The 72089-nt window shown below is 31.2% G+C and overlaps 3 protein-coding genes and 1 pseudogene across 3 annotated transcripts; 1 reads left to right on the plus strand and 3 right to left on the minus strand.

Annotated features, from left to right (window-relative positions):
• Nucleotides 1–11710: 11710 nt before the first annotated feature.
• On the minus strand, nt 11711–12504 carry LOC133035363 (uncharacterized). Its single transcript, XM_061111181.1, has 4 exons — nt 12300–12504; nt 12148–12220; nt 11949–12050; nt 11711–11821 (listed from the first exon to the last, which is right to left on the minus strand). Exons 1-4 carry the CDS (start codon nt 12392–12394, stop codon nt 11711–11713), a joined length of 381 nt encoding a protein of 126 aa, XP_060967164.1. The 5' UTR covers nt 12395–12504.
• A 7-nt stretch (nt 12505–12511) lies between these two features.
• LOC133035368 (uncharacterized) lies at nt 12512–13983 on the minus strand. Its single transcript, XM_061111183.1, has 3 exons — nt 13141–13983; nt 12731–13056; nt 12512–12653 (listed from the first exon to the last, which is right to left on the minus strand). Exons 1-3 carry the CDS (start codon nt 13489–13491, stop codon nt 12512–12514), a joined length of 819 nt encoding a protein of 272 aa, XP_060967166.1. The 5' UTR covers nt 13492–13983.
• Nucleotides 13984–17340: 3357 nt separating this feature from the next.
• On the minus strand, nt 17341–18540 carry LOC115712463 (uncharacterized). The gene has a single exon (XM_030640737.2). It carries the CDS (start codon nt 18538–18540, stop codon nt 17341–17343), a length of 1200 nt encoding a protein of 399 aa, XP_030496597.2.
• A 1724-nt stretch (nt 18541–20264) lies between these two features.
• Nucleotides 20265–21180, plus strand: LOC133035369 (octanoyltransferase LIP2, mitochondrial-like; annotated as a pseudogene).
• The last annotated feature ends 50909 nt before the right edge of the window (nt 21181–72089 follow it).

Raw genomic sequence — 72089 nt, forward strand, 5'->3', positions numbered from 1 at the left:
AAGGTGCAGGAAAGGTACTTATTCAGTCTAAAGGAAAGTTCTATATACATCTTTGGAACCATTCCAAATTGCCTTAAACTACTAGTGTTAATTTCCTGATTAACCAAAAGTAGTTGCCAAAGATATAGAATTCAGTATCCCAAGAGAGTAGACATATAGAGAGGAATTTCACATTATCAATGATTTTGTGATTAAAGGAAGAGTAATAGTGGAGAAAAGGTTGTGGTTAATTCAACCTTTCAGATCCTATTACGAGGAGTTTACTACTACTACACTTGATTTGTATATCAAGGTGTTGAGATTATTTGAAACACACTTTTTGTTTTATATTAGTGCAAGTGGGAGTTTGTTGGGTTTTATGCCCTAAATAAAACTCATTTCAATATAATCAGATTTACTTATTAATATAGATCAGAAATAACATTTAATGTTGCATGGTTCACATGATTTATTTCATGATTATATGTACATAATGTATAAATTCATCTGAAACCCTTTTCACATACTTGATCTTGTTTATTGTGCCGTCAACACATTGGAAAGTAAACATGACTATGTGAATAAAGTTTCCTAGATTTATCAGACATAGGGTTTTACTGATATGATAATCTACAACAGAGTTTACTTGTATTTGGAGAAATACTATGTTCTTTCCAGAACATTGGTTAAAGTAAAGCTCAGGTTGGATGCATGGAGTATGCATCGGAAGGGACCGATATTGAACTTTGACTTAGATTTATCAAACTTACCGTAATATCTATTCAAGTCAATATCGCCTAGTTGATCCTAGATCAAATGATCTTAATCCTGTTATGATAAGGCTCAATCTTGAAAGGCTATTCGTGTTCTTTGATTTGTTAGTTAAGCCTACTTTTAGGTCAGGGTGATACGTACATTTTGGGAACACGGTAGTGCAATTGAGTGGGAGCGCTAGCATAAACATGGAATCTATAGCTTCTATCTGGCGAATAGTAAGCAAAGGATGATCTCCTTCGAGCTTGACCAAACGAAAATAAATGGTGGAGATCTCATTTCACATAAGCTGAAATATCATTTATACGGGGTCAAGTGTTTTAAGGATAAAATACATAGTAGGGTGTTACGGTAATCTAATCCCTTTACTGTGTAGATCATTCATATAGAGGATCATTGATCAAATTAGGATTATAACAATGGATAACTAATGATGTGTCTATATGGTGGAACATATAGAGCATTCTATATACTGAGAGTGCAATTCTAAGTTCTATGCGTGGATTCAACGAAGAATTAATAAGTTAGTGAATTTTAGTGCTAAATTCTTGATCTACTTATTGGAAGCTCGGTTATATAGACCCATGGTCCCCCACTAGTTGAGATAATATTGCTTGTAAGACTCATGTAATTGGTTTTGATTAATCAATTATAATTCTCAAATTAGACTATGTCTATTTGTGAATTTTTCACTAAGTAAGGGCGAAATTGTAAAGAAAGAGTTTATAGGGGCATATTTGTTAATTATGATACTTTGTATGGTTCAATTAATAAATATGATAAATGACAATATTATTTAATAATTATTTATAGTTATTAAATAGTTAGAATTGGCATTTAAATGGTTGAATTAGAAAATTGGCGTTTTTGAGAAAATCAGATGCAGAAAAGATAAAACTGCAAAATTGCAAAAAGTGAGGCCCAAATCCACTTGTATAGGGCCAGCCACTTTTGTAGGAAATTTAAACTGATTTTTTCATTATTTTAATGCCAAATAATTCAAACCTAACCCTAGTGGAATGCTATAAATAGATAGTGAAGGCTTCAGGAAAATTACACTAAAATTTCACACTTAAATTTTCTATTTTTCCTTCAGAGAAAAACATGAGCCTTTCTCTCTCCCTATCTTTAGCTGCCACTTCTTCTTTCTCTTCCCTCTTGAATTTCGAAATCCTTAGTGTATGAGTAGTGCCCACACACATCAAGTGATACCTCAATCATAGTGAGGAAGATTGTGAAGAAAGATCATCAGCAAAGGAGTTTCAGCATCAAAGATTCAGAGAAAGAGATCCAGGTTCAGATATTGATAATGCTCTGCTACAGAAAGGAATCAAGGGCTAGATATCTGAACGGAAGGAGTCATTTAATTCCGCTGCACCCAATGTAAGGTTTCCTAAACTTTATATGTGTTTAATTTATCGTTTTAGAAAGTTCTTATTTAGGATGTTAATAAACATACTTGTGAGTAGATCTAAGATCCTGGTAAAATAATTTCCAACAGAACTCGCCAACAAAAACCAAAGAGGTGCAAAGTCTAACTGGTCGAATCGCCGCACTTAGCAGATTCGTGTCAAAATCAACGGATAAATATGTTCCAATCTTCTACACCCTGCGAGGAAACAAAAAGTTCGAGTGGACAGAAGAATGCGAAAGAGATTTTCAAGATTTAAAGGCACAGCTCGCAAAACCTCCTGTCCTTTCTAAACCTCTGGACGGTGAGGAACTGGGAATATACCTAGCAGTTACGGAGCATGCCGTGAGTGCCGTGCTGATCAGAGAAAAGGACAGCGTGCAGCATCCAATCTATTACATCAGTAAAAGACTCGTCGAAGCTGAAGGTCGATATCCGTTGATAGAAAAGCTCGCCTACTGCCTCATTCTAGCAATAAGGAAGCTGAGGCCTTACTTTCAAGCTCATCCTGTTCGGGTGTATACTGACCAACCACTACGACAAATACTACAGAAGCCAGATGCCTCTTGACGGTTACTCAAGTGGGCGGTAGAATTGGGTCAGTACAAAATCAACTTCCAACCCCGAATAGCTATCAAAGGCCAAGCCTTGGCTGACTTTGTGGTAATGCATAGGCAAAACAGAAAGCATACCAGAAAGCGATCCCGAGCCAATACCACAGCCAAGTAATATTGAAGACAAACCAACCTGGAAGCTACATGTGGATGGGTCGGCAACAGATCAACTATCTGGTGCAGGAATTGCCTTTGTCACACCTAGGGGCAACACCTGCACGCTGCGGTTAAATTTGGATTAAAAGCCTCTAACAACGAAGCCGAATACGAGGCCCTAATCGCTGGATTTAAACTAGCGAAGGAAATGAAGACCGAACACATTGAGATCTGCAGTGATTCACATCTGGTGGTAAATCATGTATTCGGTGAATACGAGGCTCGGGGAGAAAAAATGATAGCATATCTGAGCAAAATACATGATCTGCTCGCACAATTCAAAAGCAACGGTCTCAGACAAATTCCAAGGAAGAAAATACAACTGCAGATGCGTTAGCTCGATTGGCGAGCAGCAATATAAGTGACAAGGCAAACCTGGTCCCTATCCAGTTCCTTGAAGAGCCTAACATCACTGGCACGGAAGAAATCGAAATGATCGACACATCCCCAAACTGGATGACGCCAATAGCGGCCTATCTCAACTCTGGGGAACTCCCAGATAACCGAAATGAAACTCAGAAAATGAGAAGAAAGGCAGCACAGTACATCACAGTAGAAGGGGTCTCGATGCCATTACTCAGATGTGTCACAGCAGATGAAGCTGCACGACTTCTATTTGAAGTTCACGACGGATTCTGTGGAAATCATGCAGCCGGACAGAGCTTATCAAAGAAAATTCTAAGGCAAGGCTACTTCTGGCCAACGATGATTGAAGATTCGAGAGCCTATGTCAAGAAGTGTGACAAATGCCAAAGATTTTCAAAGATACCAAGAGCTCCGCCCAACGAGTTGACACAGATACAAAGTCCCTGGCCCTTTGCGATTTGGGGAATTGACCTAATCGGCCAGTTACCTAAAGGTAAAGGCGGAGTGCAGTACGCAGTGGTAGCAGTCGACTACTTTACTAAGTGGACTGCAGCCGAAACACTTGCAACCATCACATCAAAGAAGGTTAAAGACTTTATAGTGAAGAAGATCATATGTCGGTTCAGACTACCGTACAAAATAGTCTCGGACAATGGCAAGCAGTTCGACAGCCAATCTTTCACTGATTTATGTGCGAACCATGGTATCATCAAAAGTTTCTCCGCAGTGGCACATCCTCAAGCAAAGGGTCAAGTTGAAGCAGTCAACAAAACCTTGAAGGATACACTAAAGAAGAAACTTGAAGATGCCAAAGGAAACTGGCCAGAAGAACTCCCCGAAGTTCTATGGTCATACGTACAACGAAAAAAATAGCAACTGGTCAGACACCATTTGCAATGGCGTACGGTTATGAAGTTATGCTACCCGTCGAACTCGAGCCACCTTCCCACAGAAGATTGACATACGATCAAGGTACCAATTACATACTCCTTGCAGAATCACTTGATGAAATCGAAGAAAAATGAGCAACTACAAACTTAAAGTTGATTGCTCATCAACAAAAAGTAGCTCGGTATTTCAATAAACAAGTGAAAGCTCGGAAATTCTTTATGGGAGACATGGTCATAAGAAGGGTATTCCTAAACACCAAAGACAGCACGTCAGGTGTACTAGGACCCAACTGGAAAGGACCATACCAAGTGGTCGAAGTTCTCGACTCCGGAGCATACAAATTAGGTAAGTATGACGAAAAATGCAACTCATTCTAGTACCACAGTACTGGAATGGAGAACCTTTAAGGAAATACTACCAATAAAGTACTCAGGTCGGCTAGACCATTTTAAAGTACTAAAGGAACATTCGCTTCTAAGTGAATGGCCTTCTGGGCGGACTACGCGCGAAGGTTTCAAAAACGAAAGTACTCAGGTCGGCAAGACCACTTTAAAGTACAGTTTCTTATGTCTGCAATTTGTTTTATTTCATGATAAGCTAAAAGATCGGATTAGATCGAATAGCTGTGATGTAAGTTACTACGGTAACAAATACATTTTCGATCACTAAATGAATAAAGATAGTATTTCCAATTTTATTGAGTCAAAAAAATCAGCATGATTATAATTTACCTAAAGTGCGTACAAAAAGTTTAGTCGAACCCAAAACACCGAACAGATAAGCAATATATTTGCGAAAGACAAGTGACCAAGAGTCATACGTCTGCTCGGTCACTTGGGAGCACCTATACCTGCACAAAGCATTTGGTAAAGATAAAACAATCACAATTGCACGGCAATTATATACAGAGAATGAAATTCATTAAGGATGACAAAAGCACGTAGTATAGGGATTAAAAGCTGCCCGATCAGCCCGTTGTCCAAAAAATGAAAAATAATTCCAAGTTTAAAGACCGCTTGGCCGGTCATGATGTCTTAGAAAAAGTCCTGAGGCCGAATAAGATATATATATATATATATATATAAAAAGGAGATAAAAAGAGAAGTGTTTAAACAGCTGGAGTCCTAGGCTCTTGGCTCGATTCTTCTGGGCCAACTGGAGCAGGATGATCTATTGTTTGAACAGGAGAAGCATCAGCAGCCTGACCAGGGTTGAAGCAGCTTCGCCGGAGGTTGAAGCAGCTGCCTCGTTCCCACCATAAGCAACTTGGGCCGCGCAGTACTCAAGGTACATGTCCTTAGCCTCGCCCAAGTAGTCAAAGTTGGCCCAGGGATCAGCCTTCCAAAAATCGAAGAAGAGCTGGAGGCCAGCTGTCTCCAAGGCATTGACCTTCTCCTTCAATCTGTCCACCTCGGCCGTAAGCTCCCCCACCTTGGCGTCCTTCTCCTCCTTCATCCGAAGAAGAACTTGCCGCAGAGAAGTCCTCTCATCCTGAAGACTATTTACTTCAGCAGATAAGATCTCGATGGTCTCCTCAAAGCGATCAACAACTTCGAGATCCTTTTTTAGCGCGGTGATCTTCTTCTCGGCAACGAACAGCTTCTTGTTGGCTTCGCCCAACTCCAGCCGAATAGCTTCAGCTTCCGCCCTGGCCGCCTCAGCTTCCTTTTTGGAACACCAATGATGTACATATTCATATATTTTTTTTTGGTAAATAAGTAATTATGGTATTAATCTAAAAATTATTACAATTTTTTTGTCAACATAGACAGTTTCAAACAATCTCATAATATATTTTTTTGTACAAAGGGCCCAATTCAATGTTTATCATCTACACCCTCTTTAAACTGTTATAGTAAAATCTATTATGTACATCTTGTTGTACAATAGCTTCATTTTCCCAAAATACCTTATTCATATATATTAAAAAGTTTATGTTATGCGTGTCGTAAGTCGTATAAAATTTAATAATTAATTTAATTCCAATACTTATAATTATTTCAATATAAAAGTAACTACGAGTCGATTCTATAAGGATTATGATTAATTTATTTTTCACTGTCAAACATAAATTAAAGAGAGATTTTAAATTGCAATTAAATAGCATGAAAAGAAAACAAAAATGAATAACAATTACAATTTTAAAAATAGTTAAGAATTATTCTCCCCCTCCAACAATCAATCATGAACAATGATAAATATTATATTTTATTCTTAGTTTGAACTACTAATCCCACAGATAATTACTTATCCCAACCACCCCATTACAATTAATTACGACAAAACGCTCAATAATTAAATATTTTCACTAAGTAATAGATCCATAAATCATGCAATCTATTTAACCTAGGAAAAGATTAAAATCTCTATGGAGACAAGTTAATATATCTAAGTAAAAAATTAAATTAGCATATACTTCATTTAACTTCGGTTATATTCTTCATCATCATTAATTAACAATACCTGTCACAATATCATTAAAAGTAATTTATCACTTAAACTTAAAATTCTAGACTATTAGGTATATATAAATTCTAAGAATGATGATAATGTAAAACTTAATAAACAAGATCAAAATACTATTCATAAAACTAAGCACTGAAAATATAAACAATTCAATATGAAGGAATAACATAATAATATTAATCAAAGCATTCAAGAAATCATGTATTGGGTTTTGAAATAACTCTCAACCTAAAAAAGGACTACTTCATAATCTAAAATATAATCATAAGTATAATTATAATTGAAAATCAAAAGACTTTCAGAAGAAAAACTAGATGTCGATAAATTCTCCTCTTTTATTGACTTCTCTCATTCAAAACATTGCTGAAAGTAAAATCTAAAAGTCTTATATATAGAACTCTAAAAATAAACCTAATTTAAACTTAAAAATTACTTTTTTTTTCGTAAATTGTACGAACGTCGCACGGTCCTGAGTTCTTGGGTAGAGTTTAAGTGGCGCCTGGGTGCTACATCCTAGATTTTCACTTTCGAGTGCTTAGATCAGTATTTTACCCATAGCTTCTTTAATATTATTAACAATTTGACGATTCAAGATGTTCTAAAAATCTCAGAATGAGATCTAAAAATTTCATGTTAAGCTTTACGTGCAGTTCTTCATTTAAGGATGTAGAAAATTGAAATGGTGATTAAGCTTAATTCGCGAACAAAAGATAATCAAGCTCGATTATGGGTGGAGAGGCCAGGGCCGATCTAAGCATTAGATAGTTTGGGCCATTGCGTAAGCCTCAATTTTTAAGACTCAATTTTCTTTTTCTTTTTTTTTGAAAGAAAAGGTCTTTTTTTTTTATTGTAGGTACATAAATATAAAAATATTTATAATTGACTTACGTTTATAAAGTATCTTTAAAAAAAAAGTTAGTAATAGATTTGTAGTCTAATGCACATAATCATTATTTTATTTATTTATTTATTATTTTTTTAATAAGGGTCAAATTTTTAATTGGAATTTTTTCAAAAATATACATAAAATGTAATCTAATTACAAAAATAACTTAACAAATCTCAATTACAATAATGCCTTGCTACATCATTAAAAAATACCTTAATTCTAAACTAATATACCTAAAATGAAACTAATCCCGAAATTCTATTCTTTTGTTTTCCTGCATTTCAAAAGTAACCTTTTGGTTACTTATGATGTTGATAAGAAATCAATAAGTTGCTTTTTCCTAAAAAAAAAATATTACTTTTATATTATATAATTTGAGATACATTTTGGCTAGCTCTAACACGTATATGTATACACCTTAATAATCAAATAATTATTTAGGTTATATTAATACATTTGAGTAACCTTCAAGTTTATTTTCGAAAATAATGAGTTGTCATGCAGTAAGCAACCATTTTAGTAAACTGTATTTAAAAATTTTACCATACACGTTTAAGCCACCCATATATTTTAAATGTAAATTATATATGTATTTTGATTAATTAAATAAAGAATGAAGTTACAAATAACTTTTAAAACATTACAAAAGGAGACACATTTTTTTGGACCAATTAGTTATTATTTCGATAAGATACCGATTTGTTACTTTTTATAAAATGATTTATTTTAAAATAAAAATATCCCATATGGATAACTTTGGATTTTTAGATTAGTTACTTTTAAAACTATATGTTATTATTAGTTTATGTTATATTATTTAAGATATATATTATTTTTGTGTTACATTTATGTTACCTTTAATTTTATTGAAGAAACTAACGTGTTAAAATAAAGTAAAATAAATTACATAATTTATTAGTAAAATATTTAGACATCTAAATTAATAACTAATTAGTTATTTTAAGGTTATATCATGGTATCCTAATATTATTTAAGATATATTTTGGTAACCTTAATTTATTGTAGAAACTAATTAGTTATCATATAATTATTTTAGATATTATTAACAAAGTAGATTTTAGTAACCTACGAATTTAGTTTGGATATTAAATTTTGTTTATTTATAAAATTTGGTTACTTTTTGGTTAATTAAATAGAAAAAGAAACTATTTTTTTATTGTGGTTATTTTAATACGTAATTATAGATATTTTTCTATTGCTACATAGTAAAAAGTAGAAATTTTTATATGAAAAATCCATTTTACACAATTTATTACAAAAACACCCCTACACGCGTATATCAACTTTTTTACTTACCATGTTTGTTTTATTACAAAAATACCACTTAGTCATCATTTCATGCACATACACGTGTGCTATCCCCATCACTCATCAATCAAATCCCACTCTCTTCCCTCTCTTTTTTCATTTTCTTTCAATTTCATTTTCGATTTTTCCTTTCTGTTTCTAAGTTGATTTGAAGATCAAGTAACCTCCATTCATAAGATTAACCACCCACTATTGATCACGTTTTTTCCCTCTTGTTTTTTGTTCATCCACAAAATTTCAACTCCCACTAAACCCACGATTTCTCAACTGTTTTTCCCTCTCAGTTTCATTTTTTTTCAAATTTATTTATAAGATGGCAATCACTCGTTCATCATCATCGCCTTCTCCAGTTCTCAAACAAAAATTTAAAATGGGCAAGAAAACTTTGGCCAACAAATCCTAGGGTAAACGTGTTGGAAATTATTTTACCAGGATCTTAGATCTACTCACAAGTATGTTGTATAAACACCCTAAATATGAACTTTCTAAAACGATAAATTAAACACATATAAAGTTAAGAAAACCTTACATTGATGCAGCGGAATTAATGTCTCCTTCAACTCAGATCTCTAACCCTTGATTCCTTTCTATAGCAGAGTATAATCAAGATCTGAGCCCGAATGTCCTTCTTCTTCAAGTTTGATCCTTCACAGTCTTCCAATGTATGATTGAGTTACTGCTTGCTGTGTGTGGGCACTTACTCTTTCACTAGGGTCACGAAAAAGATGAAGGAGAAAAGAGAGAGGGATTTCGGCCAAGGTATAGAAAGTGGGGAAGGCTCAGTTTTTCTGAAGAGAGAAAATTCTGTCAGAAAGGCTTATTCAAAGATGTGTATTTGACTGAGCCATCACTTTCTATTTATAGGCAACTACTAGGTTTAGGTTTAGAATTATTTGGCATTAAAATAATAAAAATATTAATTTGAAAAATCAACTTAAGTGGTCGGCCATGGTGTTGTAATGGGCCTCACTTCATTTTGCAATTTTATCAAATTTTATCTCTATTTTCTCAAAAACGCCAATTTTCCAATTCTAAACTTTTAAATGCCAAAACTAATTATTTAATAACTAAAATAGATTATTAAATAATATTGACATTTAATTTAATTATTAATTAGACATATAAAGTCCATTAATAAATAAATAAACCTAGAAACTCTTTTCTTTACAATTTCACCCCTGCTTAGTGAAAATTCATAAAATTAGACATAGTCTAACTTTAGAATTATAATTGATCAATCACGAATCAATTAATGAGTCTTACAAGAAGAATGTTCTCAACTAGAATGGGGACCATGGATCTATATGCTAAGCTTCCAATAAGTGAACCAAATTTACCAAGTGTATTCCTACTTATTAATTCTTCGTTGAATCCACTCATAGAACTTAGAATTGCACTCTCAGACTTATATAGAGCATATTGTATGTTTATGATATCAATATACTATCTCATTTAACCATTGTTATAATCTTATTGTGATTTAAAGATCCTCTATATAGATGATTTACATCGAGATGGGATTTCTTTACCGTTCTCACCCCTCAATGTATTTTGCCCCTTAGAATACTTAGCTACCTGTAAATGGTGTTTAGTGATCTAATAATTAGTCAGTTAAACAAGAGCTCATCCATTTACTTCTATTTGCTAAGCTCGAAGGGAATCATCACTTAACTTCTATACACCAGTAGAAGCTATAGATTCCATATTTATGTTCAGCACTCCCACTCAATCATACTATCATGTTCCCAAAATATACGTATCACCCTGACCCAAAAGTAGGCTTAACTAATAAATCAAAGAACATGAATAGCACTCCTGAGTTGAGCCCAAGCATATCAGGATTTAGATTCTTTTAATCTTAAGATCAACTACCACTACAAGAAACCAACTTTTTAGCAACAAAATTTTAGCTACCAAATATAGTTGGTAGCAGTTAATTAATATTAGTTACTAAATTTTCGTAGCAAAATGATTTTGTAGCAAGTTCTAATAAAAAAATACTATATGAGTTTCCTACCAAATATTTTAGTAGCAAATTTATATTTTTAGCTACAATTATCTTTGGTAGCTAATATTTTGAGCACTAAATAAAAATTTGCTACTAAATTTTAGTAGCAAAATGAGTTTTAATCAAAATGACACTAAATATGCTTGTTACTAAAAATTTTGGTGGCATATGAATACTTTTAGCTACTAGTATTTTTTGTAGCTAAAATTTTATATTGGCATAAAATATAAAGTTGATGCATTTTGTGTATATTATTAGAATTTATTGCAATTATAAATTTATTGCTACTAAATTATATCATATTTTTACACTAGCAAATAAATATTTCTAGTTAAAGTGTTTTATATGTATTACTAATTAATAAATGTAGAATATAATATAATATATATGTAAGAATAGTAAACATAAAAACATAATTAAATCTGTACTTGTGCTCCAAATTAAAAAAATTAATCTATATTTTCTTAAAAAACAATATGTATATAAATTATATTTTGTTCTAATATTAAAGAAAGGTAAAAAGAAATAATTAAATTTATAATAAATGAACATGCAAGATAAACTAAATTTAAAAAATTATAAACGCCATATAAAAAATTGAAAGAAAAATAATGTAATAAACAACTACATAAGTCATATAGGATATATATAACTTTGTTGAAACAAAGATACTAGATGGACCCTCTAATAAGCTTCAGTAAAAATTTTAAAGAAACCAACATAGATAAAAGCATCTTAGGGAGAAAAAACAAGCACTTACTACCTTAAAACAAATTAATAAACTGAAAGGTTTGCATAACACAATAACAATGTTTCTTTTATTGTGATCACTCAATTAAAAGCACTCCATCTTCTGTAATTTCTTCTAAAAATTGGTCAGCCCATTCCAAACGAATTTCATCAATTTCTTGTTTTGTATAAGTTTTTTTCCCATTCCACTGCAATGAGTAAGGTAAGTATTAGTTCATATAGTAGTATTTATAATAAAATAGAAAAATATTTTATCATAGTGTATATACCCCAAATATATATATATATATATATATATATATATATATAACTTACTTGAGTGGTTAGCCAATTGATAGGTCTAGAATTCATGCAAAATTCACGCATGTATCTCATTACATAATATCCACACTCAAAATCCGATATTTGTTGAGGACACTGCACATATTTATGAAATAAAAACACATAAATATTTTAAAATTTATAGAATAATTACTATATTGTTATATTAATGTAATTTTATTTTACAACTTACTTTTATAGATTTCCATGTAATGCCAGACTTTTTTGGCTGCCTATTACTGGAAGCATTGTAGTAATCAAAAGTCCTAATAAACAAAAGAAATATTAAAATAATTTAAAAAATAAAAATTAAATTAGACTAAACCATAATATTATTTAACTTACATTGCCATTAGAGATTTAATTTTATTAGGCGGGGGTAATCCAATTGAGTCAAGCCAATAACATGTTTCACGCAATACATCAATAATTGCTAGCATCCAATGGTCTCTGTTGACCACCAAAGTAAGATATTATATGTAAGTCAAATATATTGATAACATAAATAGTTAACTAAATAATTCTTACCCAGTATTAACAGAAAGCAACCAAAATTGTCACTTCCATAGCCACATTCCTTCCATGCGATCTGCCATTGTCATTGCATTTTGTGCTTGACATGAATCCAAAGCTAAAATTGGATGAAAGAAACGAAAATATTGTGCTCGATTTGCCTTCACCAACTTTTCATGTAAGATCCTAAATATTACAATTAGATTAATAAGGAAAAAATATTATTTAGTGCATTAAGTGTAATTTAAAGATAAATTTTTTACCTAATGTAAAATACTATGCAAGCAGCTCCAATCCGTTTCATAGTGCCTAGATGAATTACATCAATAGGTGAAATATGTAAATATTCATCATTATCCAAAATTTCTGGGTCCATGACCATGGAAAAAGTGTGTGAAGCTTTTATAAATCGAACAGCTAGTAATGCAGCTTTTACACCCTTTGGAGTGTCCTTAGGAATCTCAAATTTAATTGGAGAATCTCGCACTTCTTCTAAATTTGAGGACGATTTAGTGGGTTTTTGTGAAGATGAGGGTTGATCTTTTTCTTTACTTGGCTCCAGTTGCGTGAAAAAACTATTTTGTTTATCCTGAATCAAAAAAAAAAATTGTTATAATTTATTTTAAAGACATGAAAAAAAATATGTGAGAGTAAATTTATGTTCTAATAAAACCATTGATGGAATTCTGATTGGTGACTCTGATGATCGTTCCTCTAATAATCTGCCTTGTTGTGATTCATAGAATATTTTCATATTCTCTTGAACGATTCTTGCAACATTATTATCTTGATCCTTCCTTAGATCTTCAATGATTTTCTCTAATTTGTCCAAACGTTCTTCTTCAATCTCTTTATGTTTGGATGATAATTCCACTGAGATCTTTTTTCCAGGTGTAGGACCTAAACCTCGTAACCAACCATATTTTCCTTCACCTAACACCTGCCTATATATAGCAGCCTCATCAACTACTAGTAGCAAGCCATCTTCAAATTGAATAAGTTTGTCTCGTCGCAACTCAACCATTTCATTCTACAATAACAATAAAATAATGATTTATTACTTTTACAAAAACGATTAAATAAAATTATTAACTTTTAAAGTTAACATACATATTTTTCCTTGGCTATTTCATTGATCCATCCATTCTCAATCGTATAATGAGTTTTTCGAAACATTTCGATCTCTCCACACTTCATAGTTTGTTGTTGTACTTCATCACCTATGCTTTGTTTTGATTTCTGTAATACATTTAAATAATAAATAAAATTAAAATATAATAATATTTTAATGCTATTATACGAAAAAAAAATACTACCTCTTCATGTAAGTATTGAATAAAGGATTTTGTTCCACCAGAATGCATAAAAGAAACTTTTGCTCTATTTTTAGAACCTGCAGCTGACTTTTTCTACATAACATATTTCATGTCAGTATTAAGAATTTAAAAGTATTAAATGTGTACAAATTGAAGAAATATTATGATACCTTCCATTCTTCATTAGAAAAACAGTTTTTACACATCCATTCCCAGTCTTCGTCTGTTAGCACCAACTTTTTAGGTCGATTTTCTAATGGATTTTTACCTTCCTCGATAAGAGATTTGTATTTACTGTGGCATTTGTTACGGTAGCCCCTATATCTCTCTTGACAATAGTGATTGCAAATAGTTTCGAGGTATGGATCTTTTTTAAAATCTATGTCAAAGATGTCCTAAAAAAAAGATAATTATTAAATGAATTATAAAATTATAGCTTCATGTACATAAAAATTGTACTATAAATATGTATACCATGATGCGAGCATATACTGCTTTCTTATCTTCTGGAGGAATTTTGGCCCAACCACTATACTGAAGTGGAGCATGATGACGTACTTTTACACCAACAGTGTTTCCAAATATAGTTGCATTTGGCCCATACACTCTAAGTTCACCTTTCCTATAAGAAATTATTTTCTTATTTGTATCATTTTTTGATGAACGTCTAACTCCATCCCCACGAGTAGGGCCACGGGTGTTCTTCTTTGATTCTGTCCATAATTACAATATAATTTGTGATATAACTATATTTATGTATATATTATCTTAATTAAGTCATGCATGTATGAACGGTTGTACCTAACAATTCTTGAATTTCATCATCAGATGGTGTTGTTGAATCTTCATTTGGAGAACAAGGCACAGGAGGTGGAGATTTTGTAGATGTTGAATCATTATTATGTGTCTTCTTTGGACAAAATGACCTTGTACGACTTAATGGTAGATCACGTGACTTCTTATTTGACATGACTGTAAAGCTGAAAAATACCAAATTAATTAGTATTGCATGTAACAAATTTTTATATTGAAAAATTAAAAAAACAAAAAATTGACGCACTTTATACCTAATTAGTTTTATCACTCAATATTATATCTTCAGAATCATCAAGTTACGGTTCTTCTTCTGTATCATCATTGTGATTTATTGGAATATCACTAAATACTCCATCATCACATTCTATATCTTCGATATCATCCCGAATAAGATTGATATTACTTATTGTTGAATCAAAATTTAAATCAATATTATTCGAAAATTCTTCTTGATATGCTTCAGAACCGATGATAGTGGGATCTTCATCATCATCTTCACCATGATCTGGCTTTGGTGGTATATCCCAAATGTGGCGATGATTCACTTTCTGCACTACTTTCCAATCTTTATTTTTTTTAATATCATCTAAATAAAAGACTGAACATACTTGATTAGCAAGAACAAATGGTTCATCTTCAAACCATTTTGAGCTAATGTTTATACTAGTAAAATGATACTCAGTATACATTTTATTCCCATTGGTATTGTACCAAGAACATTTGAACAATACAACTGTATTCCAATAGAGGTAGTGTACTTCCCAAATTTCATCAATGACGCCGTAAAAATTACACATTTTTCCTTCATATTCTGCTTCAACCAAAACACCATGATTTTGAGTTGTACGTTTTTCATCTCGACTTTTTGTATGATATCGAACTCCATTAACCATACAACCATCATATGAACAAACCAACAAATCAGGTTGCACTGCAATTGCATACAAATCTTCTACTGCTTGACCAGAAGTTGTTTCGTTCATTTTTTTTATCTGTGAATATTTCAAATTTCATATTGTCATTTTATGATGCAAACACAAATTTATGTTATAAGATATTTTAATTTATATTTTATACTTACTTTATTTTCAAACCATCTTGAAAATTCATTTTTTTGTACTTGGTCAATGTCGGAAAATCCTTGAGATTGTAAGAATAATCTATGTTCTCTGTTTTCATAACAAGTACTATGAAATATTAATTTTATGCTAAAACATAAATATTATAATATTTGGGAAGAAAAAACAAATTAACTTACGTTAAGTATGTGTCTAACTCAGGACAATTATTCAAAATGTACCATTGAACTTGGTTTCGTTCCTCTTGAGTTAGTGTGAAAGATGATTGTTTGCCAAATGGTCTTGTAGGCATGTTGAATATAGACAAGGTAGATTCTTTTCTGACGCCAAGGTTTTCAGAATTACGATCAGGGCGATTAAATCGTGTCTCTATTCCACGAAGATACATGGAACAAAAATTTAATGCCTCGGTAATAATGTATCCTTGAGCAATACAACCTTCAGGTCGAGCTTTGTTCTTTACATATTTCTTTAAATGACCTAATTCCCTGAAATTTATTATGTTTTCAATGTATAATTTTAAAATATTGTACTCAACAATTATCGAATAATACAAATTTAACTAAAATACACTTTATGATACCTTTCAATTGAATACATCCATCGCATTTGTACTGGACCTCCCAACTTAGCTTCTAATGGCAAATGCACCGCAAGATGAATCATCACATCAAAGAAAGCAGGAGGAAAAATACTTTCCAATTTACATAAGGTAAGTACAATGCCCTCTTCCAATTCATCTAAGTCTTTCACATTTAATGTCCTCGCACATAGTTTTCTAAAGAACAATGATAACTCAGCAATTGCATCCATCACCTTTTTATTCAAATATGGCCTTAAACCAATAGGTAACAACCTTTGCAGTAAGATATGACAATCATGGCTTTTCAACCCAAATAATTTTCCATCTTTCATGTTAACATTTCGAGAAATATTTCCTGCATATCCATCAGGAAATTTTACAGATTTTATGAACGTACAAAATTCTTGTCGTTCCTTTGCCGATAGTGTATAACATGCTACTGGTTTCAACCATTTATTCCCTTTCTTTTTCATGTGTAGCTGCTTCCGAATATTTAAGTCTTGTAAATCAAGTCTTGCCTTTTCAGTATCCTTAGACTTCCCATCGATACTAAATATTGTACCGACCACACTCTCACATATATTTTTTTCAATATGCATCACATCCAAATTATGTCTTAGTTTTAACTTAGGCCAGTATTCTAACTCCCACAAAATACTTTTTCGCCTCCAGTTTGTTTTGTTTTCATAAGATGCATCCTTCATTTGTTGCTTATCTTCCTTAATGATCTTATCATTTTTCCCTGGCCTACATTTCCATAAACCTTTTACTTTGTCCAAGATTTCATCTCCTGTTAAAATTCTTGGAGCCGAACGTCTTTCAATTGTGCCATCGTACTCTTTATCCTTGCGCCATTGGTGGTTCAGACTCAAATATCGACGATGACCCATGAAACATGTTTTTCCTCTTACTCGAAATGAAGATGTGTCTTCCTCACAAACAGGACAAGCCTTATACCCTTGAGTGCTATACCCAGACACAGTACCATATGCTGGAAAATCATTAATCGTCCATAATACTGCAGCACGCATTGTAAAATATTCTTGGTCAACAATATCAAAAGTACGCACCCCATTTTCTCATAATTCCTTGAGCTCATCAATTAGAGGTCGTAAAAAGACATCTATGTCTTTGCCTGGAGCACTGAGTCCTGGAATTAGTAATGCCATCATTACGAATTCTCGTTTCATACATTTCCATGGAGGCATGTTATATGGCATTAGCAACACTGGCCACATACTATGTGCGTTTGATAAATCACCGAATGGATTGAATCCATCTGTTGCAAATCCCAACCTAACATTTCTAGTTTCTTTTGCAAAATTAGGATATTGTCGATCGAAATCCTTCCAGACTTCTGCATCAGCTGGGTGTCTAAGTTCACCATCAGTATCAACACGTTCTTCCTTATGCCACCTCATATCAGTTGATGTATGGCGAGACATAAAAAGTCGTTGTAGACGTGGAGTTATGGGAAAATATTGCATCTTTTTGTATGGGATCTTCTTGCCTTTAGTTCCTTGAAATTTGTATCGTTCATGATCACATACAGGACATCTTTCAGCATTTTCATTCTCTTTCCAAAATAAATCACAATTGTCCTTACACACATGAATGGTTTCATATCTTAAACCAAGATCACGCAACATTTTCTTAGCCTCGTAATACGACCGTGGAATCTTATTGTCTTTGGGAAATGCTTTCCAAAGTAAGTCCAATAGCAGATCAAATGATTTGTTACTCCAATCACACATCACTTTAATGTGCATTAGATTAACAATAAATGTTAAGCTTGAGAATACCGTGCATCCGGGGTACAACTCCTTTTCAGCTTCATCAAATAAGTTAGGAAATGAATTCCTTGCATTGTTGTCGCCATTTGAATCTCCAAGGTTCACAAAATCACTATTTCTATGAGATTGATTAGCTAAATCCTCTAATGCTGGTATCATATCGTCATCATCTTCATCATCACTATCATATAATGTGTTGTCTTCCTCAACGTTTGATTCTGCATTCTCTTGATCCTCGTGTATTCCTGTGATATCTTCCCCGTGAAACTCCCATAGAACATATTTTGTATAAAATCCTTTTACAAATATATGACGCTCAATTGTCTCCAAGTCATAATAGTATAAGTTCATACATGAAACACATGGACATCGAATCTTATTTTCATCATTCAAGTGAAAGGATGATAATTTAAGAAAATTCTTAAGTCCGTTGAAATACTCCACCGATAATCTATTCTCTTGGAAAATCCACTTCTTATCTATCATTTTTTATTTTATCTTTCGATAAACACGATGGATTATACTACAGCAAAAAATATTTAATATTAATGTGAAGAATACTAGGGCAATACAAATTATAAATTATGGTAGAAGGAAAAGAAGTACCTATCTATAGATTAACATTGGAAGTAAGAAATTTAAATAACAATGTCCATAGCGAGAGAAATGTAAGAGTTTGAATTTCCGACTTAATAAACACTTAAATTTTTGTTTATAAAACTAATACATTTAAATCAAAATTTAAAATATTAAAAACATAGTAGACCAAATATAAATGAGATTTACAAAAATATTTGTTTAGATACTAATTAGTAGTTTTTGTTTTAATTTTTTTTTTTTGCACAGATTATTATTTTAATTTAGATACTATTAAGTATAGATTAATATTTTTTATATAGAAATCATTTGGTATAATTTTTATTTTAGTTGGATACTAAAAGGTAATAGTTTTACTTTAAATTGATTAATTTATACTATATATATGTGGGTTACCAAGAGGTATAATTTATGTAATAAGAGTATACAAATTAAAAAAAAATTATCTACCATTAAGTATTATAAATTGAAATTCAAAAAGTAGCTACCACATAATATATAAGAATCTTAAAAGATATAGATTTAGATGTTATTAATTCTGTTGAAAGAAAAAAAAATGTACAAAAAAAAAAATTAAAGTATAAAAATGGAAAATAAATACATATTTTACTAAATAAATAGGTCCAATAAAATAGTAATTAAATTTTAATAGTAGTTTTTTTTTTTAATGAAATTTTAAATGTGGTTATTTAAATTATTTAATATGAAAAAGTGGGTATAGGTTTATGTATCATATATTAGTAATTATTTTTTTTTTTTTGGAAAATTATATATTAGTAATTATTTATAATAGTATTAGGGTAAATTTTCCTAATATTTTTTAAGGCTAGTAAAAGGTTTAATTTTTAAAAAATAATAATAATAAATAAAATAAGAAGGAATAAGCTAGCAGCCAGCTTTAACACACACAAACCCTAAACTCCCAAAAGATAAACCTAAAATCGATCTATCACAGCTTATTCCTAAATTCCTAAATTCCTAAACCTGATATCGATCGTGCCGCCTAAATTCCTAAACCTAAAATCGCTCTCAGTCTCTCCCTCTCGTCTGGTTACAAAGTTAAACCACACCTATTAAGATCTTGAGCTACTTCTTCGGTTGAAGAGAATAACCTTTTCTGGAGAATCTTCCTCACCTGAGTTATGTCCTGCTGGGTCGTCTCGTAATCAGATTGCCGCTGAATTTGCTTGCGGGGTTCAATCTCAACAGTTGTCTCTGTCCCTTGCGAGCTAAGTAGAAGAAGGTAACGTTGCAAAGCAAATGGATTAGGTTTTGGAAGGGAAAAGACCATGGCTTTCTGCAATTTCGACATCATTTCGTATCAAATTCTTCAAAGTCTAAATCTTTCTCTGTATTTATGATCCGTTCAACATTAACCACTAAGAATTGACCAACGAGAATCAATACAGTTCAATTAAAGATATCCAACAAAATCTCTTGCAATGCATCGATGTCAATAAATCTGAGTGAAAGAGGAATTAAGAAATGGAAGTAAATCTTGAATTGAAGTGACCTTTGAGGCTAATTTCAGCATCCGGTGGTGTTGACTGTGGCGCGGTGCGGTGGCAGACCAGCAGCGTCCATTGTCGATTGTACGGAGTTTCCATGAAACAATGATGCAAAAAGCTAAGTTATCTTCACCTGCTCTAAAACCGGGTTTCGAAAAGGAAACTTTTGGAGGACCTCCTGGAGCAGGACATGTTAACGGAGGAGGGGCTCAGTGTGCTAACTACGGGGAAGAAGCAGAAGAAGGCATGATACCCCAAGACGAGTAAAAAACTGGTAAAAGGGGTAGCTTTCATTACACCGCATTTTTTGTCTGTTTCAAATGTTTATTCATTTAGGAAATAAACTGGAGCTGAATTATGCTATACATTGAGGGGAGGGGATATAACTTTTCACGGTCCACATCAAGCGATATTGTATCCCATTGTTTCATTAAGGGATATTGGACTTGGTGCTCGGAGTTATGTGGAGAAACTTGAGTCAACTATGATTGAATTGGCATCTTTGTATGGTGTCAAAGCTAAACACAGAAGCGGTGGCGGGTGTTTGGGTTGGTGAGAGAAAAATTGGTGCAATTGGGGTTAAAATTTCGTATGCAGTCACCTCTCATGGGTTGGCATTTAATATTGATCCAGATTTGAACTATTTTAAGCACATCGTGCCATGTGGGATTGCAAATAAAGGAGTTACATCATTGAGAACGGAGACAAATTCGGTGCTTCCCGCCGAAGAAATAATTCAAGAGCAGTTGATTACTTGTTTTGCAAGACAATTTGGGTATAGCAGTGTTTCGTGGAAGGAGAATGCGTCTGTATTATTGTCTGATGATTGCGAAATTGAATGAGATAATTATTCTTTATATGATTAATACATAAGGTTAGATCTTAATATCTTTCCAAGTTTTCAAAGCTTGAGAATTTCAACTTGTAATTAGGTAAGCCTTGGGACCAAAGACCATCCTAATGGATCTTATTGACTTAAGTTCCATGAAATTGTTTATTTAATAAAATACCATCTTGTTTACTAGCAAAAAAAAAATTCATTTAGGAAAAAAGAAACAGAAAGCGAATTTGCAAAGGAGCAATTTAAGCTTGATTGTTTGACAAAAACCTACTAACACTTTTCTCTTAACAGACCTTGACAGATCCCTTGGCCAAATCTTATACAACTCATAGTGAATGCTCAATTGAATTTGAAGTGGATGGGCCATACAAGGTGACATGGAGTGTGATATCAATTATAGTTCAACATTTCCATATTTTGTTACTAATATATTGGTTTCATGCAGGCAATGATTATTCCAGCTTCAAAAGAAGAGGGAATTTTCATTAAGAAGCGATATGCAGTTTTCAATGATGATGGGACCCTTGCTGAACTTAAAGGTTTTGAAATTAAGCGTAGAGGAGAGCTGAAGCTCATCAAAGTTTTCCAGGTATCCCTACCATATCCTATGTTTTGTGTTTGTACCCAAGTATTAAATGAATTTATCTTCTTCCCTATATATTAGTGTTTCTTTCCAGGGGCTTGCTGGGTTAAATTATATTATTTTCCTGTACTGAAAACCTCACATGATTCTGTTTTTTCTTTCGTTGCGATGTCTAATGGTTGGATAGCTTCTTTTAAATAACTACACCATGACTATTAAAAAAAAATCTGAAACAATTAAGGGTGCATGGTTCACCCCTTTTAAAGGAGTGTGTTGTGTAAACACTGTATTATTAGGTTATGTTTTGAATGTGATAAATATTATTGTAATAATGCAGAAAGCAATAGAGAATGGCGCCGTATCAATTCTATATTTCCTAGTTGGTTTCAATGCATATTGTTTTAGTGAAATAGGATAGAAATTTATTCAAACCTGATTGTGTTTGTATGTACTGATTCCTTGTATCCTTTTTGAAATTCTTTGAAACACCTAACCAGTTGAAACACCTGAAATAATTTTTTAATTAACAATCTAATCAATGCAAGATTATAATGTCAATCATGATATATATATCAAATATCATTTAGCTCATACCTTAACAACTATGTGAATTGCTCTTGATTTGTTGAGGCTTGTTGAGGCAAATTGAGATTCTTTTGAGAGAAAAAAAATAAGTGAAAATTGTTAACCGTGAATAGAGTAATGAAAAAAATGATGATAAATATTAATGTATAGTACATACATACGTATATATGAAAAATCAAATTCAAATTTTATTTTTTGAAATAGTAATTCTGTTATCTTTTCTCCCTTGTTTTATGGGATACTATCTTTTTGGAAATTTAAATTTAAATTACTCTGTACAGTATGTTGTATATACGTTTTTATTTTATTTTTTATTTTTGAATAAACTAAATTCAATATTCTATAACTAAAATGTTCTACATTTGTGTTAATATAGGTATAATTTTTAATTTAAAAATAGATTACTAGATTTTTAAATATAGATTTCTAAATACTTATTTTTAAATGTATAAGTATCAGTAAGCAATCTGGAACTTAGTTTGATCGACCTAAAAATATGGATAGTTGCAAGGTTCTTTGTGCTGGAGCAAAATCCTCCACTAGCACATATGAGCATATGTGCTCTGTTACGTAGCAACAGATCAGAAAGCTTAGTTTGTAATTCTTCTACAAGTTACCAACACAGATCGCAAAATCTCATCGTGAATCATAACAAAACAAGTTGCAACAATTTTCTTACTGGCAACCTTGTGAAGCTAGCTGCATTGTACTTATTTAATCAGGCTGTGATTGTCTCTCTTCTTGTGTGGACATAGTTCCATTGGGCCAACAATTACTTGCAGACCTTGAACAACTTGTAATTACGGTCGGTTTGGCATCGTCGGGAAAATCCATACAACCTCGGCCCCTAAAAATTATATCAAAACAATTTTGTTCCAGTCTTTGTTTAGGGTCAGCTTTTATTTTGTTGTTTTTGTTTTTGTTTTTGCAGGTTTATTTGTATGTGTAGTATTGTAGATTACGCCAATTATTGTGAAAGAGCATTTGAACTTCTGTGATTTGGTTTTTTTGGCCCTATTGAAAAGAAAATCCTCCACTGGTTTGGTTCCCAAAAAGCTCCGGCAGTTGATTCCAAAGGTGATTTTTTTTAAAGTTTCTGGCAGATTTGTATTATAATAATGTAAATACATAAGCAGTAAATGGAGGATCATCCTCTCCGTGTACCATGCTTGTGCTTGAAAGTTTTATTTGGAGCTCGGGCGGGTGCGTAGTTAATCACTAAAGAGAGCTTATCTTAGACTTGCAGGATTATGTTCCGGAAGACATTGAAAGCATATCTGGTTTTGAACCACCCCAGTCCCCAGATTCAAGTTACAACAACCTGCAACTTGCAGCCGATGATTTTTCAAAGGAGCCACCAATGGTTCCTCCCCACCTACAAATGACATTGCTTAATTTGCCTGCACCGTCATCATACACGGAGATTCCACCGCCTATGTCACGTCCTCAACATGTGGTCCTCAACCATCTTTACATGCAAAAAGGGAGGATTGGCGGCCCATCCGTGGTTGCACTAGGTACAACACATCGGTTTCTCGCCAAGTATGTGACGGTGGTGCTCTACAAGTCCTTGCAGAGGTGAATCTTGACTACATCCGCGAGGACTAAAGTAGATTTATTTATCTAGCTAATTAATACAATTTTAAGCTTTCAATGATGCTGTAATGGCTTATAAAGCTCGGAAGGAGTATAAGTTGAAACTTGGAGATAGTGTTTCACATAATGCAATTGCTTCTTGACCATTCATCCAGCGAACATTTTTATCCTAATTGGTTGTTTGGTGACTACATAGTACACTCGTTGTCTTCAGCTGTACTAGACTTGATGGTAAAGGACACTTGTGGTGAAGGCAATAGTTAGTCTTGTAGTGAAAGGAATAACATAAAGAGAGTTGAAATTATTTTGGGCAAAAAAAAAAAATGTTTGGGGAAGTACTAACAGAGGTCGGATATAAGCCAACATCCAAGATTGATTTGATTTTTTATAGATTTGTGTATGTTATATATTTTAAATTATGTTACAGATTTTGTATTATATATCAACAATTTACTAGTTGAATTTGTATATATATAAGTTATTATTAATTCTATTAAAGTAAGTTTTGATATTTTAATTATTCTACAAATATATAATTAGAAATTTTACATTAATGGAATAATTAAAATTAAATATTAAATATAAATTTGGTTGGAAAATCACATATCATTCAATTTAAATTTATTTTGCAACAAAATTTCAGTAGCAAAATTATTATATTTTTAAGTACTAAAGTTGTATTTGTTACCAATTTTAAAGAGATTTGCAACCAAAATGTAGTAGCAAAAAAGTTTTAGTTGTCTTTCAAAGTAATTATTTCGCTACTAGATTTGACTTTTTTTGCTACAAAAATATTAGTAGCAAATTTGCTACAAATTGTCTTGGTAGCAAAAAACTTTCACCAACGGAGTATTAGCTACGAAGTAGCCACCAAAAAAAGTTAGTAGCAAAAAGTTTAATAGCTACTAAATAGGCATTATTTGCTACCAATTTTTTTGTAGCTGAATATCCTTTTTTTTTTGTAGTGTACTGATATTGACTTGGAAAGATATGTATAACGGTAAGTTTGTAATATCTTAACTTAGTTGCAATATCGGTCCAGTCCAATGTATACTTCATACATTCGAAACTAGTATACTTTACTAATGTCCTGCAAAGAACATAACACTTACTCCAAGTGTAAGTACACATCATTGCTGATTATCACATTAGTGTAAATCCAATAACACTGATGAAACAGGGACCAAAACTTTTGATTCATATGATTACAATCACATTCCACTGTGTTGACGATACTGTAATTGTGAATAAACATATGATCTGGATTTAACTGATTTTGTGTGTATGAATGTAATAAACATATCAAACATATTAAACCATTAGCATGTAAAATTCATGCAAACATCAATCACTTCAAATTTCTTATATTGATAACTAATCAGATTGTAAAGAGTTTTATTTAGGGCATAAAACCCAACAAAACGCCCGATCCTTGAAGACTATGATTCTGATTTTGATGCTCCACTGCCCAAGCGTGGGAGACCCCATTCTTCGAAGAAAACGAAGCTCAACGTGGAGGACCACACGGTTCCACAAATTTCTGGGAAAAAATCTCTTGCCTCTGCTGAAGATCAAACTCAGGTTGGTTTTAAGTTTCATTATCGTTTCCCCCTTTTCCAACATTTACACTTTCCCCAGATTTTGGTGTTTTTTTGTTCATTATGCTTTGTGTAATTTTATTGTTTCATTTGCACATTTTGTTTTATGTTTTTTAATTTTTTAGTTATTTATTGTTGGTTTTGAACAATTTATTTGGTTCTTCTCTGGGTGTGGTTTTTAAATTTGATTTTGTTTTCTTTATTTTCAGTGTTTTTTTGTGCTTCTAGGTTCTGTGTTTTGTTTTCATTTTTAGTGTGTACAATCAGTCGTATGTAGTTTCTTATTAGTTTTTTTATAGTTTAATAATGGTATGTTTGATGTATTTTCGATTTTCATTAGGTTTAGTTGTTTTCTGTTAGATTTTAGGTTTCAAAACGATTTTCAGATCTTTGCTCTTTATTTTTGTATAGTTGTATCTGTTTTGTAGTTTGTTTGTTGTTTGTATATAGTTTTATTGTAGTTTTCCTACTGTATTATTCACTATTAATAATTTTTTGTGTTGTTATGTTTGATGTGTTTTTCGATTTTCTTTAGGGTTAGTTGTTTGCTGTTATTTTTTAGGTTTCAAAACGATTTCAGGTCTTTGCTGTTTATTTTTGTGTAGTTGAATCTGATTGGTAGTTTGTTGTAGTTTGTTTATAGTTTTATTACAGTTTTCATACTGTTTTACTCACGATTAATAATTTATTGTGGCCATTTTTGTTATGTTGCAGGTTTGGGACTACAAATTTAGTCTTTCTGATTTTTATAGATCTAAGTGTGTATGCACTAGTGTTTTTTCCGTGATAGATAATATTAAGAACACTTTATCTGTTAATTTACTTTCTATGTTTCGTCAAACTCAGTTTGGGCATTTTCTAGATATGCCTGAGTTTGTTTTTCATCCGCAAGTCGTACATAGTTTATTACTAAGGGAAGTTTTCCAGCCCAATCCTAAAGAGTTTTGGGCTAAGGTTGCTGGCCGTTGCATACGGTTTAGTGCCGAGGAATTTTACTTGATTTCTGGATTAGATTGTTTCGGTGATTGCAACAAGTTGTTGTTTTCACAGGAAACAAATCAATTGGTAGAAACCTGTTTCCGTGGTGTAAAAACTATTGACCACAAAGCCATCGAGGATGCTTTTTTGGGTAGTCGGTGGGGTTTGGATGAGTCTCTTGGTTTGAAAATGGTTGTTTTGTATTTCATTCAGTGTTTTCTTCTTAGCAATACTCCTGATAAAGAAGTATCTAGGTTTGATCTAGATGTTGTGGATAGCGGTCGGTAGGACGAGTATTGTTGGGGTAGGGAATCATTTGAATTGACAATTGATTCATTCAAAGGTAGGATCCAGCATGGGATTATTATAGGAAGGCAGAGAAGGGAGGCCAGTATGATGGCTGGTATAGGGCTTTGGGATGTCCTTGGGTTTTCACGGTTTGGTTTTATGAATGCTGTCCTGCAATGGTGAACTCTTTCTGTAAGAGAGTTTCATCTTCTATTCCAAGGATTCTGAACTGGAGCAACACCATTGTCACCAAAAATCCAACTCTTCGAGACTTGAAGGGCAAGATTTTTGATTTGCCTTTGGACAAGGTAATTTACAGTTTCTTTACTGTTTCTTTTCAGTTTTACTTATGTTGTTAATTTTTTAGTTTTTTCAATTGTTTTAATATTTTTCATATTATGTTTGATTATGCTGTTCAGTTGAAGATCAAAAACATGCGTCCTACTGATGAAGAGAGGCAGAAGCTTCAACTTGACGGTTTATTTCTCGATGAGTCTATTGATGACCGTGGTGTAGCGAAGCAATCCTTTGAGAGTGGGTCATCTTCAAAGAAGTCTGATTCAGCGGATATTGATTTGATAAAATCTATGTTGGAGATGGTCATTTCGAATCAATCATCATTGGTCGAGGACTTCATATCCTTGAGGTGTTTTGTTGATCTTAATTTCAAGTCTGTAATGACTGTAATTAAGGATATCCAGGAGAAAGTTAATGCCATTCATCGTCGTCCTTCTGATGAGGTATTTATTCAAATTTTATTGTTTAGGTTTTTTCATATTTTTTTTAAGTTTCTTTACTGTTTCATTTAAGTTTCATTTATGTTGTTTGATGCAGGGAAAGTCATCGGATGAATTAGTAACTCAATATTCTGATGATGATGCTAATGATGATGATGATGATGATGCTGAGGATGATGAGAAGCAACTGCCTGATCCATAAAATATTGATTCCGACTCCGACGATGGTGGTGAGTTAGTTAAAGTTTGTGGCGATGTTGATGATGCTGACAAGGTTGTTACTGATGTTCCCCCTGCTGATGTGAATCCATCTGAGGCTGTTGGAGGGAGTGATAAAAATGCTAAGGATATTGAGAAGCCAAAGGGCGATGAGTCTTGATTGAAGGGGGACGATTTCTTTGATGGGTTAAGCCAGCTTGAAATAGATGATGATCAAGTTGTGTTGGATGGCTTGGAGGCTGTTGGTAAAATCTATGTAAGTGTATTTTTAATTGTTTGCAAGAAAATTAGGTTTCTTTTTGGTTACTCAATAGTTTCTAGTTTGTTTTGCAACTGTTCTAATGCATTCTTTCTTTTTTAGGTCCCCGCACCCAATCCAGATGTTGTTGGTCAAAAGTCAGATGCCCTTCATACTGATGAAGAAACTGAGGACACTGTCTCTGATACACCTTTGTTGGATAAGAGGAAGCGTGCTCCGGCCTTGAAATCTCCTTTTGTTGATTTCGGGTCTGCTGATGTGGGGAGCACTCCAATGGAGCTTATGTCCTCAGGTTCTCAATCAGCTGAGGATGATAGGGATTTTAAAATGGTGACTTATGTGAAGGGTCTTTATGCTCTTAATGATGCGTTTGCTGATCCCGTATCTCCTGAGATTGAGGCAAAATTTGACGCTTGGATTGGTGAAGGATTGCTTAAACATCCTAGGTGACTGTTTTTATTAAATCTGTTTTTGTATTATGTTTTATTTTTCAGTTTTATTCTGGTTTTAATGCTATGTCTTTGTTGGATAAGAGGAAGCGTGCTCCGGCCTTGAAATCTCCTTTTGTTGATTTCGGGTCTGCTGATGTGGGGAGCACTCCAATGGAGCTTATGTCCTCATGTTCTCAATCAGTTGGGGATGATAGGGATTTTAAAATGGTGACTTATGTGAAGGGCCTTTATGCTCTTAATGATGCGTTTGCTGATCCCGTATCTCGCGAGATTGAGGCAAAATTTGACGCTTGGATTGGTGAAGGATTGCTTAAACATCCTAGGTGATTGTTTTTATTAAATCTGTTTTTGTATTATGTTTTATTTTTTCAGTTTTATTCTAGTTTTAATGCTATGTTTTTGTTGTTTCTTTGTTGTTTTAGGCATTACAATTGTTATGAAGATGGCGCAAAGAAATTTACCCCGGGTTTTAGGCTACGTGTTGATTATGTTGAGGATAAAACTTGGTTTTATCATTTGGCTACATGCGACATGTTTATAAACGACTCGGTAAAGTTTCCAATTTCTATTGTAGTTATGATAGTTTGTTTTCAGTTGCTTTATAAATGTTTTTAAGTTTTGATACTGTATTACAGTTTTTTAACAATTGTTCAACCTTTTTATTTGTGTTTCTCTGTTATTTTTTTTTTTAGCATATGAACACCATATTCTATTACCTTCGGAAAAAAGGTAAATATTCTTCCGCTGTGACGTTAAATTTTGCAACTACTGATTGTCTCTTTGATGATTCCATCCAAGCTTTGTACCACAAATATAACAAGGCCAAGTCAATGAAGACTAAGATGTCACACATTCACGCTGCCCACCCAATAGCGCATTACATCTGAGGTATGCGCATTCCCTGTTCCAAGCCTTGGTATGAAGCCGATCATGTGTTATTCATCATCAATCTAAGAAGGGAAAGTCATTGGGTGTTTGGTCGTCTTGACTTGAATGAAGGGATTCTGTTTCTATATAATTCTTTGAGGACTGCGAAAAATGAATGTTGCAGCTAGGAATGCCATGAAGGCTTATTCTGTGTTGTTGCCTTTGTTTTTCGATTTACTTGGTTTCTGGAAGAATAGGTCACATGCTCCTGCTTCAGGTTCTAACCCTACAGCTCCCTTAAGAATCGTGGAGATTAGTGGTCTGCCGTCTCAGCAGAAAAAGTTAGTGTTTCTTTTAAGTTTATTTTATGTTGTTTTTTAGTTTCTAAACTGTTTATTTTTCTTCTGTTTTTATAGTGATTGCGGAGCATATGTTGCTGGATTCGCCGAGTTCTTTATCCACGGAAAGGATGTCCCTGAAGACTTTGATATCGAAGTTTATCGTACCCGGCTTGTTGCACTTTTCTTCTCATATGGCCAAAGGAAAATTGATGAAAGCATTGATAGCGAGGATGAGAAGCAAAGCAAGTGTTATAAGGCATCTAAATTGAAAAAATAGGATCTTTTATATTGGTGACTATTTTGTGTTATTGGTTGAATCTATTATCAGACAATAGTTAGTGTTATTGGTTGAATGTAGGTATTATATTTGATTTTATACTCTGTACTTGGTTTAAAACTTTTAGGATATTTGACATTTACTCCTTATAATATGTTTATTGTATAGGTTTGTATTTCCTAAAGTTGTTTGTTTTTTTAATTGTTCAAGTTTTTATATACGGTCGCACAACTATGAAGAAACTATTAACCAACTAAATACAAACAATGTTTTTATATTTCTAAATTGTGCTATGAATGTATTTTTATTCTTTGTTTTTCCATTACTCATTTTTCCTTTATTTTAGTTATGTTTTGTCAATTCTTACCTGACTGCTTTTAAAACTGTAAAGAAGAAGTCATTCTGGTACTTAATATTTACCAAGTGTCACAACTGTAACAAAACGATTTTGCAACTATTAAAAAACTGTTTCAAATTTCATAAAAATGAAATCCCATGTATTTAGAACATCACAGATCAACATGTTTGAATTTGCACACAGAATTAAACAATTCAAATATTTCATATGTATCTATTTTATTGCTTGATTGTTGCATGTCTTTCGATTGTGTCCGTGTTGACCACATTTGCTGCACCTGTTATGTTTTTTTGTATCCCATTCAGATAAAAACCTTCGTTTCCTTGGTCTTCCAGATCTTATTTTTTGGTTTGGTGGCAGAACAATGATATCTTTTATGTTTTGTGGCACATCCCATGTTGTGTGATTGTGTACCGGATATGTTGAGCCGCTGTATGTTTCAAGCCATGTTCTTGTGGTGTAATAACCTGAACAGTAGTTCTAAACATTCATGTTCATCTCTTTTATAACAGCAAGCGCATGAGCACACGGTAACTCGTCAAGTTGGAATCTGTTGCAACTGCATGTTTTCTCCTTGAGGTTGATGACCCATGATCTGGTTAGTTCAACGACTTTGAACATGGTCTCGTTTATTGGTTTTACCTGCAGATTAAGTAAATTTATAAAATTTATTATGTATAACAACGGCAACCAAACTATTAAGAAACTATAATGCAACTAAAATATTAAACATTTCATTACATTTTCTGTCAATGAGTCCACAAAGTTGTCGACTAATTTCTTCTCTGCTGTAGGTGTTAAAAATGTTGTTGTTTTCTGTGCTTTTTTCTTGTTTGTGTATGTCCATTGTTGTATCAATGCTCTCAATGACTCCATCAGTGTTGTGATTGGTAGCTCTCTAGCTGCCAAATTTGCTGCATTTAGAGATTCAGCAATGTTTGAAGTCATAGTTGAATACCTGTTGTTTTTGCAGTGGTATCTTGACCATTTGTGGTATCCAACTTGTTGTAAATATTGTCTTACACGGATGTCCAAGTTGTCCAACTCGCTCATATGGTATTCAAATTTCCTCTCTGTGTATGCTCTGGCTGCAGCGAAGAATGGTTTATCCAGCTTGCTTGCATTCTTCTTGAAGGTTGCTTTTAGGTTGCTTAATAGGTGGTATACACAATAGCAATGTGTGATTTCTGGAAATACTTGACAAGCTGCCTTACTTATGCTCTCATGTCTATCTGAGATCAAGCACTGTTCCTCTCTAAGCCCATATGTTTCTCTTACTTTTGTGAAAAACCATTGCCATGAGTTGTTGTTTTCTGAATCCACAACAGAAAAAGCTAGTGGAAAAATATGCCCATTTGCATCTTGTGTACAAGCAGAGAGGAATGTACCTCCATATGTTGATTTAAGGAAAGTTCTGTCAACAACTATTATAGGTTTGCATTTCTTCCATCCTTTTATTGATGCATCCAGTGCGACAAACAAGTACTTGAAGCTGTTGTCATCCTCTGTTTGCATGTGCACTATTGTTCCGGGATTAGTTTTTTGCAACATGTGCAAAAAACCTGGCAGCAGCTTGTATGATTCGTTGGCTTTTCCTCGTAATTCTTCTTGCGCGTGCTCTTTGCTTCTCCATGCTTTCATGTAGTTCATTCTCACCCCATACTTGTGTTTCATTTCTCCTCTGATGTCTTGTGGCGTTTGAGTTGTTTTTATGTTGGTAAACCGCGGCTTGATGTAGTTTCCAATCAATTTCGTTGTAGCTTGTCTCTTGTCGGCAAATCTTATGTTTAGATCACAAGTGTGTATCACCTTTCTGTCGTACTTTCGAATGATGAATGACTTTGTTGGCCCGTTTCTGGATGCTGTTAGTGCCCACTTGCATTTTAGATCCAAACAAAAAATCTTGTATGTTCTTGCACATGATTTTTTAACTCTGAATTGGAAGTTGTTCCTAATTGCATAGAAACCAAGAACACTCTGCAGTGTTTCTTTGTCTTTGTATATTTGTGCTTCTTCTATTTCAGGATGTTGCGGATCTGTGATTAGTAGTTCGTCATAATCTGTGATTTCTGGTTCCTTTTTTTTGTTGTTTTCCAGTTGCTCAACCATCTCCTCTGCCACAAGTTTTGCATAGTCCATGAAGTCAAAACTTTCTCCCCCAAATTCCGGTACTGTAGCTTCAATTGTATGTTGTTGATTTGTTGAGTCTTCTGTTGTTGCTGCATTGTATTCGATTGGTTGGAAGGCGCTTGTATGTGTAATTAATGAATTGTCATTTCCCAAGAATGATGCATCGATGGTTGTTGTTGGGTTGTGGATGACATTCACACACAATGGGTATGTTGTGAAGTCGGGGTCCTTCAGTTTGAGTTGTATGTAGAAATGGAGGCTTTGATCATCCTTTATCCTCAATGGTTTGTATCCTTCCGTCACTTGATATTTCAGTTGCAAAACAGTGTTTTCTTGGTTGCACTCCAGGACATCTTTGAGTTTCTGTTGCAAATCTTCATAGTTACAATTGGCTGAAATGTAATGTCCACTGGCTTCATAATTTTCATAATTCATTCGATCATCGAATTGTCCATTGTAGAAGACTAGGAATGGAATGTCTTTCCTTTCCTGTGTTTTTGCAATGGTTATTAGTCTGAGGCAACGAATTTTAAAACTGGTTTGATTCTGTTATGAAATAGAGTACAAACATACTTCTATCTCTGTCCCTTTGTTCAAGCATTGTATTTCCGGTCCTGATTCCTCCTTTTGCCATTTTTTTGTTGTAAAACTACAAAAAAACGAGAATAAAACTATTAAGAAACTTCATTAAAATTTTGGGAAACTAACCATTTCTCAAACCGTTTTGTCCTCTATCTTTTCCAAAATAAATTCCTGCAAAAAACGTAATGAAACTATTATTAAATGATTATGCAACTGTAAATCAACTTAAAAACCACAATTCTTTCCTCAAAATTACATAGTTCTTACTCATTGTCATTTTTCATCATGTTTATTCGAATCAGATCAATTTCCAACTATTATAAAACTAATTTGCTACCATTTACATAAATCGTACCTTGTATATATGCTAGCTCTTGGTACTCGTCAATTGACACTTCTTCATGATTTCTAAACCATTTTAAAACGATAATGCAACTGTAAGGCAACGCAAAAAATTAAAAAAAAACCTTATTAGTATCAAGTGGTTCCTTAATTAGAATCAGTTCTTGTTTTTTTGTTTTTTACAATCTGAATTTCCTGTTGTACACCAGTGAATCAACCAGAATGCAACTGTAAATGACGTGTATCATTGTTGAAAAAAATTTCATTTCATACCTTTTTTTGGATTTGAGGGGGAGCTCTAGATCTGTTCAATAGAGATTTACATTGCTTCAATCTGGATTTTTGACGCTCGTTTGAGTGATATTGCACGATAAAAAACCGAAATCAAATTTTAAATTTCAGTTTCTCCACGGTTTTTTGGTCTTTTTTTTTAAAAAAATTTCTGTTCAGATCCTTGGATTTGTTCGTTTCCTATCGAAATTCGCCGGAATTTATGGTTGTTCTACGCTCGATCTGGTTTCATTCTGGTTGCGTAGCCGACTGCATCGATGGAGGTTCCTTCATCGTCTCCGTTTGTGACGTGCGGCTGAAGGTAAGGTCAAGTGGTATTTTTGTAATATATTCAATGTGGGCTGTACAAATGTTGATTGGGCTGGCCCACAGTATTTTTGTAATATTTTACCATTTTTAGAATTTTCCTGTTTTTTTTCCCTAAAAAATAATTATTAGTTAATTATGATACTTAAAATGTAAAGTAAGTAGGAAGTTACCTTTTCACACACAACACAAAAAATGATTCATTTATTTATAAATATGAACTTCTTTATCAGGAAAAAAAATAACAATAATTGTTTACGATGTCAATACCAATGAGTAAACTAAAGCAATACCAATGAGTTAATTGTTTAAAATATTTATATTTTGATAATTATATATGGTTGAAATGTAACTAATGAGTATATAATTGATATGGTAAATAACTTACTTTTTAGAGAAATGTAAGTAAATGGCTCTATTTTTAACTCTATAGATAGTTAATGTCCATTTTTTAAAATAATAAAGCAAATGTCCTTTTTTACTTTTTAATACCTAAACTACCCTTCATTATATAAAAGGTATTATATGTTTTATTCCTTTAATAGAAATTATGAAAAACAATAAATCAAAACCTCTCTACTAAATTTTTGTCAACTATTTTTTCATTATATAAAAGGTATTATATATTTTATTCTTTTACCTTTTGCTGCTGTTGTTGTTGTCTAATATGTTATTTAGCCATATAATTAATTTTTTTATTAATATATCGTATGATATACAAACAATATACCTTAAACCAATATACATATATCACAAACTTAAACTAATATACTATTAAATAAATTGTTTTCCACAATATACAGTAGCATACAAAAATTATATATCACAATCATAAGCAGATATACCATAGTCAAAAATTAATATACCACCAGCATAGTGAAAAAAAAAATTATACAAAAAACTTAATTTAATATTCCACAAGTTTTTCTTTTCTTGTTCTTTCCTTCATGAAATACCAATGAACATAAAATCAATGTACCTCAGTCAAATATAACTATACCTCATACTTGAATTAATATTTAATAGTTTTTTTTCTTTATATCCTTCAGGATATACATATCACATACAAACGATATACCATAGACCAATATAAATATACCATAAACTTAAACTAATATACTATTAAATAATATTTTTTCACGATATATAATAGCATATAAAAACTATATTCTACAATCATAAACAGAAATACTATAGTGAAAAATTAATATACCACCAATATAGTAGAAAATATATATATACTAAAAACTTAATTTAATATTCCATATCTTTTTCTTTCCTTCATGATATATTAATGAACATAAAGATAATATTTCCTAGTGAAATATAATATACTATAGCACATTAAAATAATATACTACAATCTTAAACTAATATACTACCTTTCAGTTATTTCAAAATATATATATATACTACCTTTCAGTTTTTTTTAATATATTATTGCACATAAAAACGATATACTATTGTGCAAAATAACTATACCAAACACTTAATTATTCAAGGTTATAATTGTAATTTTATCATCAAATTTTTAACTAAAATGACATTTTGTTAATTTTTTTTTAAAAATGGATATTTATTAACTTAATTGTTAGATTTATGGTCATTTTGCATCTTGGCCCTACTTTTTAACTATCTCTATATAATTGTTTAATATAATTATACGACCAACCTTCAAATGAAAAAGAAAATACAAAAGAAATAGAAAGTAACCGTAAATTTGTCAATAAAAAACCATACAATAATATTAATAACGGTATAAAACATATAAAATAAAATTGCTCCGTTATTCTTAGTAATAAGATGCAATTTACCATTGTAGATGTAAATTCCCCTTTTTAATTTTGCTCAAGGCCCCAAGATATTTGGGCCGACCGTATGAGCTCCCAATTTTCAAAAATGCTATTATTTAACATAACAAAGGCTCTCATTATTTTATATAAAAAGTTATAAAATTAAAATATTTATATTGGAGCTTAGCCATATAATCAAGGCCAAACCCTGAATAACATCTCAAAAAAAGAAAAAACATACTTGCCACATGAATATATTTGATTACCAAAACAAACATAACATTTATTCAAACATAACATAACTTTTATTCAATGATCAAAACCTTCCAATATATCCAAATTATTATAAAAATAATTCAAATACTCAATTACTCAAATGACGACGTAAAGTAAATTTTAATATTCTAACTAATTATAATTATCCTCCATTATGCATAGATTTTGTAGTACCGGACTACATAATATATTAATATGTACTGTACAATATCTCTAGTTTTTCCAATTTTAAAATGTGATGACACAATACATATATTCACTCACATATATGTATAGCAAGTCAACTACTTAATGATCTATCTAGTTGGCTTTGGAATTGCTCTTGTCAAATTGAGAGGTTTCATTGGTTGTCTCCCTTAATCTTTTGTCCCCATTCGTGCAAGTTGCAAAAGGAAAATAATACTCACAATCAATAAATACACACCCCTTATTATTGGTATACTTCAATATATAACTCATCAAAAGCAACCTGACATAAAACAGAACACGACCCTTTTGTTTTATTTCTTAATTATATATATATAATGAATGCTTCATATCTCTCTACCCGTTTACCGCGCGCTAATTAATCATGAATGTATCATGTTCATATATTTTATATCATACAATCATATCATAATGAAAAATTAATTAGTATTGAATAAGAATAAGAGATTCCTTTTAAGCCCTTTCATTAATATTACAAACTGCAGGGGGCAAATGGAACAAGATAATACTTAGTTTGAAATATAAATTGTATGTATAAATCTATAAACATATATGTACGAATTTATAATAGTGTTACATGAAATTGGGGGGGCAATATTGAAGCCTCGGGTGTCACTTTCTCATATTTGGCCACCAATTAATTAGAGCTAGGCTAGCTAGCTCATCATAAATGAGGTATAAGTATATCTAGAGTGCGGCCAAGGATTATCAAGATATATATAGCTGCTAGCTAGGGCACCAGTTGATCCATTGAGCGATTGCTGTTGGTGAGTGGTGACCGTGACTTTTGCCCTCAAACCCATGCAATGCATCATTTCCTTTAGTTTTCACTTGGCAGATTCTATAAATATGTTCATATATATTCTCGAATATACTATAAGAAAATGCATTTTTATTATGTGTGACTTTATTATTTAATATTAATAGTTAATTAATTTCTTTTATATTATTTTTATTTATTTTTTTTTTAATAAATTAATGACCCCTAATAAGAAAACTTAGCTAATATTCAATATTGTGGATCCTTAAACCTCATTTACTAAAAAATCTTCAAATAAAGTTTTATATGCATTTTTTTTTATTGAAACACTTATGCAATATTTTTGTTTTGATATATAGTAAAATTTAGATATTAAATATTATAAACACATTGGACATATAAAACTAAATTTTAAATATAGTTGATTGTACAATTAATTAATCAAATAATACTAATTTTTTTTACCACATTCGTGTGACTCTATTAGTATGGCTTTCAATAAATATTAGCAACTTTCCTTATTAGGGGTTACTAAATTATTCAAAAAAAAAAAAGAAATAAAAAGAATAAAAGAATTAATTAATTATTAGTATAAAATAATAGTTTCACACATATTAAAAAAAATATCTGTATATACAGACGTTTTTTATGACTCTACTTAAGCATTATCCTATATTATTATGGTCCACACAATAATGTATCAATTCTGTAATGAATAAAATAGGCTTTTTATGGCTGAATTTGTGATACCTATAGAATTTTGCTTTTGAAATATTCTTTTCATTTTTTTAAAAAAAAAAAATCCCTCGAATTATGAAAATAATTGTTAATTTCCCCTTCGATTGCATTTTCTTTTGTAAAGATTTTTTTTTCATATAAAACTGATCCAGTTGATCTATACTGTAATTCAAGTTTTAGTGAAAATAATTACATAAACTCTACTACATATAACAATATAATTTAGGATTGCGTATCAATAAATTTTGAATTGTGTATGGTCCAGCTACTTTAACATAGTTATTTTGTGTTGTAATTATGTGTGGCTTGCGGTCGGATCAATAAATTATCTTAAAAAAAAAAAACACAATCAAAATTGAGGAAATTTGTTATTGTGGCCATATATAATAAATTTGACTAGAAATTTTTACAAAAATAAATAAATAGATAATAATTCAAGGGTGACACTAAGCTCAATGAGTGTCAAAATTCGGAGGTAAAAAGTCTATTTATTCTTTCATAATTATTTATATATATATATATATGATATATGCTACCATTAATAATATTCACTACTACAAGAAATGTAACTTTTACCCGCACATTTTTGTGTTGGCAAAAGTTGGTATTGGGCTGGTAAAATAGAATTTACTTGTAATGTGTTGGCGAAAGGAATTTGGCAAATAAATGTTAGTATTAGAACTTTTGTCAGCATTAAATGAAAAGCGTTGCCAAAAATGACTTTTCCCCGCGCGTAAATGTACTGGTAAAAGTTAAATTTTAGCCACTGCAAATGTACGCTGGTAAAACTTTGACTTTTTTGCCAGTGCAGTTTGCGGAATATGCTGGTAAAAATGACATTTATGTGACTGTTACACAATGACCATGTAGTAGCTATTACTATGTACGTATTTCTTAATTGCTTTTTACAAAACTGAGGCCACAAAAAACATCACATTCTCACCCATAATATATAAATACATATATATATAATGTCATTACGATGTATATGTATATTATATTGATGAATTAAACGCGTCATGATCGAAATACTATATACTCATTAGTGTGTGGCAAATATTATATATATATATATATAATTGATTTATTAATATACACACACTAATAGGCATGTTACTAATAAAGCGCGCGAGAAAACATAATAAATAAAGATTCCAGCTAATTAATTTGATGGGTTATGTAAAGCAAATCTGAGTGGGGTTAAAGAAAGCAAAGATGGATAATAATAAAATGTAGATATTTGATAAAAAGATCCAAGAGTCCAAACTATATTATAATTAATATAATGATGGAATCGTGATCTTCGATCGAGTACCACTACTAACCCCATTATTTTTTTTCCAAGCTCGTTGTATCACTTTCATTGTAGTTAGCTGAGTATATATAATATCGATCCTAGCCTCTAGATCATATACATTTAAATCGTTTTTCACATTATTGTTTACATATGGCCAAGTCGAAGATACTGTTAATTAGCTAGAATCTTCATTTATTTTTGGAGGAGTCGATGGATCTTAATAATTATAACATATTAGCTAAAGGCATATAAATATATATTTCCTGCATGTGAAGAAACGTACGAAAGATAAGCTTGCAGTAAGCACCTTCACCACAATGGCATATACAAATTATTAATATATGTATATACATTATTGTACGTGCATAAATAGAGAAAAGGGAAAGGATCGATAATTATATAGATGAAGGTTGATAAACAAACCGGCCTAGTTCTACCTATATATCTTCAAAGATTCCTAAAAGATAGATCAGCATCCAACATCCATGGAGATCATCATATACAAAATGCTTTGATCAGTCCTTGTCACTTAAGGACTGTATACATAAAATGCTGTATCACTTACACAAAGTGGGAAGGCATACGTACAACATGCATGTTACATGTTAATATATAAATATTATTTATGTGGTCCAATATATATATATATATATATATATATATATATTATATATCTTAAGTACTTATTATAACACTATTCAAGTTGTACAAACCTCTAGGTTGGGATGATAAATACATACAGCCCAAAAAGATCCACCAAGAGAAAATGTTTTCAATAAAAATAAGAATAAATTACTTCTGAATCTTTTCTTATATCTTTTAAATTTAACTTAGTTCATAATGATCGATTATTTGTACCACCAAATAATTAATATCCTATTGAATAAAACAAGGTTCTTTTCAACCAGCAATAGCTATAGCTAGATGTCCTACCATTTAGGGCATCATGTAACAATAGACTACCTAGCCATGCCAACACACACAAATATTATATATATATATATATATAAAAAAAATTAATAAAGTATGGAACTTATTATATGATCATCCCTCCTCATGTTCCATATATTCTATCCTTATCATTTCCTAAATAGTTTTACTAAACTACGACGTCTGAGTAAACATAATACGTTAATATAGGTTTTAGATTTTGGTGATCATCGATCACATTTGAATAATTTTAATGATAAAAGCTATCATATGAATATGAGTACTTCCATATACATGATATGATATGGGTTAAAAAATATCATCCTCTTTTGTTTGAAAAAAAGTAAAAATATATTTCGTGATGATTTTATGTTAAAAGATTTTATTTTCTTTCGATCGTTACTGGCAAACTTATTAATTGTTGAACAATGTGAATTTGAAATATTTTTACAATTATTAGATAGTCCCATATTACATAGACTATTCTACTCATTGCTACTTGCTAGCTAGCTAATAGATTTTAAAATAGAAGAAAAAAAAGTTGAAAATGGATATCGGATCGATCATCAATATGTGATTAAAAAATTTATCATGATATAATTATGTAATAATAAAAATTAGATATTCTTTATGGAAAAATTATAATTATTCTCAAAATTATATATATTTTCAATTATATATATCTTTAGTGACAATATATTATAGACATTGATATTATTATAATATATATTTAAAAAAAAGTTTTAGCTCAAAGTATATTAATACAACTTGTGATTATGCATGTATTAAATTAAATAAATAAATATATTGTGACTAATGGTGAAACTTTTTTAGTGCTACTTTATGTAACTTATATTTTTGTTCTTTAATTTATAAAAAGACTTGGAGAACAAATAGAATGTATTATGAGGGCATGAGAAAAAGACATAGAATAGTTTTTCCTAATTAAGTAAAATATGGAGTGATATATATCGAGATAATATTTCTTTAACTAATTAATCATATACATTTCAATTGTGATAATCTTTAATATGTTTGTTTGGCCAAAAAAATATTGGCAATGGAGATAGAGAATGGTTTGAGAGATTATACCCTTTGTTTTGCAAAGGTGCTGTTAGGATATATTTATTTGGCTCCTTGGAATACAATTCTCTAATTTAAAAAAAAAAATTAGAAAAAAAATATAAATTTATTATACAGAAGCTACTATCTGATTTAGGGAGCTAAAAATACAATTTTTTGAGAGTATAATAAAATGATTAAAAGAGAAATTATTGTTAGGAATGTCAAATATGTTATACACAATAAGCTAATTAAATTTCTTATTGTTGCAAAGGGTATTCATACTACACCACCAGTGCTACGGTCTGGAAGTGTAGTAAGGAACCTAACTAATTCCTTTGAGAATTCAAAAAAGCAAAGTCAGGTCAAGATACTCTAGACGATATTGAAGAGGAAACCTCCTTTTGGAACTCGTCACTGGTATGCTATATTGGAGCAAACCCTCCATTGAATGTACTAGATGGTTTTGTGAGGAGGCTCTGGAAGGATAAGATTGATAAGGTAGGATTACTTTCTTATGGTATTTTCCTGATAAGATTTCATGAGATTGATGATAGAGACTCTGTTCTTAATGGAGGATACATTTTTTTTAACAAACGACCTGTCATAATGAAAGCTTGGGATCCAAATGTGGATTTCAAGAAGGAGGATGTGAGTAGGGTCCCGATTTAGATTACTATGGATGATCTAGAGTTGACATACTGAAGTGAAAAGTCCCTATTCAAAATTATAGGGCAGATTGGAGAGCCGATAATAACGGATGCAGTGACAAAGGAAAGGGATAAACTTAGCTACCCTAGAGTGCTCATTGAAGTGCTCATTGAGGCCATCAAAACACTCAGTGACTCGTTACCCTAAGCCTGGTCTTACAACAACACTAAGAAAGCTTAAAACAATGGTGATGGGATGGCCAGACATGTATTCACCATAAATTAAAATTGCAGATGATGTGTTCGGAGTTGAAAATGATAGTACTTGGATAATGAAGGAGGACATCCTTGATTTTTGCGACCTGGATTAGATTGGGGCTACAGTTATGTCTCTCTGGTCCAGGTATAATATCAAAACTTAATATGTATACTATAGTTTGTTATTAATTGTCTATTGTTTAAGAGCTATTTGCAGACCCGATTTCTCAATCATTCTGGACTAAACAAGGTCTATGCATTTCTTAACCCATCTTGGGTAGGCAACAAAGCTGGGTCATATGCAAAACGTGTGACCAATTTATGTCAACGGTTGAGCGACATAGACCCTGATCAGTTTCTAGTTAGTCCGTGGATTGATAGGTATGTAGGTTTATAGTTTTAGTATGTCTAACTATTTGGATATATATTTATATATTACTGAATTTGATTTTGTAGGTTTGATAATGTGTGTAGCAAGCACTGGATGGTTATTCTTATCCAGCCGTCCTCACAAAGGGTGGCATTTTTGGATCCACTCGATGGTCTAATGCCTGGAGACATCGAGAAAGTTGTCAAAGAGTAAGTGTGTTATAAGTTCTTAACTTAGTAGGTTAGCAATAAATTAATTATTGAATTGTGTTAATTAATTAATTTTGTTTTATTATAGAGCATTGCTGAAATACAACGTTCAGAATAGTAAAAAGGCAAATAGTAGACCGAATATCACTTACCACAAGTGTCGGCTTCAGCCCGATATTGTTCAATGTGGATATTACTGCATGAAGTTTATTCAAGAGCTCATGACTGTGCCAAATCCAACACGTCACTTGGGCACTAAGGTATATACAATTATTTGGTAACTTGTTATTTTAAGTACTTTTTATTAATTTATAATTAACTTATAGAATTCTTCTCTTTCTTTTATAGTATCACATTGATACCCCGTACACACTTGACGAAATCAATATACTTCGGGATGAATGGGTGGAATTCCTTCAGTTCGAGCTCACTAAACCAACGCAACATTGAAGCTTTGGAACTTTTTTGTGTAGGCCATACTTTTGTCATTGTAATTAGTTAGTATAAACATAGTACTTTGTTATACTAACTGATTTAAGTATAAGTACTCTGTGAAGTTGATATTTTTATGGTATAAGTATTTTATTATTTAATTTTTGTTGATATTTTTTCTTAATTTTGAAATCTTACAATATAGATGGGGAATTTGACAAATAATAGTAATTTACACCCTGTTAATAATATTGTGTCGTTTTAAAACCGACACTAAAAAACTTGGGAAGTCATAAATAAGTTTTTTGGTGTCATTTTATAACTTACACTAAAGAATCTTTAAGTGTCGGTTATAAAATGAGACCCAAACTCAATGGTGTCAGTTTAAAACCGGCACTAAAAGATAAAACATAAAAGTATACTTTAAGTGTCAGTTATAAAACGAGACCAATACTCAATGGTGTCCGACACCAATAATTTACTTTTTGTCACTGTAGTATAGGTGTCAGTTTTATGAACCAACACTAAAAGTATAAGTCTCAGTTTAAAACCGACACCAAAAGTGTGTTTTGTAGTAGTGACTATTTATTTTGAAAATACTACTACAAAAAGTATAATTTCCGTCGGTTTTTAAGTGTCATTTAAAGAATTTACGTCGGTTTAAAAAAACGACGTATATATCGTAGTCGCAAATAGTTTTTTATTAACGTCGTTTTTGAAATGACGCAAAAAATATTTATCTTCATTTACAAACCGACGCAAAAAATGCACTTTTCTTTTTTATTTTTTGCGTCGGTTAAAAATGACGCAAAATTGTTTGTGGCATTTCCAAACCGTCACAAAAAACTTATTACGTCGGTTCAAAAATGAGACATAAATTGTTGAAATAGTTTTCTCTTTCACCTATTGCGTCGTTTATAAAATGAAGCATAAATGTAGTTAAGGAAAAATTGTAAATTTTCATGTAATTTTCCCCACCATCATTATCAAATTTTAGAATAATTTTATATAATAGTAAAAACATAATATAAAAAAATTAAAATAACATTTATAAAACATATAAATTATTATAGTTAATCGATTCTATTAACTAATGAAATAATATCAAATTGTTAATAGAAATAATTCTAAAACATGCCATGAAATAAAAAATTATTATAGTTAAACTAATCAAGCATTATGCTAACCAGATGAATAATTCCTGTTTCCTCAGTTGTAGACTATCTGAAATTGAGTTGGTCCTCAATAGTTTGGATATGATATAACTGAAGGACAAGGATTGGTACAACTGAAGGACAAGGATCAGAACATTTCTTTTTCTATAATTTAAGTTGCTCTATAAGTGAAACCCAAGGAACTAACTAAAGCAAAAATGATCGTGAAAATTGCACTCTAAAACCATACCCTCTTTCTTGTAATTTCCATTAGTCCATGCTTCGACAATTTTAAGACCTTAACCATTGAGTTGTCTCTTTCAACAGCTTTCTTAACCTCATCATAGATCAATTTTTTATTTGCTGAAAAGAAGATAGTAAAGAGAGAAGAAGTAAATGAAAAGAGATGGTAGTATGAAAGAAAAATTAAATGGATAAAGTGTTGGGTTTTATGTCCTAAATAAAACTCATTTCATATAATCAGATTTACTTATTAATAAAGATCAGAAATAACATTTTATGTTGCATGGTTCACATGATTTATTTCATGATTATATGTATATAATGTATGAATTCTTTTTAAGTCCAGAACATATGAGTTGGTTAAAGATTATAGTGTTGTCAGCACAGTGGAATATAATCTTTATTATATGTTCAAAAGTAGATTCCCTGATTTGTCAGAACACTGGATTTAGACTGACATGGTATAATCAGCGATAGGTATTCTTACACCTTGGAAAAGTGTTATGTCCTTTCCAGGACATTGGCAAAGTTTACCAGTATCGGATGCATGGAGTATGCATTGGAATGGACCGATATTGAATTTTGAATTAGATTTTGAAACTTACCGTAATATCTATTCAATTCAATATCAACTGTTGATCCTAGATCACATGATCGAAATCCTGATATGGTTAGGCTCAATTTCAAGAGTGTTACTCGTGTTCTATGATTTGTTAGTTAAGCCCAGTTTTGTATCAGGGTGATACGTACATTTTGGGAACACGGTAATGCAATTGAGTGGGGGAGCGCTAACATAAATATGGAATCTATAGCTTCTATTTGGCAAATAGAAGTAAAGGATGATTTCCTTCGAGCTTAACCAAACGAAGATAAATGGTGGAGATCTCATTTCACTTAGGTGAAATATCATTTATACAGGGTTAAGTGTTTTAAGGATAAAATACATTGTAGGGTGTTACGGTAATTTAATCCTGTACAGTGTAAATCATCTATATAGAGGATCATTGATCACATTAGGGTTATAACAATGGATAACTAATGACGTGTCTATATCGTGGAACATATAGAGCATTTCTATATGACTGAGAGTGCAATTCCAAGTTCTAAGTGTGGATTCAATGAGGAATTAATAAGTTAGGGAATTTACTTGGTAAATTCGGTTCGACTTATTGGAAGCTCGATTATATAGACCCATGGTCCCCATACTAGTTGAGACCATACTGCTTGTAAGACTCAGTTAATTGATTTTAATTAATCAATTATAATTCTAAAAGTTAGACTATGTCTACTTTATGAATTCTCACAGTTTAAGGATGAAATCGTAAAGAAAAGGGTTTCTAGGTTTAATTATTAATTAAGAGACTTTGTTTGTCTAATTAATAATTATTTTAAATGACAATATTATTTAATAATCTATTTTAGTTATTAAATAATTAGTTTTGGCATTTAAATGATTAGAATTGGAAAAATGACATTTTTGGAGAAATAGAAATAAAATTGAGAAAACTGCAAAATCCAAGTGAGGCCCATTTCCCTCTATGGCCGAGCACTCCCTTTGTGTTTCCCAATTATTATTTTTATTTTTTAATTGCCATATAATTGCTAATCAAAGCCTAGCAAAAATAGGAAAGTGGTGGATCACACTAAATAAGGCAGTTGATTGATTACACAGTAATTAAGGAAACTGTTTTATTTGGAAAGTTGTGCTCTCCCTTTTCCCTATATAAAGCAACCTTGCTCTCTTCTCTTGCATGGATGATCAGCCACGAAATTAAGAGAGAAAAGAGAGAGAATTATCGATATCCTTGTGAGATGAGTAGTGCCTACACACATCAAGTGGTATCTCAATCATAGTATGGAAGACTATGGAATTTCTGCATCAAAGAAGGAGAAAAGAAGATCCAGGTTCAGATCTTGGTGATGCTCTGCTACAGAAAGGAATCAAGGGCTAGAGATCTGAACGGAAGGAGTCATATTATTCCGCTGCACCCACTGTAAGGTTTTCTAACTTTATATGTGTTTATTTTCATTGTTTTAGAATTCATATTAGGTTGTTAATCCAACATACTTGTTAGTAAATCTAGATCCTGGTAAAATAATTTCCAACATAAAGTCAGTTCAGTTGAACTTAAATACAAAAGCAACTATTAGCAGCTGTGTAACACCCTAACTAGCATAGGTGTATTACGTGATTTTTAAACATACTGTGCAGCTCGTTGCTAATCAACGAGGTTTATGGAAAACGTGATTAATTAAAATTTTTGCTTTTTAATTAAACTTATAAATATTTATACAAAATACTCGGGATCCCGATTACAAAACCATTTACAAAAGTGTACTGTCTGTACAAAATACTTGTCGCCAAGCGACTAATTACAAAAATAGCCTTGCTGTCCCGACGATCGTACGCTCCAGGCCTAACCGCCCTGACATGTACAATCTTCACCGGCTCGCTCTCACGGTCCATCAGCCTTAGCCTTGCCCTTACCTACACATAAACATAGAACTGTGAGTCGACAGACTCAGTAAGAAAAGCATAATAATAATCATACATAAATCCCGAGTCATGATCAGACGCCCATACCCCTGACCATAACCCTAACTGCCGTGTCCAACACGATACTGAGTCCTAAACGTTCATAGGGACAGTACTATTGACAAGTAACAGCCTATACTCGGTTGAACTGGTCATACTCCAGCTGCTAGTCGTACTCTAGCCTGTACCGATGTGTTACAGTATCAGCCTATACTCGGTGGAACTGCTCATACTCCAGCTGCTAGTCATACTCTAGCCTGTACCGATGTGATACGCCAAATAGTACGGAACCACCAACCTAAGTATCAGCCTATACTCGGCACACTAGTCATACTCCAGCTGCTAGTCATACTCTAGCCTATGCCGATGTGATAGAGTGTCAGCCTATACTCGGTCGAACTGGTCATACTCCAGCTGCTAGTCATACTCTAGCCTGTACCGATGTGACACAGTCGGATGGTTCGAAGCCAACATACATATCTTGTTGGGAATTATTTTACCAGGATCTTAGATCTACTCACAAGTATGTTTATTAACACCCTAAATATGAACTTTCTAAAACGATAAAATAAACACATATAAAGTTAAGAAAACCTTACATTGATGCAGCGGAATAAATGTCTCCTTCCACTCAGATCTCTAACCCTTGATTCCTTTCTGTAGCAGAGTATAATCAAGATCTGAGCCCGAATGTCCTTCTTCTTCAAGTTTTGATCCTTCACAGTCTTCCAATCTATGATTGAGTTACTGCTTGCTGTGTGTGGGCACTTACTCTTTCACTAGGGTCACGAAAAAGATGAAGGGAAAAGAGAGAGAGGTATTTCGGCCAAGGTAGAGAGTGAGGAAGGCTCAGTTTTCTGAAGAGAGAAATTTCTGTCAGAAAGATGATCTGAAAACTTGTGTTTTGACTGAGCCATCACTTTCTATTTATAGGCAACAACTAGGTTTAGGTTAGGATTTATTTGGCATTAAAATAATGAAAATATTAATTTGAAAAAGCCTTTTAAGTGGCCGGCCATATGGTGTTAATGGGCCTCACTTAATTTTGTAATTTTATCAAATTTTATCTCTATTTTTTCAAAAATGCCAATTTTCCAATTCTAACCTTTTAAATGCCAAAACTAATTATTTAATAATTAAAATACATTATTAAATAATATTTTCATTTAATTTAATTATTAATTAGACATATAAAGTCTATTAATAAATAAATAAACCTAGAAAACTCTTTTCCTTACAATTTCACCCCTGCTTAGTGAAAATTCATAAAATTAGACATAGTCTAACTTTAGAATTATAATTGACCAATCACGAATCAATTAATGAGTCTTACAAGCAGAATGTTCTCAACTAGAATGGGGACCATGGATCTATATGCTGAGCTTCCAATAAGTGAACCAAATTTACCAAGTAAATTCCTACTTATTAATTCTTCGTTGAATCCACTCTTAGAACTTAGAATTGCACTCTCAGACTTATATAGAGCATATTGTATGTTTCACGATACCAATATACTATCTCATTTAACCATTGTTATAATCTTATTGTGATTTAAAGATCCTTTATATAGATGATTTACATCGAGATGGGATTTCTTTACCGTTCTCACCCCTCAATGTATTTTGCCCCTTAAAACACTTAGCTACCTGTAAATGGTGTTTAGTGATCTAACAATTAGTCAGTTAAACAAGAGCTCATCCATTTACTTCTATTTGCTAAGCTCGAAGGGAATCATCACTTAACTTCTATACACCAGTAGAAGCTATAGATTCCATATTTATGTTCAGCACTCCCACTCAATCATACTATCATGTTCCCAAAATATACGTATCACCCTGACTCAAAAGTAGGCTTAACTAATAAATCAAAGAACATGAATAGCACTCCTGAGTTGAGCCCAAGCATATCAGGATTTAGATTCTTTTTAATCTTAACATCAACTACTGATATTGACTTGGAAAGATATGTATAACGGTAAGTTTGTAATATCTTAACTTAGTTACAATATCGGTCCAGTCCAATGTATACTCCATACATTCGAAACTAGTATACTTTACTAATGTCCTGGAAAGAACATAACACTTACTCCAAGTGTAAGTACACATCATCGCTGATTATCACATTAGTGTAAATCCAATAACACTGATGAAACAGGGACCAAAACTTTTGATTCATATGATCACAATCACATTCCACTGTGTTGACGATACTGTAATTGTGAATAAACATATGATCTGGATTTAACTGTTTTTGTGTGTATGAATGTAATAAACATATTAAACATATTAAACCATTAGCATGTAAAATTCATGCAAACAACAATCACTTCAAATTTCTTATATTGATATAACTAATCAGATTGTAAAGAGTTTTATTTAGGGCATAAAACCCAACAAACTCCCACTTGCACTAATATAAAACAAACTGTGCAAATAGGTCAATCTGATGTCTTGATCTTCAGATCAAGTGTAGTATATTTGAATCCACCCAAACTTCTGGAAACTAGTTCATAAATACTCTTATGAAACATCCTTTACTATATGCTTTACTCATCAAGGGATACGGAAATCTTTACTGTTTTAAAAGTACATCTGAATTAACAGAAGACATATCTCTCATATTTTAAAATATGTAATTGAGATAATACAGTGTAGACTTTTCTTCAGTGATATAACTTTCTGGTATTTTCGAATAGACCAAGTTATAGTTCTTCTCTGGTAGAGCTTGAATTATTATACAATAATTCCTCCACCCCCAAAGTAAGCACCATCTCATATAAATCGAAATTAGATGGTGAGATACAAAGACAACTGATACACAGTTCCTTAATATCTGACATATAGATCACTTTCATAAATCCTTCTTGAATATCTTCTAATGTTCCCTATTTGATTACATCTCAGATAGCTCCCACTCAATAGCAGATGTCTGGTTAAATAATACTTTTAACCTCTGATTGTTTAGAGAGTTACCTAGTTGTGACTTTTGTATTAGTCTGAAACTTTAAGTCAAGACTAAGTCATCAACATAGCAGACTAGTATTTGAAGTGAAAAATACATGCTAGAGTTTAAAGTAATCAAAATTAAGATACCATCAAATTTTATGAGGATTAAGAATTCTTGGTTCAAGTCATTCGAATGGACTGAACTAGAGTTCTTTATCTTATTCTCATAATTCTGATAAGCTATACCTATCCATGTGAATGGTTAGATTTGCTTTTCAGTAGTGTTCTTAAGTACCTATCACAATTATCAACCTAATGAAGATGGGTATAAAATTTTAAAATTCTCCCACTCAATTAAGGTAGTGTGAAACTTTAACAAAGAACTTTCAAAGGTATCAAACTTTTACTTACAACAGTAAAATCGAAATGGAACATACAATCAAGATCAAGAATTTATATTGACAATAGCTGACTCATTATATTACTTCTATGTTTAAACAAGATATGTGTAACATAGGGAATTGTGGAATATACTCCACCCCTAAGAATATACATATAGGGTACTATCGATAACCTCCACCCCTAAGTATATAGAGATTATGATCCACCCCTAAAGGTTGTAAAGATCATGATTCTCTTAGTGTGATAGAGTTTATGTGGAGTTGAATACTATCCAGAGTTCATTAGATATAAAAGATCATTGAACTGCATAGTTTTCTTAACTTTTCTCCACCCCTATCAGATCATAAGATCCTTTTATTAAACAAATTCTTAATAATTGTATGAGAATTAACAATTATTGATAAACATAGAAATAATTTCTAGTGTTTATATAATATAACTCTATGAAGAGTTAAAAATATTATATAATTTGCATCAATAATAAAAACACTTACACATACAAACATACAAATATAATGTGGTAATAATTGATGAAGATAAATTAAATGAAGCTCAATCTCATAAGTTGCAATGGTGATTTCGAAAATAAGAAACTTTATTAATAAAAAAATGTATTGCAACAATATGAGAGAAACAAGGATAAATATCCCTAACTAAAATTTGAAATCCAAATTGTCTTTAAACTAAAACAATTAATTCAAAAATTGAAGAGCTTCATCTTCATCTGGACGATTTCACCCTTGGCCTAGAAGAAGAAAACAAATAAACAAAGTTTAGTCCAGAATTATAAATCCAATTGGATAATAATTCACTAAAACTCTTAAAGTTTATAAATGGAAATACCTTGTTTCTTTGCAAGAAGTTTAGGACACTGGGGTTTCCAATGACCTTTCTCATTGCAGTAGAAACACTTTCCTTTAAGTGTAGCATCACCGGAAGGAGCAGCCTTTTTGTTGGCTTTTGTTCGCTTCTTGGTGTTGTGCCACTTCCTCTTCGATTTGGGTTTTGAAGCAGAGGCAACATTTGCTTCAGGTTTTATCGTCCCATTACCATTACCAGGATTATGAGGTTTACTCCCTTTCTTCTTGGGTCCTCCAATCAAATTTTCATAAGTTTGAAGGTCATTGACTAATTCATGAAAGTCAATTTCCTTCTTATTCATGACATAATTTGATGTATATGGTAGAAATGCTGGAGTCAGGCTATTCAAGATAAGACTTACTTGAGTAGCACTGTCCATTTCAGCACCATGATCCTGGGCTTCTTGGAAATAACTGGACATGAGGAGAACATGATCACACACGTTTTGATGAGGTTCCATCCGTGCGTTAATGTACTTCTTAGTCGCGTCAAAGCGTGACTGAAGCGATGCCTTACCGAATAGCTCATTTAACTTCGTCATAACTTCAAAGAAATTTTCTCGGTTTTAGAAAACCGAGTTTTGAGGGTGTCAACCATGCTAGAAAGCATAAAGTATAGAGCTTTGTCATTTGCTTTCTGCCAACGCTCATACTTTTCTTTCACAGCTTTGGATGCATTATCCCCAGGCACTTCAGGTGACGGCTCAGTTAAAACAAACAAGGCACTTTCTCCTATGAGAGCAATATTAATGTTCTCATTCCATTTATTAAAGTTAGATCTATTCAGCTTATTTTCAGTCAACAGTGATAACATGGGATTCATTTTGGTAAACAGAATACTACAAAATAATAGAAATCAACAAATATAAATTAAATAATGGTTTAACACAAAATCTATTCAGAAATTATAAGCACATAGCAAGTAGGAATGATATGAGAAAATACTTAAAAATTCAATCCTAAATAATTTCCAAGGTTTTCAACAAACTGATATCAGTGTCCCGTTTAGGCGAGAGTCAAAGCTACCATCCATTGAATAGAGTTGTCAGCTCATCTAAAATGTTAAACATTCTAGCAACCTTTTATTCGATCAAGATCAGAATCCAGCGTTGTCCCGTTTAGGCGAGAGTCAAGGCTATTCTATCTCATGAGCTTCTACCATTGTTTCGCAATTTGCAAGTCAAATATGGTCGCCACCATTAGGGTGATCTATACCATATAAAACACTTACAAACCACTTATCATGCGAGATTAAACTGTGCGAAATTGCTAATGAACGTTCCTCCATTAGGGAGGATTACTCACTAAAACAAACGCGGTGTAAAACCCACAATGGAGATCGAATATCTTAATAATAATAAAGCTCATTATTTAAAATGTATTTTCTTTATTATTCTAATAAATAAATCTCATTAAATTCTAAATTAAGAATTAAAATTCAAAAATAAGAATTTAATATAATATTTATAAAATTATACTTAGATGGTGATTGAAATAAAATAAATTATTTCCATCTTAGTAATAATCTTAAATATAAATATTAAGGAAATTAATTTAAGTTGAATTAAATAAATAATTAGCAACTTAAAAATTTCCTTTGAGAATATATTTATTGGGTTCGAAAATTTAAAGTATATAAAAATACAATTTTCGAAAATTAATAAAAAATAGAAAAGAAATACTTCAAGCAAAAATATCACCTATCTAGATATTCTTGACTAGTTAATTCAATTTCTAATAATATATATATATTTTAAATTCATTTATTTTAAATTAATCAATTAAATGAAAAAACATTGATTGTAGTTGGTCCAAGAATTAATTAAAATAAATAATTAATTTACAACTCAATCTATTTTTCAAAAAGAATTCGAAAAAATTGCATAATTAAAATGCAAATTTCGAAATTGATTAATAAAATAAAGAAAAATATATATATTGAAAATTATTTAAATTTAAGTTGAAAAATTAAATTTCAACCTAAAAATAATTTTCTATTTAATTAAGTGTCATGAAAAATCAATAAATATTTAAGTATCATGATGAAAATCAACTTAGATATATAGATTCTTCAAGTTAATTAAATGTATTAAATTCAAGAAATAAATAATTAAGTGTAGAGAAGGCTTAATTATTAATTTCTATTTAATACTAGGAAAAATATACTTAAATAATTAATTTCACAAAGTATAATTTTCCTATTTAAATATTAGAAATAATAAGTAGTCTAGAAATTACTATCTAGAAAATATCTTATTTGACTAAGTATCTTTTCAAAAAAAATTTGAAAAATATCTAATTTAAGTTATATAGAAAAAATCTAAAACTTAAATAATTTCAAATCTAGATTTAATTAAATATCACAAATTAAGTTGTAACCACTTAATTTGAAGATATCTTTTTAAAGTTAATATTTGAAAGATATTAACCAAAAAATATCTAAAATATTCCATTTTAAGTTAATATTTGAAAAGATATTAACTTAAAAAATATCTTAAGAATCTTTAATAACTAATGCCTAGGATTCCTCAACTTGATTTAAAATTTAAATAAAATATTCAAATTTAAGTTAGATAAGAAAAATCAGTTGATACAACTAATTTATAACTTAAATAGGAATATTTAATTAAATAAGCTCCAGAAAGAATCTTAGTTAGTTAAAATTCTATATTTAATTAAATACAAGAAAAATACAAATAGTTTGTCTAGAATAATATCTAAACTAAAAGTGTTTTTCTTAAAATTAACTTTAAAATATTAAAATGAAAATAAATTTCATATATTTTAAAAGTTAATTATGTTGCTAATTCAATTTTATTAGGTCAAACTAATATAATTAACCTAGTACAGTTATTCAAATCAGGCAAATGGGCCTTCACAATTGGGGTAGTTCATGTGAGGGGGTGCTGGGTTCAGTATGTCGTACCCACTTCTATGGCTCCCAACTCTCACACAAGGCCCAAAAGAGAGGAATTTAACCTTAAAATGAATAACTGTTATTAATTGAATAGGTCCAATAACTAAATGGACCTAAATAAAATCTATCAAGGTGTGACATTTTATTTAGCAACAACCTATATACATCTATATAATAAAATAAACATATATGCTCACACAGGCACACTTTGGATGGATCCTATCATGTTGCTAGGTCATACACAGATGAAAGAAGATTGTAAAATTTACCTGTTACAAATTATTAACTTGACCAAGGGAGCCATCAGATCATTGGCAAAAGGTAACCATGGCTATTTGCAATCAAGTAATAATAGGTTTTGAAAAACTTATACACAAGTTTAAACCATATACTCCTGCAACAAGGTTAGCTGGATAGTTGGAAGTAGGATTTATTTAATTTTAAATAAATAATTTCGAAATAAAAAATTAAATTAAAAAAAATTTAATTTTCGAAAAATAAAATTTAAATTTCGAAATTTAAAAAAAATATTTAAAAATTAAACCTACTTTTTGAAAAATTAGGTTTCAACCAACCTAAATATCATTTCAAAATTTGCTAACTACTTTTAAAAATTAAATGTTATTTTAAAAATAAAAATTAGAAAAGATAAATAAAATATCATTTCAGATTTTAAATTTAATTTAAATAAATAAAATAACAAAATTTAAAAGTTAGCAAAATATCTTACATCTATTTAAAATTACATGATTATAAATATCTTATTTTAGATTTAAATAAGGTCAAAATATCTAAAAAGATTTAATTTTAAAAAAATCTTAAAAGATAAGATATTTTAAAAATATCTTAAAAGATATTAAAAATATCTCATAAAATCTGACCTTAAAAAAATAAGATATAATCAAATTTAAAAATAAGATAGATTTTTAAGCAAGAAGATAGATACTAATTCTATTCGAATTCAAATTACACTAATATCTTGAATTAAATTAAAAAAAAATATTAAATTAATTCAAAAGGATAATTAGAATTGAATTAGGAATAGTAATAGTATATATACAAAACCATACAAAAAATTGGAAGTTAATTCCATGAAAAAAGTATGAAAAATTGAAGAAAAAAGAAAAAATTCGAAACTGTACGGACAGTTCTGCGATCGCAGGAAAATATCAGCACAGCCCCAATTTTGTCAAATGTTCAAAAAATCATAACTAATTCAAATAAAATCCAAATTGAGTTCTGTAAAAGGCTAACTTGCTTAATTTTTTCCATACTATCCAATAAAAATAATTCCAGAAACGAAATCACAATTATTTTTCACGAAAATTTCACAAACATCAATCAATCATCAAATAACACTCAATACAACATGATACCATCCAAAGAACATACAAACAATCGTTTTAAAGTCCAAATTACATGTAAGTAAATCAATTACCATGGCTCTGAGGCCAGTTGTTGGGAATTATTTTACCAGGATCTTAGATCTACTCACAAGTATGTTTATTAACACCCTAAATATGAACTTTCTAAAACGATAAAATAAACACATATAAAGTTAAGAAAACCTTACATTGATGCAGCGGAATAAATGTCTCCTTCCACTCAGATCTCTAACCCTTGATTCCTTTCTGTAGCAGAGTATAATCAAGATCTGAGCCCGAATGTCCTTCTTCTTCAAGTTTTGATCCTTCACAGTCTTCCAATCTATGATTGAGTTACTGCTTGCTGTGTGTGGGCACTTAATCTTTCACTAGGGTCACGAAAAAGATGAAGGGAAAAGAAAGAGAGGTATTTCGGCCAAGGTAGAGAGTGAGGAAGGCTCAGTTTTCTGAAGAGAGAAATTTCTGTCAGAAAGATGATCTGAAAACTTGTGTTTTGACTGAGCCATCACTTTCTATTTATAGGCAACTACTAGGTTTAGGTTAGGATTTATTTGGCATTAAAATAATGAAAATATTAATTTGAAAAAGCCTTTTAAGTGGCCGGCCATATGGTGTTAATGGGCCTCACTTAATTTTGTAATTTTATCAAATTTTATCTCTATTTTCTCAAAAATGCCAATTTTCCAATTCTAACCTTTTAAATGCCAAAACTAATTATTTAATAATTAAAATACATTATTAAATAATATTGTCATTTAATTTAATTATTAATTAGACATATAAAGTCTATTAATAAATAAATGAACCTAGAAAACTCTTTTCCTTACAATTTCACCCCTGCTTAGTGAAAATTCATAAAATTAGACATAGTCTAACTTTAGAATTATAATTGACCAATCACGAATCAATTAATGAGTCTTACAAGCAGAATGTTCTCAACTAGAATGGGGACCATGGATCTATATGCTGAGCTTCCAATAAGTGAACCAAATTTACCAAGTAAATTCCTACTTATTAATTCTTCGTTGAATCCACTCTTAGAACTTAGAATTGCACTCTCAGACTTATATAGAGCATATTGTATGTTTCACGATACCAATATACTATCTCATTTAACCATTGTTATAATCTTATTGTGATTTAAAGATCCTCTATATAGATGATTTACATCGAGATGGGATTTCTTTACCGTTCTCACCCCTCAATGTATTTTGCCCCTTAAAACACTTAGCTACCTGTAAATGGTGTTTAGTGATCTAATAATTAGTCAGTTAAACAAGAGCTCATCCATTTACTTCTATTTGCTAAGCTCGAAGGGAATCATCACTTAACTTCTATACACCAGTAGAAGCTATAGATTCCATATTTATGTTCAGCACTCCCACTCAATCATACTATCATGTTCCCAAAATATACGTATCACCCTGACCCAAAAGTAGGCTTAACTAATAAATCAAAGAACATGAATAGCACTCCTGAGTTGAGCCCAAGCATATCAGGATTTAGATTCTTTTTAATCTTAAGATCAACTACTAATATTGACTTGGAAAGATATGTATAACGGTAAGTTTGTAATATCTTAACTTAGTTGCAATATCGGTCCAGTCCAATGTATACTCCATACATTCGAAACTAGTATACTTTACTAATGTCCTGGAAAGAACATAACACTTACTCCAAGTGTAAGTACACATCATCGCCGATTATCACATTAGTGTAAATCCAATAACACTGATGAAACAGGGACCAAAACTTTTGATTCATATGATCACAATCACATTCCACTGTGTTGACGATACTGTAATTGTGAATAAACATATGATCTGGATTTAACTGATTTTGTGTGTATGAATGTAATAAACATATTAAACATATTAAACCATTAGCATGTAAAATTCATGCAAACAACAATCACTTCAAATTTCTTATATTGATAACTAATCAGATTGTAAAGAGTTTTATTTAGGGCATAAAACCCAACATATCTAATGTAATCTAACAGGCTTCCTAACATGCACGCTAAACATGTAATCTATATATGCATACTGTTATACTAATCTTACCTCAATTCCGAATTCAGGTGTGCCGGTCAACCTGATTGGAACTAACTGGGCGGCGGATTACAGGCTCCTAAACTATAAAAATCACAACACTATAAGTGACACGCTAAATCACTTCCCGGGGACTTAAACTAGGAACTAAAAGTTTCCCTATCGATACAAAGCATGGCAATACCCCAAATAACATAAAAACGAGGAAAACTAGGGTTTCTGAAAGTCACCCAACCGGTAGACCGGTTGTCCAACTGGAATTCCGGTTCTGGAAATTTTCAAAACCCATCCGGAATTCCGGATGCACAACCGGAATTTCGGTTCCTCGCAGGAATTTTTCAAAAATTCACACAATGCTCAAATCCAATCCAAACAATACCAAAACATCCAGACCTGTTCTAAATGACCCAAATAACATTTCTAAAGCAACAAAACAGCCCAGAAAGCACAGAATCAAAAAGTACCATGTGAGCTCCAAGCTTTGACTTTCAAACTCAAACTTGGCTAAAGCTCACCTACAAGCATCAAACCATAATTAAAACTACATAATCATGCATAAAATCACAGCAGAAAACAAACCCTAACTCATGCAATAACTACAGCCACCGAATTCTCAATTTTCACTTTGAAAACTCAAGCTTTTGCATAGAAAAACCATAACTCTAATCAACCTAACTATCATGCATCACAAGTAGCTTAATTAACCTCAAATATACATACTTTAATCTCAGAAAATAACAACAAAATCACAACAGCAACAACATCAAATTATCAAGCATGCAACTACCATTTCTCTTCAAAAATTCAAGAAAACATAGAGGAAAGATGTAGAAAACATACCAACAACTTATGAACACTAAATCTTGCTAAGGAGAGCTTGAATCACCAAAGAAATTCGCTGGTTTCTTGCTGCTCAAGAGGGCCGAAAAGAGAGAGGAAAAGAGAGAGTGTTTTTTCCAATTTTTTGTAATTTTTCTAAGTTTTGAAAAAAATGAAAGAAATGCCACTTAATCCTTTTACTTCAGCCAACAAAAAAGCATTATTAAACATATAATTAACCAAATAAAGTCCACTAAAGGACAAACTAATAATGGGGCAAAATAACCATTTTGCCCCTTCACACTAAAATCACATAATTAACACTAAAGGGGGGGGGGGTATTTTGGGAATTTCTAAATTTCCGGCCATTCCCGACATTCCCAATGTCTAATAAACCGTCCCAAACTACTAACATACTAAGTTGTGATTTTACTGAGCCAAACACCGAGTTCCATGTTACCGGGCACCGAAAATGCAAACTTATGAAAACTACTAAATGACATAAAATGCATTTCAGAATTCAACAATAACAGTATAAATAATTATTTAAATAGCTACAAATAATTTTATAATTAAACATGATTAACTGCTAATTTCCAAATTAAACTAAGCGGTCTTTACAAGCTGAGCATATATGTAATCACGATTTCATTATCTACCATATATACCTACAGGAAGAAAATGAAACATCTTCAATTTCATACTTCAGCAAGCCTATTTAAAGTGACTTTGTAACAATAAGAATGTTTGAAATTCAATACTTCATTTTTATAGTAATATAATTGAATTCACCGCACCATTAACACATTGATGAGCCACCTGGTTTGGTTTGTTGTATTAGCTTTTTGGTAAGGACTCCAAAAATAATCAAAGACCAGTCGACAATTAATTCAGCTGATAAGACTTTATCATGGACTTTTTGTTCCTGTATTAACATAACTAATTTTTCTTTTTTGAAGAACACGATTAAATAGTTATCCTTAAAAATTAGCCAAGAACTTCCTTTCAATCACATATACATACCTTGAAATAACCATTTCAGTATTTACATAAAGTATACATACTTGAACATATATTTAGTGCCTCTCATAACGATTATATGTAATATATTATAGAGATGAAATTAAACACAATTGGAAAAGACTAATTAAGTTCATTAATTCTTTCTTTCATTAAATGCATATATATACAGCAAATCCTAGCTACAAGACAAGATCGTTAATCATCATCCAGTTCTAGTACTAAAAAATAGAAATATACATATATAATTGTAATTATATTAAATTTAAATTAAGTTATAGGGTTGGGGAATATGGTATAAAATTATACTCCTAGATTGAAAAGTTTATATATGCACACATATATATAAAAGTTAAAAGTATTAGACATTTCATTCACAACATTCCACAATGTATATATATTTAAAAAAATATTGTATTCACCTTCAACTCCTGTGATGAATATGGTCTTGGGGCATCGACGGCAGCAGCAACTTTGGGGTCTCATGCCACAATGCCATAAGTCTCATTATAACACAACTTGTCATTTTCTTATTATTAGAACATAATAGAGAATTATATAATCTGAAGATACATTTGAATCAGATAGAAAAAATAAAGCAAAAATAATCATCAGTATATAAGTATATTGCTCTCAAATAATCTCAAAGGAGCACAAACACAAATGCTAAATTCAGTTATAAAAAAATTAATAACCTGTAATTGTGCTCATTGATCTAACATATATCGATGCACCCTCCAAGAGCAGCTTTCCCATTGCCACTTCCTTCACAGATCCCATGGTTGTGAAGAGCATTGAGCTCAAACTCATCCTCTATCCATTTCACAGAAACTCATCCTCAACAATGTCTTAACAAATTTCAGCTAAAAAAGTAAATCTTATTTCCTATATACATTAGTAATATCAAGTCTTAGCTAATTTCATTGTGTTGGGAAAGAAAGTAGTTAATAAATTAATTCATCTATAAATTAAAAAGCTGTAACAATCAATAATTTTTATTTACAGTTTTTAAGAATAATGATGATGGAAGATCTAGTAAATTAAAGCAACTTCAGTAGCAAAAACCCAAGAAAATGGTGGTAAAATATATGAGATGATGGGAATGGCCCTTTCTGGAAAATGGTCAACAACTGCAAATGTTCAACATCCCATAGTCAACCAGAGGAAGACAGAAACCTTGGAGGCAAATGTGTACTACCGAAATACAATCCAACAATTTTCATAATTCAATGATTAAAATCATATTTATTCTAACAATAATATAACATCATAAACAACAGAAATTGAGTCTAAAAATGAGTGCTCCATTTCATCAAACACCTTGCAAACAATCTTCAATACCAAACTAACTCAAATACCCATTAACCCAAAAACACATATAAAGTTTAGGAAACCTTACATTGGGTCCAGCGGAATATAATGACTCCTTCCGTTCAGATATCTAGCCCTTGATTCCTTTCTGTAGCAGAGCATTATCAATATCTGAACCTGGATCTCTTTCTCTGAATCTTTGATGCTGAAACTCCTTTGCTGATGATCTTTCTTCACGATCTTACTCACTATGATTGAGGTATCACTTGCTGTGTGTGGGCACTACTCATACACTAAGGATTTCGAAATTCAAGAGGGAAGAGAAAGAAGAAGTGGCAGCTAAAGATAGGGAGAGAGAAAGGCTCAGGTTTTTCTCTGAAGGAAAAATAGAAAATTTAAGTGTAAATTTCCTGAAGCCTTCACTATCTATTTATAGCATTCCACTAGGGTTAGGTTTGAATTATTTGGCATTAAAATAATGAAAAAATCAGTTTAAATTCCTACAAAAGTGGCTGGCCCTATACAAGTGGATTTGGGCCTCACTTTTTGCAATTTTGCAGTTTTATCTTTTCTGCATCTGATTTTCTCAAAAATGCCAATTTTCTAATTCAACCATTTAAATGCCAATTCTAACTATTTAATAACTATAAATAATTATTAAATAATATTGTCATTTATCATATTTATTAATTGAACCATACAAAGTATCATAATTAACAAATATGCCCCTATAAACTCTTTCTTTACAATTTCGCCCTTACTTAGTGAAAATTTCACAAATAGACATAGTCTAACTTGTGAATTATAATTGATTAATCAAAACCAATTACATGAGTCTTACAAGCAATATTATCTCAACTAGTGGGGGGACCATGGGTCTATATAACCGAGCTTCCAATAAGTAGATCAAGAATTTAGCACTAAAATTCACTAACTTATTAATTCTTCGTTGAATCCACGCATAGAACTTAGAATTGCACTCTCAGTATATAGAATGCTCTATATGTTCCACCATATAGACACATCATTAGTTATCCACTGTTATAATCCTAATTTGATCAATTATCCTCTATATGAATGATCTACACAGTAAAGGGATTAAATTACCGTAACACCCTACTATGTATTTTATCCTTAAAACACTTGACCCCGTATAAATGATATTTCAGCTTATGTGAAATGAGATCTCCACCATTTATTTTCGTTTGGTCAAGCTCGAAGGAGATCATCCTTTGCTTACTATTTGCCAGATAGAAGCTATAGATTCCATGTTTATGCTAGCGCTCCCACTCAATTGCACTGTCGTGTTCCCAAAATTTACGTATCACCCTGACCTAAAACTAGGCTTAACTAACAAATCAAAGAACACGAATAGCCTTTCAAGATTGAGCCTAATCATAACAGGATTAAGATCATTTGATCTAGGATCAACTTGGCGATATTGACTTGAATAGAATTTACGGTAAGTTTAATTAAATCTAAGTAAAAGTTCAATATCGGTCCCTTCCGATGCATATTCCATGCATCCAACCTGAGCTTTACTTTAACTAATGTTCTGGAAAGAACATAGAATTTCTCCAAATACAAGTAAACTCTTGTTGTAGATTATCATATCAGTAAAACCCTGTGTCTGATAAATCTAGGAAACTTTATTCACATAGTCATGTTTACTTTCCAATGTGTTGACAGCACAATAAACAGGATCAAGTATGTGAAAAGGGTTTCAGATTAATTTATACATTATGTACATATAATCATGAAATAAATCATGTGAACCATGCAACATTAAATGTTATTTCTGATCTATATTAATAAGTAAATCTGATTATATTGAAATGAGTTTTATTTAGGGCATAAAACCCAACAAACTCCCACTTGCACTAATATAAAACAAAAAGTGCGTTTCAAATAATCTCAACACCTTGATATACAAATCAAGTGTAGTAGTAGTAAACTCCTCGTAATAGGATCTGAAAGGTTGAATTAACCACAACCTTTTCTCCACTATTACTCTTCCTTTAATCACAAAATCATTGATAATGTGAAATTCCTCTCTATATGTCTACTCTCTTGGGATACTAGATTCTATATCTTTGGCAACTACTTTTGGTTAATCAGGAAATTAACACTAGTAGTTTAAGGCAATTTGGAATGATGCCAAAAATGTATAGAACTTTCCTTAGACTGAATAAGTACCTTTCCTGCAACCTTAACATTCAGTCCCTCTCTGGTAGACCTAGAGACTTCAGATAGGTTTTTACACTTCTCCAAAATCACTATTCCACCCCCAGAGTAATCACCATCTTATCAGAAAGATTTTCTAGCACAAAGGCAAATTTCGAGATCTGATATGGTGTAGTCTAAGAGTTTTAAACACACCCTTATAGACTAACATATAGTTCCTCTTCTTAATCTTAAAATTTACTTGATTCTCTTCCAATGTTCTTCTCCTGGATTAATCTGATACCTACTCATTACTCCCACTCAACAGCAGGTGTCTGGTCTAAGGCATACAAAAGCATATCTAAGACCTCTCACTGTTGATATAAGAAATTCTTTCATGGCTTTATCTTTTCTGGAATAGTTAAGACTTTTCCTTAGATAAATAAAATCTATACCTAAGAAGTTGTGAAGCTTCTATAGATTGCCATTAGAAAGAAAATGCTTCAGCATCTTACTAAAGTAAGTTGCTTGCATTAGAGTAAGTAATTACCAGGTATACCACAAGCCATAGGTTTAGATAAACTCAAACCTATAATACTAGGAACAAGAAGTTTTGTTAAGTCCATAGAATAGACTTATTAGCTAAAATTTCCTTTTATGTCCTTGTAATAGAAAACATAAGGTTACTTCATGTGAATGGATTACACCATAGTTCTATTGGCTTTCTTCTTAGTTTCTTATCTTGACAATCCATTACTTGTTTAAACTCACAATGGATTTTAATCACTAGCGTCTCCCAAGTCATAAGAAGGTGAGTTCCTAGAAACTCTCCCACTACGACAAGGTACCGTGAATTATGTCTAAGAAAATGGTATTGACCTCTTCGGTTGTGACAAGACAACAGAGGCAGTGGGATCATCATATGTTATATAAGATGATAGAACACTTTTGGAATCAAGAAAAATGTCTCCTTTATTTTCTACTTGTTTTCAGACTTAGTCATTATCTTAGAAAAGTAGTATTTGTTTGAACAAACACTTTCTTATCTATTGACAATGGGATGGTCCACCCCTAATCACTTAGAATAGCTAAGAAACCATGGTTAACAGTTCTAGCTTTTCTTAAGATTTTGATTAGGTCATCCATGAATCTAGTAATGATTTACATTAAGTATACAACCATTACATCATTCTGAAATTGTATTACCATAGAAGGAATTAGGCAACGTCTAGTAACTAATCATCAACATGTAACTCGAAATTTCTGGGGAGGTAAGTTTGGATATAATTCAAAAATCAATTTAATGATCTTTGAACTGCATATCTACTAATTATTTCTCCACCCCTATCAGTTCGCAAGATCTTTAACCACTTACCTTAATGGTTTTAACCATTGCTAGAAATTAATGAAATTTTTCAAACATTTCAAATTTCTTTGCTAAAAGGTATAATCTAGAGTTATCGTTTTAAGAATACAACGAAAAACTCATATCCACCCCTGAATGTACATCCATCTGCGAATGAGATGAACTACTTTCAGTGGAAATAGGCATATTAACTATTTGCAGAGATTGATCTTGTCAAATCCACTATGAACAAGATACAAATGCCATAGATTAAAAAAAATGGTAGTGTCTATTGATGACATAGGTTTAGTTACATCAAAGAGTTCTTAGAATACTGCAAGTGGATCCTGGTCACAGAATACCTAACTCATATTCCATACAGTTTTAATCCATTAATAGAAGATAGATATTAAACACTTGAGAAAGTGTAACTGTATTGTATTCTGGAATTAGAAATATAAGAAAATTTCTGTTTGGATTCTAAAATTAAAGTCAAAGACTTAAATTCAACCAAATATAATGAGTAATTCTTTCTTGGACCACCACTACTAATACAAACTCTAAGTCTTATTTGCCCATACAAGTAGGAGATTTCTAAGATTGAGGATTTATATCAATTGGGAATAGAATTTCGGGATTATAATCATATGCGTCATTTAATTTCTTAAGAGAAAATATAATGACATGAAATGATTTATAGACCATTCATCCAATGATATGTTTTTAAAGCTAATTCGAAATGAATAAGCTAAGAGGAATTAGGATAATTTCGTTTATAAATAAGAATCCAACGATGCTTCGATTAGCGAAAGACAAAGTAATCTTATTTATGTAATCTTCTTGTTTCATATTGTAAAAATACTAGTCTAAGGTGTCATCAATTGATGAACAGCTAGATGTTGCATATACAATATTTATCTTTCGAGATCTAACACTATTATGTATGTCTAATGGTGAAAATCCACTAGGGATTTATCTCATTAGAAAAAACAAACATGTTAGACCAACAATGAAGATTCGAAATTAAACTACAACTTAATAACAGAAAATAACATGGTTCAATATAAATTCATACACAATTCAGAAATTATAAACATATAGCAAGTAGGAATGACTAGTGAAAATACTAAAACATACAATCCTAAATAATTTCCAAGGTTTTCAACAAACTGATACAGTGTCCCGGTAGGCGAGAGTCAAAGTATCATTTATTGAATAGAGTTGTCAGCTCATCTAAAATAGAAACCATTCTAGCAACCTTTTATTCGATCAAAATAAGAATCCAACGTTGTCCCGGTAGGCGAGAGTCAAGGTTATTCTTATTTATGAGCTTCCACCATTGTTTCATGTTTTATGAGTTTATCTCTAAGTAGTCACCGTAGGGGAGAGTCTAAATAGAGACGAAAACTCACAAAACACTTATCAAATGAAATCTTACGGTGTTAAATGCGTTCAACGAATAACCATCCATAGGGGGACGAAGTCTAGCGTCTCGAGGTTATATTGAAAACATTTAACTTTTGTAAGATCAACAATGGAGATCGAATATCTTAATAATAATCAAGCTCATTATTTAAAGTGAGTTGTATTTTCTTTGATTCTCTTTATTTAATTTATTTATTTTAAATATATATTTATTTAAAATTTCCAATTTAGAATGAAAAATTCTAAATATAAATTTTAATTTAATATTTATAAATTTTACTTAGATGGATATGAAAATAACATGTATTTCTTCCATCTTAGTAATAATTTCCAATAAATATTTAGAAAAATATTCAATTTAAGTTGTTACAAAATTAATATAAATTAATTTACAACTCAAATTTAATTTTCTATAAATATATATTGCATTTCGAAAAATTAAAGTATTTAAAAATACAATTTTCGAAAATGCATATTAAAATAAAAAATAAATCCTGGAAAAATTATTCTAATTTAATGTTGGCCCAAAATTAATTAATAAAATTAATTTACAACAAAAAATATAATTTTCCTATTTAATTAAATATATAAGAAAAATTTCAAATATTTAAGTATGATGATGAAAATCCACTTAAATATTAATTTTCTATTTAATTAAATACACTAGAAAAATACTTCAAGCAAAAATATCATCTATCTAGATTTTCCTTTGACTAATTAATTCAATTTCTAATAATATATTTTAATTCAATTTATTTTAAATTAATCAATAAATGAAAAAATCATTGATTTAAGTTGATCCAAGAATTAATTAAAATAAATAATTAATTTACAACTTAGTCTATTTTTGAAGATAAAATTCGAAATTCTAGCATTTAAGAAATGCAATTTCGAAAATTGATTAATAAAATAAAGAAAAAATATATTTTGAAAATTATTTAAATTTAGTTGAAAAAAAAAATTCAACTAAAAATAATTTTCTATTAAATTAAATGTCATGAAAAAGAAATATTTAAGTATCATGATGAAAATCAACTTAGATATTTAATTTTCAAATTAATTAAATGTATTAAATTCAAGAAATAAATAATTAAGTGTAGAGAAGGCTTAATTATTAATCTCTAGTTTAATACTAGGAAAAATTATCCTTAAAATAAATTGTACCAAAATTAATTATTTAAATAATTAATTTCACAATGTATAATATTTTCCTATTTAATATTAGAAATAATAAGTAGTCTAGAAATAACTATCTAGAAAATATCTTATTTGACTAAGTATCTTTTCCACAAAATTTGAAAAAAAAAAATATCTAATTTAAGTTGTATTAGAAAAAATCTCGAACTTAAATATTTTTCAAATTTAAATTTAATTAAATATCAAAAATTAAGTTGTAACCACTTGATTTGAAAATATTCCATTTTAAGTTAATATTCGAAAAGATATTAACTTAAAAATATCTAAAGAATCTTAATAACCAATGCCTAAAATTCCTCAACTTAATTTTGAAATTTGAAATTCAAAAGATATTCAGATTTAAGTTGGTTAGTTGTAGATAACTAAATATCAACTTAAATAGGAATATTTAATGAAAAATTTAAATTAAGCTTCAGAAAGAATCTAGATGGTTATAATTCTATATTTAATTAAATACAAGAAAATACATATAGTTTTGCTTAGAATAAAGAATTCTTTAAACTATAATTTTCTTAAATTAATTTCAAAATAAATGAAATTAATTATGTTGCTAATCAATTTTATTAGGTTAAACTAGTGTAATTAACCTAGTACAGTTGTTCAAATCAGGCAAATGGGCCTTCACAATTGGGATGGTTCATGTGAAGGGGTGCTGGGTTCAGTATGTCGTACCCACTTCTATGGCTCCCAACTCTCACACAAGGCCCAAAAGAGAGGAATTTAACCTTAATAAGAATAACTGTTATTAATTGAATAGGCCCAATAACTAAATGGGCCTAAATAAATTCTATCAAGAACTATGATAATTTATTTTAGCAACAACAACCTATATGTATCTATAATCAAATTAAACACATAGGCTCACACAGGCACACTTTGGATGGGTCCTATCATGTTGCTAGGTCATACACAGATGAAAGAAGATTGTAAATATACCTGTTACAAATTATTATCTTGACCAAGGGAGCCATCAGATCATTAGATCTGGCAAAAAGTAACCATGGCTATTTGCAATCAAGTAATAATAGGTTTTGAAAACTTACAAACAAGCTAAAACACATACTCCTGCAACAAGGTTAGCTGGATAGTTGGATGTAGGATTTATTTAATTTTAAATTAAATATTTAATTTCGAAAATAATTAATTAAATAATAAAAAAAAATCGAAAATTTAAAAAAAAAATTGAAAAATTCGAAAAATTTAAATAAAAATTTAAAATTAAACCTACAATTTTTGAAAAATTAGGTTTCAACCAACCTAAATATCATTTCAAAAATTTGCTAACTACTTTTAAATTTTAAATGTTATTTTATAAATAAAAATTAAATTAAAAATTAGAAAAGATAAATAAATATCTTTTTCAAATTTTTAAATGTAATTTAAATAAATAAAATAACAAAATTTAAAAAAAAATTAGCAAAATATCTTATATCTATTTAAAATTACATGATTATAAATATCTTATTTTAAATTTAAATATGGTCAAAATATCTAAAAAGATTTAATTAAAAAATCTTAAAAGATAAGATATTTTTAAAATATCTTAAAAGATTTTATAAATATCTTATAAAATCTGACCTTAAATTTAAAAAAAAATAAGATATAATCAAATTTAAAAATAAGATAGATTTTTAAGCAAGAAGATAGATACTAATTCTATTCAAATTCAAATTACACTAATATCTTGAATTAAATTTAAAAAATATTAAATTAATTCAAAATGATAATTAGAATTGAATTAGGAATAGTGATAGTATAAATACAAAACTATACAAAAAATTGGAAGTTAATTCCATGAAAAAGCATGAAAAATCGAAGAAAAACGAAAAAATTCGAAACTGTACGGACAGATTTGCGATCGCAGGAAAATATCAGCACAGCCCCGATTTTTTCAAATCTTCAAAAAATCATAACTAATTCAAATAAAATCCAAATTAAGTTCTGTAAAAGGCTAACTTGCTTAATTTTTTCCATACTATCCAATAAAAATAATTCCAGAGATAAAATCGCAATTATTTTTCACGAAAATTTCACAAACATCAATCAATCATCAAATAACACTCAATACAACATGATACCATCCAAAGAACATACAAACAATCGTTTTAAAGTCCAAATTTCTTGCAAGTAAATCAATTACCATGGCTCTGAGGCCAGTTGTTGGAAATTTATTTTACCAGGATCTTAGATCTACTCACAATTATGTTTATTAACACCCTAAATATGAACTTTCTAAAACGATAAATTAAACACATATAAAGTTTAGGAAACCTTACATTGGGTGCAGCGGAATAATATGACTCCTTCCGTTCAGATATCTAGCCCTTGATTCCTTTCTGTAGCAGAGCATTATCAATATCTGAACCTGGATCTCTTTCTCTGAATCTTTGATGCTGAAACTCCTTTGCTGATGATCTTTCTTCACGATCTTCCTCACTATGATTGAGGTATCACTTGCTGTGTGTGGGCACTACTCATACACTAAGGATTTCGAAATTCAAGAGGGAAGAGAAAGAAGAAGTGGCAGCTAAAGATAGGGAGAGAGAAAGGCTCAGGTTTTTCTCTGAAGGAAAAATAGAAAATTTAAGTGTAAATTTCCTGAAGCCTTCACTATCTATTTATAGCATTCCACTAGGGTTAGGTTTGAATTATTTGGCATTAAAATAATGAAAAAAATCAGTTTAAATTCCTACAAAAGTGGCTGGCCCTATACAAGTGGATTTGGGCCTCACTTTTTGCAATTTTGCAGTTTTATCTTTTCTGCATCTGATTTTCTCAAAAATGCCAATTTTCTAATTCAACCATTTAAATGCCAATTCTAACTATTTAATAACTATAAATAATTATTAAATAATATTGTCATTTATCATATTTATTAATTGAACCATACAAAGTATCATAATTAACAAATATGCCCCTATAAACTCTTTCTTTACAATTTCGCCCTTACTTAGTGAAAATTTCACAAATAGACATAGTCTAACTTGTGAATTATAATTGATTAATCAAAACCAATTACATGAGTCTTACAAGCAATATTATCTCAACTAGTGGGGGGACCATGGGTCTATATAACCGAGCTTCCAATAAGTAGATCAAGAATTTAGCACTAAAATTCACTAACTTATTAATTCTTCGTTGAATCCACGCATAGAACTTAAAATTGCACTCTCAGTATATAGAATGCTCTATATGTTCCACCATATAGACACATCATTAGTTATCCATTGTTATAATCCTAATTTGATCAATTATCCTCTATATGAATGATCTACACAGTAAAGGGATTAAATTACCGTAACACCCTACTATGTATTTTATCCTTAAAACACTTGACCCCGTATAAATGATATTTCAGCTTATGTGAAATGAGATCTCCACCATTTATTTTCGTTTGGTCAAGCTCGAAGGAGATCATCCTTTGCTTACTATTTGCCAGATAGAAGCTATAGATTCCATGTTTATGCTAGCACTCCCACTCAATTGCACTGCCGTATTCCCAAAATGTACGTATCACCCTGACCTAAAAGTAGGCTTAACTAACAAATCAAAGAACACGAATAGCCTTTCAAGATTGAGCCTAATCATAACAGGATTAAGATCATTTGATCTAGGATCAACTTGGCGATATTGACTTGAATAGATTTTACAGTAAGTTTAATTAAATCTAAGTAAAAGTTCAATATCGGTCCCTTCCGATGCATACTCCATGCATCCAACCTGAGCTTTACTTTAACTAATGTTCTGGAAAGAACATAGTATTTCTCCAAATACAAGTAAACTCTTGTTGTAGATTATCATATCAGTAAAACCCTGTGTCTGATAAATCTAGGAAACTTTATTCACATAGTCATGTTTACTTTCCAATGTGTTGACAGCACAATAAACAGGATCAAGTATGTGAAAAGAGTTTCAGATGAATTTATACATTATGTACATATAATCATGAAATAAATCATGTGAACCATGCAACATTAAATGTTATTTCTGATCTATATTAATAAGTAAATCTGATTATATTGAAATGAGTTTTATTTAGGGCATAAAACCCAACAATGCACACTTAAGATTTACTAGAATTCTTACTCATCAGTTCAACATGTAAATAAAGTAAACAAAATAAGTATGAGAAGCTTATCCACAAAGTAAAAACCAGAAAATAAGAAGACCACTAACCATTTTTTATTTCCCAATTTTGCATCAAAATGCCATCTTCTTCCTACCTCAATATTCTAACTTTGGCTATAATAAGAGTAGAAAAAGCATATTGAACTGATTTGGGATTAAAAAAAACTTACAAATAATAAAACTCACAAATAAACCTTGGTTTTAGTTTTGATGCGGACATCAAGAGAGTAGACCCTTGTAGATAGAACGACGGTGAGGCATTCTCCAGTGAAAGGGTAGAAGAAGTGGAGACCTTGCTCGGTCAACCTCTCGAAACGACCTGTTATTCCAACCAATAACTGGTGAAAGGGTTCTATCTCTCCATGACGCCTATGCTCGCCTAGCTGACGCGCGTAATAGAACAGTTTCTAATCTCTCTATCAGAGATTCTCTCTCTCTAAAAGAAGAAGACGAAGAAGAACGAGCAATGGATAAGGTTTTGGTTTTGAAGAGGACGGAGGAGCCGACTCTGAATTCGCCAGAGAAATTCGAAGAGTTGAGGGTAAGGATGAGAAAATTCACGCCTAAACAGTAGGCACATAATTAGGTTTTAAGAATTTTACTTTTTGTTGCGTCGGTTACTATCTCTCACTATTGTATTTTGCGTCGTTTTTAAAACCTCGCTAAACACAATACTCGAGTGTTAATAACAGACGCAAAATGAGAAGTAATTTTTAAATTTTTTATTTTATTCCCGTCGGTTTATGTTTTAACGTCATTTAATAAAAGACGCAAATAACATACTATTAGTGTAATTTTTAAAGAGACGAGTCAATTATTTGAGTACTATTCACGTCGTTCAACGCTATGAATAGTAGCGTTGACCGACATAAATAGTGTAAATTGTAGTAGTGAAATGATCACATGGAGTAAATGTGTTGGTTACAGTCTCTCATGATTGGAAACGAATTCTTTGCAGGAATTGTAAAGGAATGGGCCATGAGACAATTGATTGAGAAAGAAAGAAGGGAGACCGCAAGAATGGGTGATCAAAAGAGATGTAAGGAAACTAGCTGAGGCTGCTAAAATTGGCAAAGAGAAAATAGAGGATTTCCAGCCAGTCATCAAAGGTTGGAAAGTCAAGGAAAAGGCTCCACCAAAGCAGACCGTGATAGTTAATTCTTTCAAGGCACTTGAGCAAGTAGGAGAAGGACAGGAGGACAAGGCAGCAGAAGGAAGCACAACAGATGGAATGCAAGAGATTAATACAAGAGAGGGGCGGAGGACCCTCTCTTACAAATGGATAGAATCATTTGCTGGAACGTCCAGGGAATCAACAACCAACAAAAATAAGTGACTGTTAAGAAATTTATTGCAATTCAAAAAGCTGGTCTTGTTGATCTTCTCGAGATGAGGGTTAAGCCTCCAAAACTTGGAG

This window comes from Cannabis sativa, chromosome 1, assembly GCF_029168945.1.
Source record: "Cannabis sativa cultivar Pink pepper isolate KNU-18-1 chromosome 1, ASM2916894v1, whole genome shotgun sequence".
In the NCBI taxonomy this organism is placed as follows: Eukaryota; Viridiplantae; Streptophyta; class Magnoliopsida; order Rosales; family Cannabaceae; genus Cannabis; species Cannabis sativa.

What these genes read in the sequence shown, in the direction of transcription:
- LOC133035363 (XM_061111181.1), bottom strand. Translation starts at nt 12,394, where the DNA reads ATGCTAGCAATTATTGATGTATTGCGTGAAACATGTTATTGGCTTGAC. An exon ending in TTACATGGAAATCTATAAAA is followed by an intron (nt 12,051 to 12,147) that starts GTAAGTTGTAAA and finishes AAATATGTGCAG; the next exon opens with TGTCCTCAACAAATATCGGA. An exon ending in TCAATTGGCTAACCACTCAA is followed by an intron (nt 11,822 to 11,948) that starts GTAAGTTATATA and finishes TACTCATTGCAG; the next exon opens with TGGAATGGGAAAAAAACTTA.
- LOC115712463 (XM_030640737.2), bottom strand. Translation starts at nt 18,540, where the DNA reads ATGATAGATAAGAAGTGGATTTTCCAAGAGAATAGATTATCGGTGGAG.
- LOC133035368 (XM_061111183.1), bottom strand. Translation starts at nt 13,491, where the DNA reads ATGGTTGAGTTGCGACGAGACAAACTTATTCAATTTGAAGATGGCTTG. An exon ending in CAATCAGAATTCCATCAATG is followed by an intron (nt 13,057 to 13,140) that starts GTTTTATTAGAA and finishes TTTTTGATTCAG; the next exon opens with GATAAACAAAATAGTTTTTT. An exon ending in TGCATAGTATTTTACATTAG is followed by an intron (nt 12,654 to 12,730) that starts GTAAAAAATTTA and finishes TGTAATATTTAG; the next exon opens with GATCTTACATGAAAAGTTGG.